The following is a 60,948-nucleotide window of genomic DNA, read 5'->3' on the forward strand; positions in this document are numbered from 1 at the left end:
CATTAAAGAATATTTGTGAACACCTACTTAAAAAAAAATATATATATATATATATATATATATAGTTGTTGTTGTTGCTGTTTATCCATTGACTTCTTGTTTTTCAGCACTAGCAAAGGCTTTTCACATCCGACATCTTAGCCAGAAACAGAACTCCTTTTATTGTGGTTGTAATTTGTATTTCCTGGATTTGGGATGATGCTGCACGTCTTCTCACATATTTGCTTATTTGAATAGCCTCATTTTGTGGATTCTTTTGAAGCATCTTGCATGTGTTTCTATTTGATTGTCTGCCTTTTTATTGGTTTGTAGGTGTCACTTATCTATTCTGGATATCAGTTATTTGTTATATGTGTGGCAAATATTTTCTCCCACTGTGTGACTTGACTTCTTATTCTTCCAGTGGTGCCTTTTGTTGAATAAAGATTTTAATTTTAATGTATTCAAATTAATAACCTATCCTATATGGTTAAGTGCTTTTAGTGTTTGGTTTAAACTATAGTCTTTTTTTTTCAATTTTATTTAATTTATTTTTTTATACAGCAGGTCCTTATTAGTCATCCATTTTATACACATCAGTGTATACATGTCAATCCCAATCCCCCAATTCATCCCACTTCCACCCCCACCCCCCTGTGTTTTTCCTGCCTTGGTGTCCATACGTTTGTCCTCTATATCTGTGTCTCCATTTCTGCCCTGAAAACTGGTTCATCTGTACCATTTTTCTAGGTTCCACATATATGCATTAATATACGATATTTGTTTTTCTCTTTCTGACTTCCTTCACTCTGTATGACAGTCTCTAGATCCATCCACGTCCCTACAAATGACTCGATTTCGTTCCTTTTTATGTCTGAGTAATATTCCATTGTATATATGTACCACATCTTCTTTATCCATTCATCTGTCGATGGGCATTTAGGTTGCTTCCATGTCCTGGCTATTGTAAATAGTGCTGCAATGAACAATGGGGTCCATGTGTCTTTTTGAATTATGGTTTTCTCAGGGTATATGCCCAGTAGTGGGATTGCTGGATCATATGGTAATTCTATTTTTAGTTTTTTAAGGAACCTCCATACTGTTCTCCATAGTGGCTGTATCAATTTACATTCCCACCAACAGTGCAAGAGGGTTCCCTTTTCTCCACACCCTCTCCAGCATTTGGTTAAACTATAGTCTTTTTAAACTATAGTCTTTATTTGCAAATTCCAGGAACTCAGAGAAGACCCAGTTGGCACTACTCAAAGGAGACTAAGAGGGTGACTGGTATACATTTGAGTTTTAGGTTATCCTTGAAAGCAGCTTTTGTAAACAGTAAGATTATTTGTGGCTTGGGTTTTTTAATTAATATTGAATTTATTAAAATAACAAAATTAAAAGCGAATATTCCTGTTTTTAAGGTTAATTAAAACCTTAATATTCTGTTTATGAATCTAAGAGGACCTTTACAACTTATTGATCAAATTCCCCTAAATATTTTATGTTGCCTATATACTAACATAACCAAGTTTCTTTCTAAGTTTGTGTATATTATGTAATCAATTTTCTTTTTAAACACTGCATTTGTCTCTAACAAGCATAGCTATCCCATGAACTTTGGTGAATCTTATAAATTTAATAAAATAAATTTTTACAATTTTGAACTTTAAGTTTTCCTTATAAAATTGGTTTAAAATAGAATAATTTTCATCGTTATAATCACAAGATTAAATCTCTTGCTGAAGCACACCATTAAAATTGGGATCATGGGCTTCCCTGGTGGCGCAGTGGTTGAGAGTCCGCCTGCCGATGCAGGGGACACGGGTTCGTGCCCCGGTCCGGGAAGATCCCACATGCCACCGAGCGGCTGGGCCCGTGAGCCATGGCCGCTGAGCCTGTGCTCCGCAGCGGGAGACGCCACAACAGTGAGAAGCCCACGTACTGCAAAAAAAAAAAAAAAAAAAAACAAACTTGGGATCATAACTCTAAAATGGCACATATACCAAATTCTTATGCACAAGTTAAATGTTCAATATGCACTAATTATTCTTAAAATGAATGCCCAAAATATGAATAACATTGGTTGTATTTATTTTATTTTCTTTTTAAATAGTTATAAACATTCCAGGTTTTTTAAGCTACTGCCTAAGATGTTAGTTTTTAACTGGGATGGTACTGCCGCCTAGGGGACATTTTGGAAAATTGCTGGCATGTTTTTAATAGTCACAGTGATGGAGGGATGTTCTAGTATTTAGCCTACCCGGACCAAGGATGCCTGACATCTGAAATACACAGGACGGAAATGCACAACTAAAAGTTATCCTTTAAAAATTTCAAAGGTCCCTTCACATAAGCAAAAAACTCGTAAGTATCTAAGCCTAGAACTTCACCATGTTTTACCTGCAAGTATTTTTTGCATAATTTTAATACAGATTGAATTTTCTAGGAATTGCAATTATCTTGCAAATCGGGGAGACATTGTACTTTGATTTGTTCTGGACTTTACCGAGAGTTATTAACCACTTCAAAAAGTTGTATCATAGTAGCAATGTCACTACTTGACATGGTACTTGAATCAGTCTGTATGTGCAGCTGTCACATGCATGGTGATTAGATATGGATCTATGAATGTATAGGTATATGTCTTAAGCCCTTGCTTCAAAGTATCAGCTATAAAAAAAGTGTTAATAATTTTTAGTTGATTAATTATATTAACCTAAATCTAAACTTAAATGGATGCAAACAACTGATTCATTTTATCTTCTGGTATAATTGTGCTTGGTCACATACATATTGAAATATACACTTTTTAATTATAAATAGATTCCTTTTACTTCTCTTTCCTATTACTTTTTTGGCAATGTATTGTGTGTAGCTAGATGATGTTACCTATGAATTCCATTTCAGGACAGTAGAGATCATTACAAAGTATTTTTAAATGTTTACAAAAAATACATAGCACTGGTTTAACGATTCTGATACTGCTATGCTATACACTGGAACTGAACAATTAAGTAAGTGGATGACAGGTGGAGAGAGCAATGTTTTTCCCCATTGGAGTGGGAATTAAGATAAAGGAAGAGAGGTTAGAATGACCCATGAAGTGATGGATTAGACTTGGAGATATCAGTGTGAACTCATGTCTGACTCAACATCAGTACACATAGAAATATTTACGGATGTGTGTACATATATGGGTTAGTATACATACCTATATTTCTTTGACCTGCAGCTGAGAGGACGTAGAGGCAATGATACCCCAGCAGCAATGAGCACACCTAGCTTGCAGAAGTTGCTGTCTAATACCATGCTCCAATGAAAGAAACCAGGGCTCCAATTCTAGGACTGGGCCAAGGACTATGCAAAATATTTCCTGGAGCATCTTATAGAGGCAGAAAGCAATGAAGTGCTACACACACACACACACACACACACACACACACACACACACACACACACAATGCTGAGGGTATGTCAAAGAGACACAGAAATCAACTGAGAGACACCCAGTGGCCAAAGCTGGAAAAACTTGAGCAACCAAATAATTAAGGTAGTATTGGATTATGCACCAAAGTATAAAATAAATATTAATGAGTCCATACTGATATAAACAAATGATGAAATTAATAAGTAGGGGAGAAGAGCCAAATCTCCTGGGCATAATTCCAAATAATTTATGAAGATATGCCATCCTCAAAGAGGTGAGGCGTCAACTCCCATTCCTGAGATGTCGGCTGCAGTGATTTCCTTCCTTAGAGGATGGTTTGGAAAGGAATGGGGGAAAGTAGCTTTATGGCGGAGACACCTGACAAACACTACCTCAGCCTGGTGATCAAACTCAACATTGTCAGTGGAAATAATCAAGAAGCAGTCTATAATAGGAACAGAAAAGAATTCTATTCAAGCCAAACGAAGGACTATAGTGCAGGAAATACAGATTCAAGAAGCACTTGAGTTGTGTTCTGCCGGACTACAAAATGGGGGAGGCCTATCTAGGCAAAAAGCACGACGTGACGTAAGCTGTTTGTCGAGAATTAGGATTGGGATGGACCTAGAGTCTGTCAGACAGAGTGAAGCAAGTCAGAAAGAGAAAGACAAATACCGTATGCTAACACCTATATATGGAATCTAAAAAAAAAAAGGTCATGAAGAACCTAGGGGCCAGACGGGAATAAAGACACAGACCTACTAGAGAATGGACTTGAGGATACGGGGAGGAGGAAGGGTAAGTTGGGACAAAGTGAGAGAGTGGCATGGACATATATACACTACCAAACATAAAATAGATAGCTAGTGGGAAGCAGCCGCATAGCACAGGGAGATCAGCTCGGTGCTTTGTGACCACCTAGAGGGGTGGGATAAGGAGGGTGGGAGGGAGGGAGACGCAAGAGGGAAGAGATATGGGAACATATGTATATGTATAACTGATTCACTTTGTTATAAAGCAAAAACTAACACACCATTGTAAAGCAATTATACTCCAATAAAGATGTTAAAAAAGAAAGAATTATGATTGGAACTGGCAAGAAGTAAGGGTGTTTCTTAAGCAAGAATTGGTTGGGGTCCAACCAATTGCATAGTTACCAGGAGAGACCTTGAGACCACAAGGTGGCAGCTGGTAGCTGTTAGCAGATACTGTTTTGAGAATGACTAGTGGTGTCCTTGAGTTGGATACACTTCAGAAAATTCAAGTTCTCAGTGATGCAGGAATGTGTCTGGAACCACATCCACAATGGCCAGCCAGATCCATGTTGGGTGCCTGAACCACAGTTCAACATCTTGTCAGAACAAAGACCGAACATGAAACATGACGGGTGCATTCCTTCAAGGTTTCAAAAGAGACAGTCTAGCACGTGCACATGACCTTGGTGTCTAGTTGGGGGAATCTCATCTTCAAAGGAGTACTAGCATTGATGTCACAGGAAGGGGGTAGGCATCCATCCATATCTTCAAGGTGGACATTCTAAACAATCGGGTATAACTGCATTCTTTTTGTTGTTGTGGTTAAGGCAGATATACAATGGATATTTGACAGGCCGTCCTAGTTATCATCATAAAGTTCAAGCCAAATCACATATAAGCCAAAATGACTTCCCCATACCTCAATATGTGAAAATGTCTCCCATCGACATCAACAGTTATAAGTCAAGTTGATAGCATGTACCTTCGATCTACTGTGATGAGAATCGCAATTTACCTCTGTGACCTTCCTCCCCAAAACTCATAACTCAACTAATCATGAGAGGGAAAATTCAGACAAATCCCAGTGAGGTAACATTCTCCAAGATACCTGACCAGTACTCCTCAAAATTATTAAGGTCATCAAAACAAAGGAAAGCATGAGAAATTGTTACAGCCAAGAAGAACCTAAGTAGACATGAAGACTAAATGTCATGTGTTATCCCGGATAGGATCCTGGAACAGAAGGACATTAGGTTAAAAATAAGGAAATCTGAATAAGGTATGACTTTGATAATAACATGCCAACATTGGTTCATTAATTGTAGCAAATGTACCCTATAATATAAGATGTTAATAATAGGGGAACTTGGGTGCAGGGTATATTTGAACTCTCTGTACTATCTTTGCAATTTTTCCTTAAATCTAAAATCTTCTTTAAAAATAAAGTTTATTTAAAAATATGTAGTCCTTGTACAAAGACAACTACAAAACCTTACACAAGGATATGGAAAAAGAATAAGTAGAAAGACTTATCATATACCTCGATAAAAAATCGCTTTTGCAAAAATGTTTCTCCTGGAATATTTATTCAAAAATTTAGCTCAATTTCAATCAAAATAGCAAAAAAAAACTTTTTTGAAATTAAAAAAATTTCATCTGAAGAACTAATAGGAAGGAAGAGCCAGAAGATTTTTTTAAACCTAAATGAAAATGAACACAAATATTAAATCAAATATTAAATTTATAAACATTAAAACAGTGTGATCTTGTTGCCAGAAAAGATAGCTCATTGGAACAGAATAGAATGTTCCAAAACAGGTATACTGGCATATATACAAGTATATGAATATTGAATATAAGGTTGGAATTTCAAATCAAAGAGGAAATAGAAGATGATTTAATGAATAGTGTTGGAATTTAATAAATGGTGTTTATATCTGAGCTGGTTGTCTAAGACATACATAGATATGTAAAGTACCCTATATGTACCAAACTAGATTCCATATGGATTAAATAATTAATTTTAAAAAGTGAAAAAAAAAACCCAAAATACAGGTGATGATGTATCTGATAGCTAGCAGAAATAGCCTTTTTAGGCACACGAAGGAAAAAATAATAAAGTAAAATGTTGGCACATTTGCATAAATATTAAAAACTTTTCTGTATTAAAAAAAGTCCCCCTACCCCCTCAAAAAAAAAAAAAGTGAGGAACTGGAAACAAAACTTTGCAACGTCTATGAGAAAGGATTAAAATAGTTAAACATAAATAAATTCCTATATATCTGTAAGGAAAAAAAGTAACACTTCAACGGAAGAAAGGTCCAAGAATACTAGAAGATAATTCACAAAATAAGACCGCATAAGCCTAAGTAACTTAAAAATGGTTTAGCCTGATTAGAAGTAAAAAAGAAATGTAAATTAAAGTGTCATCATCTTTCACCTTTCATCAGCAAAGGTCTTTTTTATTTTAATGACAAAGCTAACTGTTGGTTAGGAGTAGAGAAAAATAGATCCTCTCTCATACTTTTGGGGGGAGTGTAAACTGATGCAATATTTTTGGAGGACAACCTAACAATGAAGTGTCAAGTGGCATAAGACATGTACAGTTTCTGACCCAGCAATTCTTCCTCTAGGACTATATTATCAGAAAATACTTGTGAACCGTGATGTAAGCACTTCAAGCCAGGATAACTTATAGAGGAAAAATAAGAATTTAAACCCTTAAAAAGGGGGTCCTCCCTGGTGGTCCAGTGGTTAAGACCGGGCACTTCCAATGCAGGGGGCACCAGCTGGATCCCTGGTAGGGGAACTAAGATCCCACATGCTGCGCTGCGAAGCCAAAACAAAAAGGCTGGGGGTGGGGGGAGGCGTGGACTGATACATTGAACTATAGTTTATCCCCAGGACAGAATGTTTGATGACAAGCAAAAATCGTGTTGAAATTATACAAAAAGGCAAATGTTTAGGGATGGAAAACTGATCATAGGCCGCTACGGCCGGAGCTCAGGGAGGGGTTGATGAGGAAGGAGCATGAGAGAATTGGGGGATGGGGGAGATGGGTGATGAAAACGTTGTGTATCTGAGCCGGTGTTTCACGACTGTGAAAGTTTGTCCAAACTCATAGAAAAGTACACTCAAAAGTTGAGCTTTGGGACTTCCGTGGCGGTCCAATGGTTAAGACTCCACCCTTCCATTGCAGGGGGTATGGGCTTCATCCCTGGTCCAGGGAAAGCAGGGCGGCCAAAAAACAGTTGAGTTTTTCTCTGTGTAAATTATACCTCAATAAATATAACTTAAAAAAATTCTGTTGAAGGATGTTAAACAGCCTGGGGAAACAAAAACGGCCGATTAAATAAAATGAGTAATTTACAAAGTAGTGTGCAAGTGTGATTGGAACTTGGAGGTGAGGTTACACATTCAGAGAGTGACGGAGATGGGGCGGTCCTAGCGAAATAGCCTGGAAATGCACCAAAATCTACGACTGTCTCCCTCCGGAAGTGAAATTAAATTTTCTTCTTACGTTCTGTTTTTCGTTTTGTTTTGTTTTGTGGCGAACAACTCTTCTGTCATCAGGGGGCAAAATGTTACAACTTGGAACCCCGGTCCGCTTGCAACGGCTTCCAGGTGCTTTAGGGCTCTTTTCCTTTCGGTGGAGCCACCAAACAAGAGAGAACCACCCGGGGGGAGCCAGCAGAGGCGGCGCCGGGAGGAGAAGGACTAGGGAGATGAAGGCGGGAGGCGGGTAAGACCGGCGAGTAGCGGTGGGAAGCGGGATGGGGGGCGGGCGAGCAGGCGCGCAGAATGTGCGTTGTTGCGTTTTGCTGGGGTCGAGATGCTACGAGACGCCGGCCGCGTCCCTAGTGGTTCTCCAAGAAATAACAGCATCTCGTGCAGCTTAGTCATTTCCTGAGCTCAGCGGCTGCGAGGAGGGCGTCACCATGATAAGTAAGTTTCTCTTCCCCATCAGGCTGGTGGCCTGGGCAGGGGGCGGGCCTCCCAGACCCCAACCCACGGAGGGCCAGAGGACTCGCTTCTTTCCCTCACTCCCTCAATTAACTCTCTCTCTCTCTCTCTCTCTCTCTCAAGAACGGGCAGCTGCTGCTGCGATAGGAGGAGGTGACTTTCCTGGATCCCCACATCGCCAGGCCTTCAGCTGGCCTGGGTCCCAGGGTGGGAGGGAGGCCTTAAAGAGGTGGCGCTGCCGGGCGTGTGAGAGCTGGTCCGTCAGCCCCCCTCCGCTCCGGGAGCCACGCGGGTGAATCTTAGGGGCCGAGAGCCGTACGCGCTCGGAAAAGGTCACCGCGATCCCCGACGTAGCTGCAACTCTAGTCCTTATATGTAATGAGCATGTAGAGAAGATTTCATTTGAAACGGGGTTTGCTGCTAAAAACAGCAGTGGTTTATTGGTTTATTTCACCTCTACATTTACACAGACACAAACCTGAAGCCCAGGGTGGGGTAGTGACTTCCCCGTAGTCACCCAGCAAGTTAGAGACCCAACCAGGGGCCTACTCTAACCTACTGTCCCAAGCTGGCTCCACAGCCCCATCTTCTTTACCTTGGGACCCCTCTCCAAGCGGCTGCCTCCCGTCTGCTCCCAGCAGACAGTCCCCAGAAACTGTCAAGGAATTCCTAAGGGAGTCCACTCCCCTGAGTCCACGCCCCGACCCAGCTCCTCTCCCCCTACAGCCCTGGCCGTGGGGGCTGTGCCCGTGGTGCTGGGCGCCATGGGCTTCACTGGGGCAGGAATCGCAGCCTCCTCCTTAGCGGCCAAGATGATGTCAGCGGCCGCCATGGCCAATGGGGGTGGAGTTGCCGCCGGCAGCCTGGTGGCCACTCTCCAGTCCGTGGGTAAGTGTCCGGGCGGGAGGAAGCGGGGAGGGTGTGACACAGCAGCACAGGATTCAGCCCAGCGGCTAAGCCGGAGGGAGGGCCTGTCTGCTTCCTCCAGTTTCGTGGGCATCAATGTCCCTGGTCCTTTGCCTCTGCCGCAGTGTCCTCCCTGAGTCCTGGGTGAGGTTTGGGGTCAGGAGGGAAGCGGAGCGGTGAGGGTGTTCTGGAAAGGAGAAGGAGGGAAGGAGCCCAGGATATGTGATAGCTGGGCTCTGGGTCTAGCCCTACCCAAATCTGACACCTGGGTGGCCTAAGCAGGTCCCCTCCCCTCTCTAGGCCTCAGTGGGACCTGTAGCTCTTGGGGTCTGTGGCTGACTCTCCCTCTGTCTCTCACTTCCCATGAATTCACCCCCTCCCTCTGTCCAAAGCAGAGCCCTGGGGCATTCAGGACCCAGGGGAGGCATCCAGGTGGGATCTCTGGGCCTCAGGCCTCCTGAGGGGCCCCAGCACCCTTCCTGTGCTCACCCTCTGTCTCCCACAGGGGCAGCTGGACTCTCCACATCATCCAACATCCTCCTGGGCTCCGTCGGATCAGCTTTTGGGGCTTTGCTTGGAGGTGCAAAAGCGGCACCTTCTTCCTCTCCTCCAGGTGGACCCAGAGCTGAAGGGGACCAGCCAGGAGAAAACGTACCCCAAGTCGAACCTCCAAAACTCCCACTCGGTTCCGAGAAGCATGAGAAATAAAGATCATCTGCAGATGCACCTGCCTGTCTTTGTTCCTTGCAGCCCTGGGGGGTTGTGAGTTGTGAATTGGAAGTTTGGAGTTCTCCCCATCCTCCCAACCTGTCTTGTGGTAGAGGGGCAGAGGGGGGTGGCAGGCTGATCGAACACAGACTCACTTGGCAAGAGGCTCCGGTTGGTCCCCATCCTACAGGGGATGGGCTGTATAACCCAGGGCCATTTGTGCACCATCCGTGGGTCTCAGTTTACCCCTCACTCAGTGATGGGGTCGACAAAGCTTCCTAGGGAGGCAGGGGTGAGGGGTAGCCAGGATGCATATCGAGCCACTGACCCCAGAGCCCTTGGCCCTTGCTCATTAATGGGCACCAGACATCCAGAGGTGAGCAGGACCCTATACAAAGTGCTGTGGGGAGGCTGACATGCAGACCACCAGGGCAAGGACAGGACAGTGTGCCAGTGTTACAGTGGGGCTCTGGGCACCTCGAGAGGAGGAGATGGAATCAGGAATGGTCACTACGCTGTGTCCGGAAAATCGAAAGGCAACTGGCATTCACCAGTTCCTTTGCGGCCGACAGGCGTTCCTGGTGTCCCCTAAGACTCCATTCACCTTCAGAGTGAGGTCTCACTTCCTTCCAGAGTGGCCTCATTTTCTGGAGTCTTTCTAAAGGATGAGATATCAGTTCTAGCACTTCTGCTTACACCCCCAATAGATAGTCTTGAGGAGGCGTCCAGCGTGCAGGCGCTGCATTCTGTGGGCCACTCGCCGACCTATCAAGAAGGAAGAGCTGCTTAGGATACAGGAAGCTGGAGAGAGCATTACTCCCACCCGACAATAAGAAAAAGCCGGAAAACCTACAAAAGCGTAACTTTCCTTGAACCCCTAAGAGAGCTGAAGAGGCAGGGCCACCAGATGGCCTGAATTCTCAGGGAAGTCAGGTGCCTCCAAGGAGAGCACTGAGCCACCTGGGGCAGAGCACAGGAGGGAGGTGCAGCCAGAGCAGGCAGTGCAAGTTCAGCTAAAAACCTTAACTGATCGCTCAAGGGCAAGGATGGGCTACCATGAGCGCAGGGAACTCTGGGAGCTACAGTCACAAGGATGGATGCTTCAGGCCAACCTTAAGGTTTTTCTCCAAGGACCCTCTGGGTGCTCCCGAGGAAGACTGGAGTCCGGAGAAACTTCCTTCACTGAGGCAAGACTGGCGGAGGGGAGCTGCAGCCCTACCCCCTAGGGAACAGAAGCCTCATGCTGCTGGGGGAAGGGCAGTAAACTCTGCAGCCTGCAGAGCACAGGTGAAGGTCAGTGTAGATGGGAAAGAAAAAGGGAAAAAAACCTCTACCTCTGAATTTGGGGTGTTAAACTTTCCGGGGCTCACACAGTAAGGATCAGTCCACTACTAGGGAAGCAGGGGGAGGGGAACGCTTCTGAGAAAATCCCGCCCCCAGACCCAGGCCTACAGCGCCTGCGTAGACTGAGGCTGGGTGGGACCACAGAGAACCCTTTTGCCCTTGCCGCCAGGCTAGCTAGTGACAAGCAACAGATGTTTACACTGCGGGTGGAGCAGGCGTGCAGAGACCCTCTCCAAGATGCACAGACCAAACGGAAGCCTTTAGCCAAGGGTTGAGCAGACACTGAGAAAAATCAGCCTCCACCGCAAGCCCAGGGAACCCTAATTGGAAGCTGGTGGATCACAGACAGCAGCCATAGCAACAGCAAAGTCCAAACCCAGATGAACTCCTGATAAGATCGACCTCCCATGTGCAGGTCCTGGATAAATACTGTTCACCTCTGTCTCTACTGAACTTGGGCAACAGACACTGTCGGAGCCTAGCCCGTGTCCCCCGGGCATGTGTCTCCCAGTGTCTGCCTGCTGTTCCCACTGCCAGGCCCCACCCCTGAGGCCTACAAGGCTGGCTGGAGGTGTCAGGTGTTGGTCCCCCCCAGAATAGCCCTCAGCCAGTGATGGATTTTAGTTGGGGGATAAACCACCCCAGAGGTCTGCAGCAGGAGTCAGCCTCAGTTGCCCCCAGTGCAAACTCACTAATGGGCCATTTCTCAGCTGCCTGTCTTTCCCTGTCACCCCCCATTTCCCTGTTGGTGCTCTCTGGGGTCACCTCCCAAATTAACTACTTGCACTCAAATCCTTGTCTTGGGGTCTCAGCCTAAGACAGCTTCCTGCCTTCTGCTCAGGCCCCACTCAGGAGCCCAGGGGTCTGACCCCAGACAGCCACAGTGCTCTCAGATTACTCCTGAAACCCGCCTATTTTCAGCCTTCACCCATCTCCTTCCATCAGGATGAGGCACACACAGGAGGCTCCACAGTCTGTCTCATGGTCACCCACCAGGTCAGGACCCCAGATGGGCCCAGATCTGTTGGAATCCCAGCAGAGAACACAGCTCAGCTTTGGGGCTGGTCCCCAACTGGCCTACCCTGCACAAAGCCACAAGCCAAGGGCCTTGAGGGAGATCACTCAAACCAGTGGACAATCCCTAAGTCTCTGCAATTTGTCAGGGAAAGCCTGGCACAATTTCAGTTTGAAAAATGTTCCTTCTTAGTTTCCTTTTCTGCTGGAAAATCCCTGTTACCAAAGACACTGATGCCAAAAAATATTGACTCTCTGTGCAGGACGCTGAAAAGAAATACGGAGACAGAGTTTTGGAGGAATGAGGAAAATGGCTTTAATCGTTGCCTGGCAAAGGGGGTAACATAACAGGCTAGCACCTCAAGAACTGTGCCCCATTCCCTGGGGAATAGGGAAAGGTTATATAGCCCGGGGTTCGTGGTCTGGGGTAGGTGATAAGGCTCAAAGTAATGAAGGTCTTGCATTCCTTTTCTTCTGCAAATTCATGGCCAAAGCTGGTGTCAGCTCAGCAACCGGGTCTGGTGTCCCTGAAGTTATCGGCCCCGACCTTCTTTCTTTTTTCTTTAAATTTATTTATTTATTTATTTTTGGCTGTGCTGGGTCTTTGTTGCTGCATGTGGGCTTTCTTTAGTTGTGGCGAGCGGGGGCTACTCTTTGTTGCGGTGTGCTGGCTTCTCATTGCTGTGGCTTCTCCTGTTGCAGAGCACGGGCTCTAGGCACGCGGGCTTCAGTAGTTGTGGCTCACGGGCTCTAGCGCACAGGCTCAGTAGCCGTGGTGCACGGCCTTAGTTGCTCTGCAGCATGTGGGATCTTCCCGGACCAGGGCTCTAACCCATGTCCCCTGCATTGGCAGGAGAATTCTTAACCACTGCGCCACCAGGGAAGCCCCATGACCTTCTTTCTGAAATGAAGAGTGCTTTGAGGGAGTGTAGGGGGAGAAGAAATGCCACGTGCAAAGCGTAATTCGTGTGGAGTCAGAGAGTAATCAGCTACAAGTGTGTGTTAGTAGTAACAGCTAAAGAATAACCAAGATTGCTTAACTCTTTCAGGCCTGTTTATGCTGTTTCCCAAGCCTGTTCACTGTTTCCTTATTTTCCTTGGCAGAAAAGCCTCTTTTCTATTTCTGCTGCAACAACATTCGAGAGAGTCTGGCCAGGGCTGGATGGACAAGAGTTGTAATTGTTGAACTACTCTATCCCCCACCCCAAATCTCATCAATTTGAAACTGATTCATTATGAAAATTATTTTATCTTCCTGAACACAGGCCGACTGCTTGAGAAGGCAGCTGGGACAGAACGGGTGGGCAGCAAGCCAGGTAAAGACTCCAAACCTCCTGGAAATAACCCGCAAAGTAAATGCGGGTTATGGAAAGATGCCCGTCTTCAGTAGCAGCAGGAGTTAGGGACTTTGGATCATCTCTTATAGGTTCTTTCAACAATGTCTGTGAAAACAGGGGCAGCAGTGTTGCCTGTCTTGAAATAGTGTGTGGATTTTATGTGGTCAGTCACGGGCAGTGTCTTAACCAGAGTAAATATATTTTTAATGTTATTTACTTTGATCCTCTTGTCCCAGGGCGTTCAGAATTGCTCTGTGGGTATTTAGGTTGCCCCAAAGTTGTCCCGGAAGTTGCTGTGGGGACTCAGGAGGACAGACGGTGGGGCTCCTGGGAAACAGAAGCCCTTTCCTCCCTCCCCCAGCCCAGGCGCTATGGATGTCCTGACACCTTGGTCTGCATCCCTTCTGGGCCCGCTGCACTCCCCCCACCTCTGTTTTCCACAGCCTCAGACCAGCTATGCGGTCCCCTTGGTCCCTTGAGTCTTTCAGGGGGTGGGTAAGCCAGTGGTGAAGGGTGAGTGCTCCAGGGCCGAGGGTGAAAGGTGGGAGAGGGCCAGAGACGCGGGGGGTGAGTCTGCTTCCCATTTATGTCTGAGGTCTTCACAGATGTCCCATGACAGGCTCTGCCGCAGGAGCGGCTCTTGTCAACTTCGGGACCGTGTGTGGTCTGGATGAACCTTTCATTGGGCCTCCCCTTGCCAGGTGTCAGAACATGAGCATTTCTTTTCTTGGGCTGGTAAGATTCCCAAGAAGAATCTTCCTCCTTCTGTTTTGGATGTTATAACCTGGCTGCAGCGTTCTGGTGCCTATCAGTGAAGAAGACTGAGGGTCTCAGCGCTTGTGTGGAGACTGTCATTCTTACTGTGCAGCTCCTGGTGCCTCCTGGCCCAGAGACCCAACCTCACCAAAAGTAAACCTCCAGGCGTCTGCTGGAGGGGGCTACCTGGGGGTCTGCCTGCTTCCTAAATAGACATCCAGCCAGACCTCTTGCTGCCAGTCCACCTTAATGCCAACCTCCAGTAGCTGCTCCAATGGCCGAGGTTCTGGTGGTCCTAAGGGCAAAGTTGCTTCTTTCTCCCCTTCCCCACTGACACCTTAAGATTCAGCTTTCTCGGGACTGCTAAGTGGAACCCCGTGTCCAGGTGATTTCTGGCTTCTAAATTGTGTTACTCAACTTCTCTTCCTGTCTCTTTGTTGATGTGGATTTAAGCCTTTCTTTAGTCCTTTACTGTTATTTTAGTGGGATTTTGAGAAGGAACAGGTAAAAGCAACTCTCTTTGTTGGATTGATTCTTCTGTTGCTTGCAATCAAAAGATCCCCCCATGTTCATGAAAATCTACATTTGCTTGTTGTAAAAGACGCCCTCTTGGCTTAAACAAGAGAAGTTTCTTCCTCTGTTACTTGGTTGTGTAAGTGTCTCAGCTGGAGGGGTGGCTCTGCTCAGGGAGGCCCAGGCTCCTGCAGTCTTGTTGCTCTGCTTCCTTAAGGTGCTGCTGTCATCGGCAGGGTGGAAGATGGTCACTCCCCCACCTGCAGCAGAGCCCATGGGAAAGGGCCAAGGGGCAAGGTGGCCTCACCCACTCCCCTTAAGTGCATACCCAGAGAGTTGCATACTTCTGTTCCACTCACATCCCACTGGCCAGAACCCAGTCTGGTGAGCACACCTTCCCACAAGAGGACTCGGAATGCAATCCTTGGCTGGGAATCATGCACCTGGCCAAAAATCAGGGCTCTCTTTATATGCACCAGAAGGAAAGGGTAGGCATCGGGTGACTGCTAGCAGCCTCTGCCACCCTGATGAAGACAGGAATCTATCCTAGGTTTCCCACAATGAGAATTTGCCTCTGCCTCCCCGTGTCCTACTGAAACTGCACAACTCAGATGGGACTCAAATCCAGCTGAAACTGAGATTGGGACTTGAACCCACGGGCTGGGACTCTAACCCACACGATCTTAATTAAGATCACACACCTGGTCTCAGGACTTAATGAAGCTGGGGTCCTTTATGTTTCAGCACAGAAGGAATTCAGCAAGAGGCAAAGTGATAGGCAAGAAGTGGATTTATTTAGAGAGAGACACATTCCATAGACAGAATGCGGTCTGTCTCAAAAGGCAAGAGCAGCCCTGGGAGAAGCACACTCCACAGACAGAGTGTGGGCCGTCTCAGAAGGCGAGAGGCCCGGAAATACGGGGTGGTTAGTCTTTATGGGCTGGGTAATGTCATAGGCTGATGAGTGGGGGGATCGCTCCAACTGTATTCCAACTGTTTTGAGGATTATTCCACGTATTTTGGTCACTGCCCAGTATTTGCCCTTTAATGGCCTCAGAACTGTCATGGTGCCTGTATGTGTGTCACTTAGCGTGCTGATGTATCACAGCGAGCATATAACGAGGCTCCAGGTCTACTGGAAGTCGGATCTTCCACCCTTTTGGACCTAGTAGGTGTGGGGGAAGTTAACAGGCTTGTTCAGGCTTCAGAGGCCATAACAGGCCTTTGACTAAAAGAAGACCCTGAAAGGAACTACATGCCGAACTGCTGGACTACGTGCAGGTCAACAGAAACAGCGCTAACAAGTCTTCAGAACCAACAGATAAGGAAGGGAGTAAGTCACGAAGCTCCCTCGGCCTAGGGAATCTGGCCAGTTCCCAAGGATCAGTGAACATTCTGAGACTTACACTAGAGAGCAAAACATTTCTGATAACAGCCAGAGCTGCATATTTGCACATAAGCTGGTGATTATCAGCTTGCGGCTTGGCATTAAAAGCAGGACTCCTGGGCGTCCCTGGTGGTGCAGTGGTTAAGAATCCACCTGCCAATGCAGGGAACACGGGTTTGAGCCCCGGTCCGGGAAGATTCCACATGCCGCGGAGCAACTAAGCCCATGTGCCACAACTACTGAGCCTGAGCTCTAGAGCCCGCGAGCCACAACTACTGAGCCTGCGTGCCACAATTACTGAAGCCTGCGCGCCTAGAGCCCATGCTCTGCAATAAGAGAAGCCACCACAATGGGAATCCCATGCACCGCAACGAAGTATAGCCCCTGCTCATTGCAACGAGAGAAAGCCTGTGCACAGCAACAAAGACCCAATGCAGCCAAAAATAAATAAATAAATTTATTAAAAAAAGAAAAAAAAAAGTACAGGATTCCTTTGAGCAGTACTCTGAAGCCTCACCCACGGGGTGGATGCGCTGCTCGGGACCTTCCAGCTGGGACTCCAGATCGCTGTTCCAGGGACTTCCCAGTGTTGCTTGGAGCTGGATGTAGGTGTTTCCCCACTTTGGTGATGTCTATACATTTATTTCTTGCTATGTTGCTTGTCCTTATGCTGTAACTTACTACTTCCAATCAGGACTCCGGATCGTTATTCAAGGGACTTCCCAGCCTTGCTTGGATCTAGATGTAGCTGTTTTCCCAATTTGGTGATTGTAAATTCATTTATTTCTTACTATTTTGCTTATCTTCGTGCTACGATTTATAACTAGCCTAATAGACTTTCTTATCTCTTACTTAATTAAGTGTAGAGTGGTTATTTTGCCAACAATCCTCCGAACCTGAAACCTGAGAGTAAGTCTCTCAGCAAAACAGTAGGTTCTAACCAGTTTGTGTTGTATCCTCCATGGCTGTGTCATTCTTTGAAACGTTGTGCCCTGCCCCCTTCCCTCCTGTTTCACTGCCCTGCAGCACACTGGGCCCCTGTGTGCAGGAACATGGTGATCAGTGGATGTGCCTGGCTTCTGACACTGGGGACTCCTGAGAGCAGGCAGGGACCGCTGGATCCACAGGGGCAGGGTGGGAGCCAGCTGAAGCCAGAAGTTTCAGGAATCCTGGGGTGGCCAGAGTGTGTTCAGCCAGCTCCTGAGTGAACAACCTCAGCCGGGTAGAGAGAGAGGGGGAATCAAAGCTGTATTAGTTTCCAGTCCTGTGTAATAAATTACCACACAATTAGCAGCTTAACATAACACGCTTTTATCATTTGATAGTTGTCAGTCAGAAGTTCAGATGGTCTTGACCTTCCAGGAAGGTGGTCTCCATCCTTCCAGATCCAAATCAGAGCAAGCGCCCTTCTTGTGGGAGACTCGGACTTGTAGCTAAGGCGGGGGCTTTTGCCCTTAGCGCCAGGAGGACCTTTGGAGGCTCTAATGAAGGACTTGAAGTTAGAGCATTATTTTGGGAATGTGTGCATTTTGGGGGGAAACGTTCACAGCTTTTCTTAGATTCTCCAAGACATCAAAAAAATGGGGGAAAGAAAAAGAATCAAGTGTTGAATTAATTACTCCCCTAAGGAGTTTACTCCTATGGTTGGGTACAACGATGCTTCACTGACCTCACTGGGAGCCACTTGAGCACACGGATGAGTTAACGTTTAAAAGGTCCATAAAACCAGACTCACAAGTTTGGTTCTTGTTGGAAACTGAGATCCTGCCAGGCTGCTCATGGCATCTAGGACAGGGTGTGCAGGGGTGTAGTGTTAGGGGAACCACGGACCAAAACTGCCCACCCTGGCCAGGCAAGATAGTAGCCACTTGCATGAGTTATCCTACAACAGGAGGTCCTGGCAAAGACACAGAACTAACAAGATATCACTAACCAGAAGAATTCAAGAAAGGTCAAAAGGAGAGAGGATTCGCCCGTCCATGTGTCCTGCCAACCTCCCAGAATCCTTCTCACTGGAATCCATCTTGGCTGAGCAATGCCCACGCCACCAGGAAGGACCCTGAGTCACAATGATTGGCCAGAGACAATCCAGAAGCTAACCCCATTACCGTAAAACCTGAGACTGCGAGCCACGTGGCAGAGTAGTTCTCCTGGGTGCCCTTACCCTGTTGCTCTCCACCAGGGTGCCCCTTCCCAATCAAGTCTCTTGCTTTGCCAGCACGTGTGTCTCCTTGGACAATTCATTTCCAGGTGTTAGACAAGAGCCCACTCTCGGGACCTGGAAGGGGTCCCCCTTCATGCAAAATAGGATCTGTGGTAGGGTCACGGTCATGTTGAAAACCCTTTGGTGTTTCTCCAAAACCCTCAGATAGAATCCAAGCTCTCCTTCTCCAATATGCTTGCTATGGTCTGAATGTCTGTGTCCCCCCAGAATTCAGAAGTTGAAATATTAACCCCCAAGGTGATGGTATAAGGAGGAGGAAACACTGGGAGGTGCTTAGATCATGAGGGTGGAGCCCTCATGAATGTGATTAGTGTCCTTCTAACAGAGGCCACAAAGAGCTTTCTTTCCCCTTCCATCATGTGAGGACACAGTGAAAAGACAGCCACCTAGGAACCTAAATGTGCTGCAGCCTTGATCTCGTGACTTCTCAGCCTCCAACACTGTGAGGAATAAACTTCTGTTGTTTATAAGTCACCCATTTTATGGTATTTTTGTTACAGCAGCCTGAACGGACTAAGACACTGCTGTGACGTGCCTTCCCTCTGGGCACCCCCAAAGCCCTGGTCTGGCCTCTGGTGTCATCAGAGGGCAACATCAATGGCTGTCTGCCTGTTGGTCCACCCACGCAGCAGACCAAGAGTGCTACCTAGGAAAGGCCAAGTTCCCTAGCGCACAGCCCAGTGCCTGACCCACAGCTCACGCTCAAAGAGTTCGTGGAAAGGAGGAGTGAATCAACATGTAAGCGAATTTTCTGATGTTCTGGGATAGATCCCATCCTGGCGATGAGAAGTTTCTACAAGAGCTTGTACTGGGGGGAGAAGGATATTTAGGGACCATGGTCCTGAAGCAGAAAGATCAGAGCCCTTGACAAACTAGATTTTCTTTCTAGCTGTTGGGGGAAAAAGGCCAGGGCGCTGGACTTTGACTTTGGGAGGAAACAGTGATGTCCTGGGGCCGCTGCTTTCTGAGCCTCAGCCAGGCCACTTAGGAAATAGCCATTGCATATGCAGAGGGTAGGAGTGGGGTGCGTGCAAATGAGGCTCCAAACAGGATGCTCCCTCCCCTTCCATTCCTGACTCTGCACAGGAACTGAGCCAAAACACCCGCCCTGGCTGGGACCTTTGAGGTCTTTCAGACCAACTCCCCATATAGAGAGGGCCGAATGCAGGCCCAGAGTGGAGGTGACCCACCCGGGGTCACACACAGAGTCTGAAGCTGGGCAAGGACAGGTTCCAGGCTTCACCGTTTGACTCAGTCCATCTCTGGGCACCCCGACACCATGTCGCTCTAAGAGAAGTGAGCCTTCCCCCACCCCGACTTCAGGCAAACAAGAAGGAAGGGATGCGGAGGGGTTGCAACAACTCATTTTTATTTCTTATTTTCCTCTGGGGGTGCAGCGTTTGGTCCCTTCCTGCATCAGGCTGGCGAGCAGGGCACTACCTGGTCCTCTTCTCTGCAAAGGGAGTGACAGGGAGCTGTCACAAGCCCACCACGAGGGACACAAGGGCAAACCCAGTGGATCCCAGGAGGACTTTGGGTGACAGAGAGAGTCCACCTGATCCTGGGGGAGAAGCAGAGGGTGAGTAGAATGGGATGGGCAGGCTGGGGCAGCTTGTGGGGCAGAACCATAGGGTCCGAGACTCCAGGGCCTGTCAGGAGGACCTCAGGCCCAGAGATCCCACCCAGAACCCTTCTCTGTTTCCCCAACCCCCAAGGATCTCTGTTTGGGCAAGGCTGCTGCAAGCAGGTACCCAAAGGCATGAACTCCGGTGGTGAAACCGAGCGCTGGGAGCTGCCTCTCTCTCTGGGGAAGAAGGCCGAGCCCCAGGTGGGACAGAGACGCCCCAGCTAACTCAGAAATTCTGCTTTGGGCAGAGTCAGCCTGAGCCGAGCACACCCTAGGCCAGAGCACCTTCCCCCAGCAACGCACCTGCTTCAGAGACCCAGAGAGAGTGACCACGGAGGGTGAGACAAAGGCACAGGCAGACTGGGGCTCACCAGGGCTAAGGTCAGGGCTGGATGCTCTGAGGCGCTTGTCCTCCCTCACCTTCCACAGCAAGCCCCATCGGGGACACTCACCCACGGACTGGAGAGTGGCCGCCGGGCTGCCGGCGGCAACTCCGCCCCCATCGGCCATGGCGGCCGCTGACATCATCTTGGCCGCTAAGGAGGAGGCTGCGATTCCTGCCCCAGTGAAGCCCACGGCGCCCAGCACCACGGGCACAGCCCCCACGGCCACGGCTGTAGGGGGCGAGGAGCTGGGTTGAGGGGGAGATGGACACGCTCCCACAGCACACACGCAGAGCACATCAAGCTTGGGGGACTTCAGGGAGCCCGGAGAAGGGGTAAAGCCTGAGCTTGGGAGAGATTCCAGGCCCGGCCGCAGTCAGGAGGCGAGGGCAGCACAGCTGGTGGGGAAAGCGGAGGGGAGGGCCGCGGGGTCACCGGGGTCAGGCCTCTGATCCGCAGCAGGACCTTCCTCGGGAAAGGCTTCAGTTTCTGCCTTAGTAAAATCCTGGAACTAAGTTGGGGGCGGGGCGGAGGTTTGCAAGCTTCTTGTCTTCACTGAGGACATCTTTAATACAAGCAAATCTTACCCAGGGCCCAGCATAAAGCAAGGAGCACGTTCTGAGCCCGGCTTGGATCCCAACTCTGGGTCTCCACGGCATCACCGCAGAGCAACTGGAAGCCAGAGTCGCTGAGCCAGTGGCTTCTCCTTAACACACCTCCTGGGTCCAGACTGTGCGCGTGTCTCATCCTACGTAACCCTCACAATAACCCTGAATGGGCAGCCTTGGCCTGATTTTCACGAGGAAAGGTGAACCCAGAGGAGTTCAAAGCCACGGGGCAGAGGCTCGGCAAGGAGGTTGGGCCCCTGCTGGGGCTGCCTCTGCGCCACACGGAAGCTCGCCATTTCCTCACTGTAGCGCCTCCTCCGCTACAACGCACAGGAAGCCTGGGGCAGGTGCAAGGCCAGAGGCTCCCCAAGTCCCAGGGCCTGGGGACGGACGAGGCGCAGGTTTCCGCGGCAGAGACTTACCTCCTCCCGCCACAGCTGCAGCAGCCTTGGCTGGAAACCGAAAGAACATTCTGTGAGTGGATCCACACTGGCTGCCCCTCCACTCCCTGAGCCCACAGCCCACCTATGGGGGGCCTTCCCCAGGCTGGGAGACACAGGAAGGAAGGACCCCTGCCTGCTTCTTCCTGAGAAGGTGAGCCACAGCCCTGAGCGTGGCAAGGGCTGCTGGGTAGGCGGGTGACCTGTCCTGAGTGGACCTGCATGTGTTGGCCTAGAGTAATCTGGAGACGGGGTTTGAGGGCCTTGTTCCAGAAAAATCCAACCATCAGACAGGGGTTTTGTTGCGTGTTTTTTAATGTCTGCGGACTGGTTGCTTGGGGGTTGTTTGTGGGAAGCACAGAAGTTCTTTTTTCTCTCTGCCTTCCTAGCCAGGTTTGGTCAAAAAAAAAAAAAGCAAAAAACCTTACAGATTTGGGAAGGAAGGTGTGCCGCTGCAGCCCCCTTCACAGTGAATGCGGGACTCTTGGTAAAGTAATTTAGGGCGTGGTGGTTTGACTGGGGCAGGAAGAGGCGAAGTGAGTGTCACGCCCTCTGAGCCGGGAGGTTAGTTCATCTGAAATAGGGTTGGTGTTTTCGGAGTGTGTGTCTGGGGGGCGCGTTATCTAACCTTCTCCTTCCGTCCAGGGAAACCTCTTCGACAGCAGTAAATCCTCGTGGAGAAGTGTGTTCATTTTGCAGGACCCGGCTGAGATCAGGGCAAGCACTGCTGAAGGCCTGAAGGCTGCCTGAGAACACTGCTGGGACGCATTGAATGTTCCTGATTCTCCAGGGCCCCACCTGTTGCCCCTTCCTCTGGAAAGCTGACCCTGACCCTCCCAATCAGAACCATCCTTGATCCCCTGTGGCTGGAGCCGCTCACAACACTGGACCATAGTTGCCTGGCTCCCCAACGCTGAGTCCCTGGAACTCCCTGGCAGAGGTCTTGGTCTGCAGCAGCCAGTGGGGACCAGTAGTTCTAAAACTAGCAGGGTGTGCAGGTGTGAGCTCAGCCAGCTCCCCAAGAAGAGAGCTTTGGGGTGGCAGGGAAGGAATTAAAGAGATTAAGGAGTATGAAAGCTAAACCCTAAGTGACCAGTGGGCCACCTGGTTGGGGTATAGGACCAGAGACTCAAGAATCAGGAGCCCAGTTAAAGGGTATTTGAGGCTCAGCATTATTGTTTGGGAGGAGAGACGATGCCAGGCTGGCCAGCAGCTTGGCGCACCTGGGCCCCAACACACAGATGGCCCAGGGGAAAGGGTGCTGTCTGATGGCCTGCCTGCAGGGTCCCCCAGTGGACATCTCCGGGTGGAGGAGCATGGCCCTTCTGGGCTGTTCAGAACCTGCCCTGCCCTGAGCCTTCCTCCCAGGCCCCGACGCCTGCATTTCTGTTCTACTTCCTGTCCCAGGCTCCGGAACAGCTACCCACCCCACCTCACCTCCCAGCCCAGGGCCCGTGGACAACGCTCCCTTCATTTGTAAATAAGGGGCAATATCATCTTTCTCTGGGGTTCTTATGAGAATTAAATGAATTGATAAATGTCAACTGCTAAGCTTAGTGACTAGGATATCACAGGGTTTGATCAAATTCAGCTGTTCTGATTCTTTTCATCTTATGAATCATTTCTCGTAAGCTGAGGAGTCCCCATATTTCTGACCATGAGGAAGACTGCCAGTTGTGGCCCAGGTCTTAACTTTCTTGTCATACTCCCATGTGCTGGGTAGGCGTCCAAGGAGGGGTATCTATCACCCAGGGCCAGTTATCTCCTAGTGGGAAAGCGGTCAGGGCCGCAGCAGGGCATCCTAGCAGGTAGGAGCCATTCAGCGTCCCCAGCAAGGATCCCAGGGTAGATGTGGCCCCAGCCAGGGCAGCGTTGGATGACAGGGTGAGTCCTAAGAACAGAGGGTGATGCACAGGAGTCAGAGGTCAGAGGTTGGGCAGTGGTTGGAGGCTGTGTCACCGCCCACAGCCCCCAGCCAATTCCATCCTGTACAGTTTCTGTTGGCAGAGGTGGGAGGACCCCGGGGGTCCACCCTAGGGGCAGAAAGTTGAACGGTGGCGGATGCACACTGGAGCACTTTGCAGCGATTGAAAGCAAGGATTAGAAGCTCACCTATCGACCCTGAGGGATCTCAAAAACATAGCTGTCAAGTGTGGAATAAAAGAAATAAAATGAGATATACAGTACACTCTTCTGTATGTAAATTAAAACACATCCAAACAAAAAGCGACACCCATTTTACAGAAATATATACGAAAAACAGATACACGTTCAACATGTTAGAAAGGCTGACGTTCTAATATGAGAGGGGGGAATTGCAGGTAAAAGGGAAGATAACCAGAGAGAATAAATAAATAAAGCCAGAAAGGGGGCTTTCAAGAACTAATTGAAGAAAATGGGCCTGAATTGAAGAATTTTCTTCAAATCAACGCTCTGGATCTGAGATCCATCAGGACAAACTTACGAAAGGCTGGTTGGACGCTTAGGTAAAAACCTAAAGGAGGAGAATTCTGGTGGTGAATCCTGGGGAAGTGAGAGCCAGAGAGTGGGCCTCAGCCGCAGGGTCCCCCCTCTCTAAGAAGGAGAGGGCAGGGGGCCCAGATCCCCTGTGCCCAGGGACCTGCCTCCCTCTGACCCCTCTCAGAGAGAAAGCCAGGGTGGACACCCAAGGGGAAGGACAGGGGAGGGAGAGAGACTGAAGGTGATGCTGTTGTCCCCTCCCATGGGTCCTTGGGCAGGACCCTGTGCCCTCCCTAGCCCCCAAGCCAGCTCCCACCAGTCCCTGCCAGGGACACTTAGCCAAGGAAGTCCTGCCAAGACACCTCCAGAGGCTGCCCCGCCCACTTTGACCAGGCTCCCTGCAGACAGTATCTCGGAAGCCAGGTTAGAGGCTAAGAGGACAGCACTGGTAAATTCTATGGCATAGAAATTGACCGGCACCCAAACTGCTGAAGCAGTGGAGCTTTGATGGGGAGATGAGGACACCAGAACTGGGGTCACACCCACTGCCCTTAAAAATCTCAAGGGGCTCCAAGGGGTAGAGAGGCTGCTCTGAGCTTGTGGAAGATGCAGGCCTGGGAAGGGTCCAAGATACGGTACTGGGGTTACATAAGGACCTGTGTGAGGGGAAGGTGGGGAGGCGGCTGGAGGGAGATTTTACTTCCCGAGGTGGGCTGCTTCCCTCCTCCTGAAACATAGATTTCTAGAACTCCCTTAGATCTCCATGGAGTAATTTAAAATGTGCCAGAATTAGGAAATCAGAACGAATTACGTTTTTAAGGCCTATACCACGGTCAGGTTGTTCTGGGTTCCTGTTCTCATGCACTCTCCTCACTAACTCAGCGAGAAGGATGAGATTACTATCCCCACTTTACGATGAGGAAATACTGGCACAGAGAGGGTAAGAGATTCATCCAAGATCACAAAGCTTGGCTTGGCTAAGTGGGACTCGACCCAGGTCCAGCTGCTTCCAAAGCATGGGCTTGAATGGCTCTGATTCGGTTCCTCCTAATGCTTGTCTCTTCCCCCTACCCAGGCGCACGGCTTGAGGGTCACCCGGGCACGGACTAGGCTCTTGGCTTCCAGAGTCCCAGAGCCCAGCTGGGGGCTTAAGTCACTTCCCTTCCAAGACCCAGCTTCTCTGCCTGCAGCCACCCAGATGAGAAACATGAGACAGTTCTTCCAGTGGATGCAGACGGGTCTCCCCTCCACTCGCCGAGCCCCCCGCCCCCCGAGGGTAGGGGCGGCAGGAAGGAGCCGCCCCTGCCCACCCCTGCCTGTCTTACCCACAGGAGCAGACTTTCTGAAGATGTGGAACTGACCTGTGGGTCTTGAGCTTGTCTGTGTTCTGGGAGCCCTTGAGGCTAGCTGGGAGCTGTATGAGTGAACTGGGGCAGCATCTGAGGGAGAGAGCCTGGTGGAGGAGGGGCCGTGAAGGAAGACGGGGGTGAAGGCCAGAGTGGGGACCTGGGCCGGGGTCCTGGAGCCAACAGGACGAGATCTGAGACTCCAGTCTAAAGTGGAAGCAGGGCTGCCAGAAACTGGGTATGAGTTATCTGCATGGACAGACAGGCAGGTGGCAGAGGCCAGGTCAACACACATAGAATGCCTGCCACCTGACCCAGGGCCAGGCAGCCAGCGGGCCTTAGGAGACAGCTGAGCGTTCTGCACTGACGAGCCTCTTGGGAGCCCCACCAGGGGAGGGAGGCCTGTCTGTCCTTGCAGGTTCTGGCCAGTCTCCCTTGGAGCCCAAGGACCCTGAGCTCTACACCAACCGGGACAGAGCTCTCTGGAGAAATGCAAATTCTCTACCTACCTGAAGAGCTCCAAAGGCCACCAGGCCAGGCAGACAAGTGTGGCTGAGTTCCTAGACTCATGATACAGTCAGACCCAGAGTCTTGGGTGGGGAGGGGAGGGGTCAAGAATCCCTGAGGATAAAGTGTTTCATAACTGAGGGTCAATGGCTCAAACTGACCCCAGGGCCAAGCCATCCTGTATTGCTGCCTCTGGCTGACATCTTTGAAGACATGTGATCCACCATCCCATCCAAAGAGCAGCGGAACTGAGGCTCAAAGGGGAGACATGACCTTCCCAGGATCACAGCTGGGTGGCAGGACTGCAACAGACCTGGCTTCCTGTCGCAGACAGCAGTGCCCATTCTTACAGACTTCCTGCTGCCCCCAACCCTGAAGCCATGGCTCTGCAGATGCACTGCGCCCTGCCTGGTAGACAAGAATGCAGTGCAGACACTCGTGAAGATCACAGCATCTCTTCTTTATTTCCTATGCTTCTTTGAAGGATTTTAGGAGGCAGAGGACTTGTCATGTGGGGGACTGACCTCCTGAGGCCCTGGAGGGTCATCTCCAGCCCGGGAGCCCCTCTCTGCTTCAGTACTGGATCCTGGTGGAGGAGAGGAAGGAGCTTTCTTCTTTCTACCCCACAGCCAGGCCCCAAGAGCTGACCCAGCCGAGCCCAGGATGATGTTGGATGACATGGAAAGTCCGGCTGCCCCTGGGAGAGAGGAGGGGGTTAGAGCACAAGGGGACAGGCAGCCCCGGCAGCTCCCGGCAAGACTGGGGAGGTCAGAGAACCCAGGACCCACAGGAGGCCCAAGACCCAGACATCCCAGTCCTGTTCCCTCCTCTACTTCCTGAAACCCCAGGAGGTCTGCTTTGGGGAGGGGCTGCTGCCCATGGCTGCCCGAAGAGGAGACACGCACTCTGGTGGTGACTCCACCAGCGACAGGACAGACCCTCTGAGAAATGGCACAGGGTCTCTGCCTCTTCCTCCCCAGCACGAGGCTGGGCCCAGCGAGGGGAGGGCCCTACGCAGGTTTGCAGGGCTGATGGGGAACGCGCACCTGCTGCGCTGCACGCCCCCAGTGCCCCCAAGCCCACCCCCAACCAGAAGAGGGGACAGTGCGGGAGACTCAAAGGACCAGGGACATTGATGCCCACGAAGCTGGAGGAAGCAGACAGGCCCTCCCTCCGGCTTAGCCTCTGGCCTGAATCCTGTGCTGGTGTGTCACACCCTCCCCGCTTCCTCCCGCCCGGACACTTACCCACGGACTGGAGAGTGGCCACGAGGCTGCCGGCGGCAACTCCACCCCCATTGGCAATGGCGGCCGCTGACATCATCTTGGCCGCTAAGGAGGAGGCTGCGATTCCTGCCCCAGTGAAGCCCACGGCGCCCAGCACCACGGGCACAGCCCCCACGGCCAGGGCTGTAGCGGGAGAGGAGCTTTAGGGTTGGCCACAGGGGACAGACTCCCCAGTTCTCCCTGATACCTTCCTGAGGGGGATGAGGTGAGGGGTCCACGTCCCTCTCGTGAGAGCCACGGGGCCTGAGGCAAAGGAAGGCTGTAGAAGTGGACACGAGTGCACGGGGCCCTGCCGAGAAGCTGGATCCCAGGCCTGTGCATTTCTCTGTTTTGCTGTGGTCCTGGAAGGCTCACCTGTCCTCCCTGTGCCTCAACCGCCCTTGTGTGAAGTAAGATGAAAGGAGCAGTGGTCTTCAAGCGCCCCCTTTTGGCAGGGAAAATAGCGTCTTTCCCCCTATCACAGGGCCCACAGAATAAGGACAGAGCTGCTCTTCTGAAGAGGTGCTGGGGTGGCGGCTTCTGCCCTCTGCCCTGCAGCTGCCTGTGGGCGTCCCCCCCAGGGGTCCCCTACATCTCCAGAGAGTGCAGTCATAGAACTTTCTGCAACCAGGAAACGTTCCGTATCTGCACTGTCCAACACGCTGGCCGCCTGTAGCCAATGAGCACCTGAGACTGTGGCTGGTGTGACAGAAATGTTTTCATTTTCTTGAATTCTGGCCACCGTGTTAGAGGATGCTGGCCAGGGGCACAGCTGGAAACCTCTGGGCTCACGGGATAAGCTAGAGGGTTTGTAAAGCAGTCCGAGGAATCCCTACAGCTCAGCTTACACATCCCCTACAACCCTCTGGAGGTACCCCTGGCCCGGCTTTCTGGGCAGGAATCATGGGTTGAGACAGATTTAACAACCTGCCTGCATCACACGGTTTGCACTTGGGAGAAGCTGAGATCGGACCTGGGTGCTTTGAATGGCTTTGCTTCGGTTCCTTCTTGGCAAGGTTCTTGTCACCTCGAGTGTTCCAACTCTGTCCCCTGCCCACTGCACCCTTACCCACCTATGTCCTGGGGCTCAAGGCAGTCTTGGGCTTGGTCAAGGCCAGGTGGTCCCAGGGTCAGATGAGGGCTTGAGTTTCTTCCCAAAGAGACTCACCTCCTCCAATCACGGCTACAGAGGCCATACCTGGAGACAAAAAGCACCCCCATGAGTGCATGGCACTGGCCTCCCCCTGCACCCCCGCTGCTGCCACAGTGGGAGGGGGTTCCCTGGAGTTGGGATCAGAGAAGAGAGCAGCCCCTGCCTGGCCTCTTCCTGCTTTTCCTGAGAAGTCTGATTTTCTGAGAATGCAGAGGGGGAAGGACGAGCGTCTGGAGCTCTGTTATGCTCCAGATGGCGAGGGGCACCTGCCTTGAAAAAGTTTCATGCTGCTCTGTGACGTCAATACATTTGGTATCATTTTCTCAAAACAAAACAAAATCAAGAAAAGCATGCTATTTTCATTTGCGATGGAATAAATTTGACTTTTCTGGTCTTTCCCTCTTCCAGACACCCTATACCCTTCTCAGGCTACAGTTGGAGTGAAAGCCCCCCGTCCTCCAGGGCTCAGCCTACTTGTCACTTTCTGCAGGAAGCATCTCTAATTCCCCCACCAGAAGGGACCCTGCTTCAGTTCCTTCTTGGCAAGGTTCTTGTCACCTCGAGTGACAAGAACCTTAAATAAGGTAAATAATTACCTTAAATGTAAATGGATTAAATGCTCCAACCAAAAGACACAGGCTCGCTGAATGGATACAAAAATAAGACTCACATATATCCTGTCTACAAGAGACCCACTTCAGACCTAGGGACACATACAGACTGAAAGTGAGGGGATGGAAAAAAATATTCCATGCAAATGAAAATGACTGCTTCCTGACAGTCATTGCCAGGAAGACACTGGAACTCACCAAAAAAGGTGCCCCACATCCAAAGACAAAGGAGAAGGTGCCCCACATCCAAAGACAAAGGAGAAGGTGCAACGAGACGGTAGGAGAGGCGCAATCACAATAAACTCAAATCCCATAACTGCTGGGTGGGTGACTCACAAACTGGAGAACAGTTGTACCACAGAAGTCCGCCCTCTGGAGTGAAGGTTCTGAACCCCACGTCAGGCTTCCCAACCTGGGGGTCTGGCAACGGGAGGAGGAATTCCTAGAGAATCACTCTGAAGGCTGGCGGGATTTCATTGCAGGACTTTGACAGGCCTGGGGGAAACAGAGACTTCGCTCTTTTTTCCTTTTTTATAAATTTATCTAGTTAGTTATTTTTGGCTGCGTTGGGTCTTCGTTGCTGCAGGCAGGCTTTCTCTAGTTGTGGCGAGCGGGGGCTACTCTTCGTTGCAGTGCGCAGGCTTCTCATTGCGGTGGCTTCTCTTGTTGTAGAGCGTGGGCTCTAGGCGTGGGCTTCAGTAGTTGTGGCACGCAGGCTCAGTAGTTGTGGCTCACAGGCTCCAGAGTGCAGGCTCAGTAGTTGTGGCACACGGGCTTGGGTGCTCCGCGGCATGTGGGATCTTCCCGGACCAGGGATGGAACCTGTGTCCCCTGCATTGGCAGGCGGATTCTTAACTGCTGCGCCACCAGGGAAGTCCCAGAGACTTCACTTTTGCAGGGCACACACAAAGTAGTGTGCATATCGGGACCCAGGGGAAGGAGCAGTGACCCCAGGGGAGACTGAACCAGACCTACCTGCAACTGTTGGAGAGTCTCCTGCAGAGGCAAGTGGTGGCTTTGGCTCACTAAGGGACAAGGACACTGGCAGCAGAAGTTCTGGGAAGTACTCCTTGGCGTGAGCCCTCCCAGAGTCTACCATTAGCCCCACCAAAGAGCCTGGGCAGGCTCCAGTTTTGGGTCACCTCAGGCCAAACAACTAACAGGGAGGGAACCCAGCCCCACCCATCAGCAGACAAGCAGAATAAAGTTTTACTGAGCCCTGCCCACCAGAGCAACACCCAGCTCTACCCACCACCAGTCCCTCCCATCAGGAACCACAATCACAGAAGCTAGACAAAATGAAAAGGCAGAGGACTTTGTACCAGATGAAGGAACAAGATAAAACCCCACAAAAACAACTAAATGAAGTGCTTTCCAGAAAAAGAATTCAGAATAATGATAGTGAAGATATCCAGGACCCTGGAAAAAGAATGGAGGCAAAGATCGAGCAGATGCAAGAAATGTTTATCAAAGACTTAGAAGAATTAAAGAACAAACAAACAGAGATGAGCAATACAGTAACTGAAATGAAAACTACACTAGAAGGAATCAATAGCAGAATAACTGAGGCAGAAGAACGGATAAGTGACCTGGAAGACAGAATGGTGGGATTCACTGCCGCGGAACAGAATAAAGAAAAAAGAATGAAAAGAAATGAAGACAGCCTAAGAGACCTCTGGGACAACATTAAACGTGACAACATTTGCATTATAGGGGTCCCAGAAGGAGAAGACAGAGAGAAAGGACCCAAGAAAATATTCAAAGAGATTATAGTTGAAAACCTCCCTAAAATGGGAAAGGAAATAGCCACGCAAGTTCAGGAAGCACAGAGAGTCCAATACAGGATAAACCCAAGGAGAAACACGCCAAGACACATAGTAATCAAATTGGCAAAAATAAAGACAAAGAAAAATTATTGAAAGCAGCAAGGGAAGAACAACAAATAACATACAAGGGAACTCCCATAAGATTAGCAGCTGATTTCTCAGCAGAAACTCTACAAGCCAGAAGGGAGTGGCATGATATACTTAAAATGATGAAAGGGAAGAACCTACAACCAAGATTACTCTACCTGGCAAAGATCTCATTCAGATTCGACGGAGAAATCAAAAGCTTTACAGACAAGCAAAAGCTAAGAGAATTCAGCACCACCAAACCAGCTATACAACAAATGCTAAAGGAACTTCTCTAAGTGGGAAACACAAGAGAAGGAAAAGACCTACAAAAACAAACCCAAAACAACTAAGAAAATGGTAATAGGAACATACATAGCGATAATTACCTTAAATGTAAATGGATTAAATGCTCCAACCAAAAGACACAGGCTTGCTGAATGGATACAAAAATAAGACCCACATATATCCTGTCTACAAGAGACCCACTTCAGACCTAGGGACACATACAGACTGAAAGTGAGGGGATGGAAAAAAATATTCCATGCAAATGAAAAGCAAAAGAAAGCTGGAGTAGCAATACTCATATCAGATAAAATAGACTTTAAAATAAAGAATGTTACAAGAGACAAGGAAGGACACTACATAATGATCAAGGGATCAATCCAAGAAGAAGATATAACAATTATAAATATACGTGCACCCAACATAGGAACACCTCAATTCATAAGGCAACTGCTAACAGCTATAAAACAGGAAATCGACAGTAACACAGTAATAGTGGGCGACTTTAACACCTCACTTACACCAATGGACAGATCATCCAGACAGAAAATTAATAAGGAAACACAAGCTTTAAATGATACAATAGACCAGATAGATTTAATTGATATTTATAGGACATTCCATCCAAAAACAGATTACACTTTCTTCTCAAGTGCACATGGAACATTCTCCAGGATAGATCCCATCTTGGGTCACAAATCAAGCCTTGGTAAATTTAAGAAAACTGATATCATATCAAGCATCTTTTCTGACTACAATGCTATGAGATTAGAAATGAGTTACAGGAAAAGAAAACGTAAGAAACACAAACACATGGAGGCTAAACAATACATTACTAAATCTCTTCACCAAGAGATCAGTGAAGAAATCAAAGAGGAAATTAAAAAATACCTAGAGACAAATTACAATGAAAACACGATGATCCAAAACCTACGGGATGTAGCAAAAGCAGTTCTAAGAGGGAAGTTAATAGAAATACAAGCCTACCTCAAGAAACAAGAAAAATATCAAATAAACAATCTAACCTTACACCTAAAGAAACTAGACAAAGAAGAACAGACAAAACCCAAAGTTAGTAGAAGTAAAGAAATCATAAAGATCAGAGCAGAAATAGATGAAATAGAAACAGAGAAAATAATAGCAAAGATCAATAAAACTAAAAGCTGGTTCTTTGAGAAGATAAACAAAATTGATTAACCTTTAGCCAGACTCATCAAGAAAAAGAGGGAGAGGACTCAAATCAATGAAATTAGAGATGAAAAAGGAGAAGTTACAACGGACACCACAGAAATACAAAGCATCATGAGAGACTACTATGAGCAACTCTATGCCAATAAAATGGACAACCTGGAAGAAATGGACAAATTCTTAGGTATAACCTTCCAAGAGTGAACCAGGAAGAAACAGAAAATATGGACAGACCAATCACAAGTAATGAAATTGAAACGGTGATTAAAAATCTTCCAACAAACAAAAGTCCAGGACCAGACGGCTTCACAGATGAATTCTATTAAACATTTAGAGAAGAGCTAATACCCATCCTTCTCAAACTCTTCCAAAATATTGCAGAGGAAGGAACACTCCCAAATTCATTCTATGAGGCCACCATCACCCTGATACCAAAACCAGATAAAGATACTACAAAAAAAGAAAATTACAGACCAATATCACTGATGAATAGAGATGCAAAAATCCTCAACAAAATACTAGCAAACAGAATCCAAGAACACATTAAAAGGATCATACACCATGATCAAGTGGGATCTATCCCAGGGATGCAAGGATTCTTCAATATATCCAAATCAATCAATGTGATACACCATATTAACAAATTGAAGAAGAAAAACCATATGATCATCTCAATAGATGCAGAAAAAGCTTTTGACAAAATTCAACACCCATTTATGATAAAAACTCTCCAGAAAGTAGGCATAGAGGGAACCTACCTCAACATAATAAAGGCCATATATGACAAACCCACAGCAAACATCATTCTCAATGGTGAAAAACTGAAAGCATTTCCTCTAGGATCAGGAACAAGAAAAGGATGTCCACTCTCACCACTATTATTCAACACAGTTTTGGAAGTCCTAGCCATGGCAATCAGAGAAGAAAAAGAAATAAAAGCAATCCAAATTGGAAAAGAAGAAGTAAAACTGTTACTGTTTTCAGATGACATGACACTATACATAGAGAATCCTAAAGATGCCACCAGAAAACTACTACAGGTAATCAATGAATTTGGCAAAGTTGCAGGATACAAAATTAATGCACAGAAATCTCTTGCATTCCTATACACTAACAACGAAAGATCAGAAAGAGAAATTAAGGAAACAATCCCATTCACCATTTCAACAAAAAGAATAAAATACCTAGGAATAAACCTACCTAAAGAGGTAAAAGACCTGTACTCAGAAAACTATAAGACACTGATGAAAGAAATCAAAGATGACACAAACAGATGGAGAGATATACCATGCTCTTGGATTGGAAGAATCAATATTGTGAAAATGACTATACTACCCAAAGCAATCTACAGATTCAATGCAATCCCTGTCAAATTACCAGTGGCATTATTTACAGAACTAGAACAAAAAACCTTAAAATTTGTAGGAGACACAAAAGACCCTGAATAGCCAAAGCAGTCTTGAGGGAAAAAAAAACAGAGCTGGAGGAATCAGACTCCCTGACTTCAGACTATACTACAAAGCTACAGTAATCAAGACAATATGGTACTGGCACAAAAACAGAAATATAGATCAGTGGAACAGGATAGAAAGCCCAGAGATAAACCCACACACCTATGGTCAACTAATCTATGACAAAGGAGACAAGGATATAAAATGGAGAAAAGACAGTCTCTTCAATAAGTGGTGCTGGGAAAACTAGACAGCTACATGTAAAAGAATGAAATTAGAACACTCCCTAATACCATACACAAAAATAAACTCAAAATGGATTAGAGACCTAAATGTAAGACCGGACACTATAAAACTCTTAGAGGAGACATAGGAAGAACACTCTTTGACATAAATCACAGCAAGATCTTTTTTGATCCACCTTCTAGAGTAATGGAAATAAAAACAAAAATAAACTAATAGGACCTAATGAAAATTAAAAGCTTTTGCACAGCAAAGGAAACTACAAACAAGACGAAAAGACAACCCTCAGAATGGGAGAAAATATTTGCAAACGAATCAATGGACAAAGGATTAATCTCCAAAATATATAAACAGCTCATGCAGCTCAATATTAAAAAAACAAACAACCCAATCCAAAAATGGGCAGAAGACCTAAATAGACATTTCTCCAAAGAAGACATACAGATGGCCAAGAAGCAGATGAAAAGCTGCTCAGCATCACTAATTATTAGAGACATGCAATCAAAACTACAGTGAGGTATCACCTTACGCCAGTCAGAATGGGCATCATCAGAAAATCTACAAACAACAAATGCTGGAGAGGGTGTGGAGAAAAGAGAACTCTCTTGCACTGTTAGTGGGAATGTAAACTGATACAGCCATTATGGAGAACAGTATGGAGGTTCCTTAAAAAACTAAAAATGGAATTACCACATGACCCAGCAATCCCACTACTCGGCATATACCCACAGAAAACCATAATTCAAAAAGACACATGCACCCCAATGTTCACTGCAGCACTATTTACAATAGGCAGGATATGGAAGCAACCTAAATACCCATCAGCAGATGAATGGATAAAGAAGATGTGGTACATATATACAATGGAATATTACTCAGCCATAAAAAGGAACAAAATTGGGTCATTTGTAGTGATGTGGATGGATCTAGAGTCTATCATACAGAGTGAAGTCAGTCAGAAAGAGAAAAACAAATATCGTATATTCATGCATATATGTGGAACCTCGAAAAACCAGTTTACAGGGCAGAAATAGAGACACAGTTGTAGAGAACAAGGGCGGAAAGTGGTGGGGGGTGTGCTGGTGGGGTGAATTGGGCGACTGGGATTGACATGTATACACTAATATGTATAAAATGGAGAACTAAAAAGAACCTGCTGTATAAAAAAATAATAAAATAGAATTCAAAAATTCAAAAAAAAAAAAAGAGAGAAGTCACCCTGCTTCCTCTGTGTCCTGCCTTGTGGCTGGAGCCCCTGGCACCACGGGGCAGAGCATGCCTGGACCATGTCGAACTGCTGAGAGCTCTTGGGGCTGGCAGGGACATCTGACAGGGGCAGGGACTGGGGTGCTGGGGCAGCTGGGACAAGGAGTTCCAGAGATTTCAGGAGTTGCAGGAGTGAGCTCAGCCAGCTCCGCACGAAGAGGAGCCTTGGTCCCAGGCAAGGGAGAGAAGGTACGAAATCAGCCTCAGACCTCGTCATTTCTTGAAGGCTGCAGCTCATGGCTCACCATCACCTCTCCCTCCATCAGTACCCCTGACCTGTCTTGAGGGTTTCCGTTTCTGCACAGATGATATTTCCAACAAACTGGCCTTGAAGTTCTCATGCCTCACTTCCAGGGATCTTGAACTCTATGCCACACACACCCAAGGTCATACACTAGGCCCATGCTGCCCACTATAGGAACCACTAGCCATGTGTGCCATGTAAATCTTAATTAAAATGAAATAAAATTTAAAACTCAGTTCCTCAGTCCCACGGCCCACATTTCAGGGACATGTGGCTAGTCCACATGCGGTTCCTCTGATTCTAGAGCATCATTGATTTCATCTCTCATGTATACTGTGCCCTTTTTCTGACAATGTGAGTGTCAGAGAGATTCTATCAGGAAGGTGGGCCTGACACTGACAACTCAGAAGGCTGAACTGAGCAGTGGGGAGTTGGGTGAGGGCCCGTGGATTGATGCTCAGGGATCAGTTACCTGCGTAATGGGCAAAATTGCTTCCTCCAGCCTTGGGTGGGTCTCTGGGGTCAGAGCCAGATCCATCTGGCCCTTGGGGTGGCCCCTGTGGTGGCTTCCCAGGAGAACCATCAGAGGCCTGGTCGGTTGACTGGGAAGGTTCATCCTCCTCTGGAAAAAAAAAAAAAAAAAGAGGAGGGGGAGCTCCCAGCGGGGTGGGCAGCTGAGGGACCAGAGGCCCCACACGGCGCCCTCGACCATCTCCCGAAACTCCCAAGAACTCTGACGTTGGGAGGGGACCTCAACGGCAGCTGTGCTAAGAGGTGACAAAGATGCTTGGAGGTGAACCCAAGGAGAAGACAGAGAGAGGGAGACCCAGCACCAACGCGGAGCTGGCAGATTCCAGACTTCACAGAGCAGGAGTCTGAGGCCCACGAGGTTAGAGACCTGATGGGGCACAGTGCACCTGGTGGCAGGTCCAGGCCAGAACCTAGAAGACCCCCTCTGCCCTCGTTCAGGCACCCCAAGCCCTGGGCCACCCCACCCTCTGGAGCTTCCCTAGAGCACTCACCATCAGAGGGATATTCCCGCGGGCTGAGCTCAGTGGCATCTCCTTCCCCGCTCTCTATGGCTTTAGCTGACATCTTGGAGGCAGTGTGGGAACACCAGGTGCAGAGCCAGGGACACCACTATCCTTCTGAGAAACAGAGTATGAAAATCGGAAGTGCTCTGCCTGATTTATGATGGACTGGTGGGGGGAGGGCAGGGGCACCTCTCTGTTGCCCCAGCCTTGCCCTCTGTCCTATAGGAGCCTGTGGGCACTTCCATCTCTGCCCATACTGCCTCCTTGGTTATCCATCTCTGCCCCACCCACTGCCCGGCCAGCCTAAGTCCTAGGGCTTCAGAGTGACCTGGGTTGATACAAGACTGGAGGTACCCACAGTCTCCTGGTAAAGGTGGGCTCAAGCCCCGTCCCAGCACACTCACCTCTGGTCACAGTGACAGCTGCCCTGGATGGAAGCAGAGAAGTAAATGTGATAATAGCACCTATTTTGTGAGTGCCTATGCGCGTCCAAACTAAGGCCCGTCAAGGGTAATTCACTTGCCGACGGTCACAACTAAGGATTCCAACCCACGCACTGGTCAGAAATCATGCTGTTAACCATCAACCCGTACTGCCTCCTTGGTTATTACAGATATGAGATCAGGGCTCTGTGGCATTTGTCAGCCAAGGTAAAATGTTTTGGGCTATAAATTTGTAAATCACGGCAGGCAGGGGAAGGATGATCTCATACAAAATAAAGTTCAGAAGAATTGCAGTCGAGTTTTATAAAAAGGAGGACTATGGATTTCTCACATATCCAGGAAGGGATTTTGAGAGGGAAAATAATGCTCCCGCAGAATGACTCACCCACGCAGACCTCATCCTTGCATTAGCATGCCAAGGTGAGTTCTATCTGGCACCAAACCTGGGAAGAGATAGACTCACTTCCTCCTTGGGCTTTTGGGCTTAGACGTCATGCAGCATGGAGGGGATGGAAAAAGATATTCCATGAAAATGGAAATCAAAAGAAAGCTGGAGTAGCAATTTTCGTATCAGACAAAATAGACTTTAAAATAAAGACTCTTCCAAGAGACAAAGAAGAACACTACATAATGACCGAGGGATCAATCCAAGACGAAGATATAACAATTGTAAATATTTATGCACCCAACATAGGGACAACTCAATACATAAGGCAAATGCTAACAGCCATAAAAGGGGAAATTGACAGTTACACAATCATAGTAGGGGACTTTAACACCCAGCTGGTGTCCTCGGCAGCCTCACTACCTGCAGAACTTCTGACACTGCTCTTCCTTCCCAGTGACCTCCCAGGGTAGGCAGGGGCATAGGAGGTGGGGGAGGGGAGAGAGCGACAGGACTCTGCTTCCAGATTAGTTCCCTAATCTCATATCTGTAATAACCAAGGAGGCAGTATGGGTTTTATTTTTTATTTTTATTATTTTATTTTTTATTTATTTTATTTTTATTTTATTTATTTATTTATTTTATTTTTTATTTTTATTATTACATTTACTTCTTTCTGTTCCTTACCCCTAGTGGATTAAGTCTCATGAAAAGTGTAGATTTGTCTGTCTTATTCCCCTGGGTCAGGAGCTCAGTAAATATTTTTTTAAAGATTTTTTTTTATGTGGACCATTTTTAAAGTCTTTAATGAATTTATTACAATATTTCTTGTTCTATGATTTGGTTTTCTGACCGCAAGGCATGTGGGATCTTATCTCCCCGACCAGGGATCAAACCTGCACTCCCTGCATTGGAAGGCGAAGTCCTAACCAGTGGACCGCCAGGGAAGTCCCAGTAAATGTGTTTTGAATGAAAGAATGAATAAGGAGAAAAAAGGGGGAAGTGAGAATCTCAGTGTGAAGCTGGGGGGAAAAGGAGGAGCAGGAGATGAAAGAAGGGGCAGAATCAGGGCTGGAAGAGGGCTCTGCTTGGAATATGCTTGAATGTCCTGGGAAATGAGGCTTTGTCCCTCGTGCAAGACAAGGACATGAGGGACCAGACCTAGGACCTGTCTGTTCCCCACCCCCACCCCTGCTTAGCTTTAGGACAACAGCCCCAAACAGCTCAGCAAAAACTGCTCCAGTTTTCCCTGGGATACTGGGGGACACTGTCTGTGGGACACAGAGGGGAGAGGTTTTCAGAGCAAGGTTGCAGGAGCCCCTCTTCTGTAGTGGAACAACTGAGGACATGGAAAGGAGACGTGACCCATGAGCCGCACCCCCCCCCCCCAGCAAACTGGGGGCTGGCGAATAAGCCAGAACTGCAAACAGTCCTGATTGCTTTGAGCCCCCCCGGCAAACCGGGGGCCTGCGAAGAAGCATTGAGTGCTTTGGGCACTGATCCATGAGATGTCCTCAGTCTAATCAGAGTGGTGGGAGCGCAAGGAAGTGTCCTTGTGCTACTTCAGTATAATCAGAATAATGGTGGGAACTCTGTGCTGCTTTGCGCTCAAGGACGAAGCACGGCAGGTTCTCACGAAAGCCAATTATTGCTTCTATAATTAATAAAAACGTAGGTTGCTGCTTTGGCACTTCTGAAATGTTAAGAAAACAAGTCTTAAAGTGTAAACCTAGATAATGCTTTAATAAAAGCTACCACAGCAGGACAGACGGCGCTGTTTTGCCTGAGCGAGCGGCAGCCCTCTACTGCTGTGCTTCCGCACAATTCATCTCGTGTGATGAGCTTACTTTCGGCCCTGTCCTAAGATAAACTACAACATTCTTCCTCGTCACTTGGTATCCAATCTACTTTCCTGGTGGAATTTAAGGCATGAGAGGCAGCCCCCTCCTGGAGAAACAGGCCTGTTGGTTTCTGTGAATTTCCTGTCACTAGAAGACAGATAGAAAGACAACCTATGGAACAGAAGAGACTGGTACCATCAGACCACATGTGACATTAAAAACACCACTAACAAGGGTAAGGGACATGTAATCTACTGAGGGGGGAAAATAACCCACAATACCCTTTGCATCATTAGAATCCCCAATGTAAAGAAAGTTCTTATGAAACAATTTTTCAAAAGAACTGTCTTTAAAAAGGAACTCAGACTAGAAGAGGTGGTTCCTAAAAAAAGAATTATACATGGCCAATAAATATTTGAAAATGTGTTCAATCTGCTAATACTAAAAATAATTTTTAAAAGAGAAAACTCTGTGTGTATGTGTGTGTGTGTGTTCCATGCACCTGTTAGTCAGGGTTTGGCTGCAGATAACAGAAGTCACTCCAGGTAACTTAAGCAGAACAGGTTTTTTGGGTTGTTTTGGTCGAACTCTTGGGGTTCTGGGCGCCTGGGTCCCTCAGTGATGACGGCTGGGCAGGGTTTGGGGACCTGGCCCAGAGGGCGCCACCAGCTGAGATCTGCCTCCTTAGCAGGGCCTGGGCACTTGCGGGAGAACCCAGACTGGGTGCTGGACTAAGGGTCCCGGGCAGGGTAACCTGTCTGCACAGAGACCCCCTCCTCTTAAGCACTGCCTGGACCTCGGAAGGTGAAAGTTGTGACTTGGGACCTTGCCCTTCCTTGTCAGAACAGAGAATAACATTTGTTTGGTGGAGGTTTACAGGAACATGGTGACCGTGGCCTGACCTCAAGCACAAAGGATGTGACACGCAGAAGTTTGCAAACACTAACCACGCCCCTCCCTCACCCTTCCTATAAAAGGGCTTTGCTGAAAGCTTGGGGAGTTCTGGGTTTTTCAGGCATGAGTCACCCGTCTCCTTGCAGGGCCCTGCAATATATCTTTCTCTGCTCCAAAATGACGTTTTGGTATTGTTTGGCCTCACTGTTCGTCAGGCACACAGACTTGGGTTCAGTTACATGACCTCTTCCTTGGGTTTGATAATTTGCCAAAAGGCTCACAGATCTCACGAAAGCACTTTACTCACCATTACTGATTTATTACAAAGGATATTAAAGGATACAAATGAACAGCCAGATGGAAAAGTACCTATGAGGAAGTCCGGAGCACAGGAAGTGCAGTCCCCGTGGACTTCAGGCGCCAGGTGGGCGCAGACTATGCCACCCAGGCTCTTGGGGACACACTGGCAAGTTCCTCCCAGAAATGAGTTGAGCTGTGTCCCATGGTGGCTCCGGGGTGGTGGGGAGGCTCACTCGACCTAAGCTTGGTGAATTCCCCCGTTGTCCTTTAGGACTTCCCAAAGTCACCGGACATAGAGACAGTGTATGGGAAAGGTTTCCCAGATGGTCTGGTGATCCCCACCTCGAAAAACAGAGTAACTACCGTGAAGCTGATTTCTCTGCATATAACAAAGGACCCAGTTTAGCTTGATTATTGGAGGCAGCCCGACCTTCCCCAACCATCAGTGAGCAACAGGCGAGGCATGAAAACCTAGCGAAAACAACACCTCCAATACAGGCTGGTTGAGTTGTAAATTAAATGCTAAAACTTTTGCGAGGCTCCAAGGCATACAGCCAGTACGTAAACAGCCACTGCACTAAAACCAAAGCAAGAATACAAGAATTTACGTTCCCATACATGAGCTAGAACAGAGCCCCTTCAGAGGAAGTACGGCGGGCTCCACCTGTTGCTCCCGCTCCCTAAGCCCGAGAGGGGGACCTATCAGCGCGGCCCCTTGCACTCACCGTCTGCGCTCTTGGTACCCGCACTGCAGAAGCCCGCCGCGCGCAGCGAATTAAGTGCGGGGTCTAGAATGGGGGCGGGACTTCCTTCCCAATGCGCACGCGTGCGTGGGCGCAAGCCCCTCCCCGGAACTGCGGTGGACGCTGCCGAGGAGGGCTGGTGCAGCAGTGTGTGAGGCGGTTAGTCGGCGTCCCTACACGGTGAGTACCAAGGCCGGAGCCGGAGCGGGGCCGGGGCCGGACCCGGCACCCGAGAGGAGCTGGAGGCGGCCACCCAGCGCGGGTCTCTCCAGGCCGTTGGGTTCTCGGGACCAGAGAGGGCGGCCGCCGGCCTCGTCAAGCGGCCTGGCCGACCCTGCGCCGGGGTCCCCTCGGTTTCTCAGCTTCTTGAGCCGGTTCGTGCCTGACACGAGGCGCCAGCACCGGGCGCCTGGCCGGGCGCCAGGAGGAGGGACCCCTCCTGCTTGCTCTGCGGGTCGCAGTCCGCGTCCTCGCCCCCATGTGCCTCCCTCCTCCCCCCCCGTCGTTGATCCGGGTTGCTTGTGATCGCGGCGTAGCCGATGCTGGGGGTGAACCTTCGTTGCGCTCTGGCTTGCTTTGCCGTCGGGGCGCCATGCTGAGCGGTTCTGGACCTGCGTCATCTTTTTGTCTTCGTGTGACGTTCCAAGGAGACACAGACCCTCATCATCCCCATTTTCCAGACGAGGAACTGAGGCTCACAGTGATTAATACGTGCACCCCAGACCCAGAGCTGGCCAGTGACGGGTTCAGATTTGAACCAAGATTTCCCTTTGTCTTTCCACAGGATCTCGTTTTCTCGGCCTTTCTGAAAAGGGAGAACGTGGCTCGAGTTCCAGTCTGACGACGTGTGCATAGATCACTTGTTTTAAAATCACTTAAAAGGTAATGAAAAAGCTAGTTGGGTTTTAAGCCATTTGGCAAAGGCCAGAGTCGTGGCAAAGGCATCTGCCCTCTTGGGGCAAGGCTTGAGAAGGAAGAAAGCTCTGTGCACTCTTAATAAAGCTGCCCTCCTCACCCACCCTCCAGCGACCCCCCCAAGATACTTACTCAACCTTCAAGATGGCTTGGGTGTGGCAGGCTTCACCCTCCGTGCTTTACATAATGTTATTTATTGCAGAGAACATTTTGGGACTTAGCTAGTAAACCCCTCCCCCCTTTTTAAAATACGAGAACACTGAGGTTCAGAGAGGATTAAGCAGGACCTGCCAAGGGCACACGAGCAGTCAGTGTTGAATCTAGAATCCAAACCAGATCTAGCTCATATGTCTTTGCTACACCTCCTGTGTCCCCTCTGTTGCAGACCAAGCTGCCCACTGTGTGAGTGCATTTCTTTCCTTCTTTGATCTTCTCTAGCTGGCGGCATCACCATTAGAGCCATCTTTGTGTGCAGGGCCTGATACTCTATAGGCTGCTTAGAAAATATTTGTTACCTCAGAGCCCTGTGCTTCTCAGTTGCCAATCTAGTGGAACATTTCTCTCCTTTTCAGCAACCATGAAGTTGAAAGAGAAAAAATCGAGACCAAAGCCATCAAACTATGGCAGAATTCAGAGGAAGGGCATCAAAGTTGTGGGAAAATGGAAGCAGGTGAAGATTGACCCAAATATGTTTGCAGACGGACAGATGGATGACTTGGTGTGCTTTGAGGAACTGACGGATTATCAGTTGGTCTCCTCTGCGGAGAGTTCCTCCAGTCTCTTCTCAAAGGAGGAGCCCAAGAAGAGAAAGGCACAAGCTGTTTCGGAAGGAGAGTCTACCTCCTCAAAGAAAAAGATGAAGTTGAAGAAGAGTAAAGATGTGGAAACTGAAGGAACCAGTGCCCAGAAAGTGTTTGAGGGCAAAGATACTGAGCCAGGGCCCCAGGGAGATGGCACAGTTTGTCCTGATCTAGAGGTAGGGGAGATGGCATCAGAAAGCCCGGCCCAGACGGTTCCAAAAAAGAAGAACAAGAAAGGGAAAAAAACCTCAGAGCCTTCCCAGGGTACTACTCCAAAGGCGCCCAAAAAAGCAAAGACCTGGATGCCTGAAATGCATGATCACAAGGCAGATGTATCAGCTTGGAAGGATCTCTTTGTACCCAAGCCAGTTCTCCGAGCGCTCAGCTTCCTAGGCTTCTCTGCCCCCACACCAGTCCAAGCTCTGACCTTGGCACCTGCCATTCGTGACAAACTGGACATCCTTGGGGCTGCTGAGACAGGTAAGGGCATCCTTACCTGGCGGCCAGGGCAAGATTGCTTCTGGATTGAGCTTGTGGCTGCTAACAGGCTGGTTGGTTGGGAGCATGACCACAAAAGCACTGTTGAGTGAAGGTTTTTAGAAGTCAGCTAGCTCTGGGTTGAAATAGGCCATGTGCTGATTGGTGCCCTAGGCAGGTCACTTTATTTCTCTGAGCCCTGCAGACCCTATTATAAAATGGAGATAGACAACTGCAGTACCTCCTTCTTTTGCTATGTGGGTTAAATATAAATGCCTACTAAATTTCTACATTTACACAATAGTAAACTAGTAACAAAAAAAATAGTAAACTAAAATTTACACAGTACATTGTAAGTGATCTGCGAATGGTAGTTTTTTTCCAGGTCTTGAGCCTTTTCTGAATGGCTCAGAGGTAAAGTAGGGCTAATAAGATCAGCCCTCCGGAGAGGTCGATCTTCATTAGTATAAGGAAGAAGTGTCTCGTTCGCAAGAGTTGTCCAAAGATAAAAAGGGCTGCGTTGGGAGTTGGTGGGTTTATTGGCATTGGAAGGATTTGAGTTTGTGTAACCATTGGGTGGATTTTGTAGGCAGATTGGGGCAGGAAGTGACTATTGCGACTAGGCATTGCTTAAAGCTCCCTCATTCCTTGGGCCACCTGAGACTTTGTGAAGCAATGACAGGTACACTCACCCTGGGGAGATTAAACTACTGATGGGGGAAGGAGCAATACAAGCCTGGAGCTATTAGTCTAACTTGACCAGCAGTAGCCAATAGAAATATATACGTAATGTGAGCCACATATGTAACTTAAAATTTCCTAGGAGCCATATTAAAAAAGGTTTTCAAAAAGTGAAAATTAATTTTAACAATATATTTAACCAATTACATAACATATTTCAGTACGCAATGAACGTAAAATTATTGAGATATTTTACATTCTTATTTTTATACTGTTTTCAGACTCCTATGTGTATTTTCAAGTTGCCGCCCATCTCAGTTTAGAGTAACCACGTTTTAAGTGCTTGACAGCGGTATGTGGCTAGTAGCTACTATATTGTATGGCATAGAATTGTAACCAAAAGTGGGGTCCAGCTGCTCGCCGCTCAAAAGCCAGTAAAGAGGCCAGGTTGGTGAAAGGAAAGCTTGCTTTATTTTGGATGCCGGCAACGGAGGCGGTGGGTGGCGGGGGGGGGGTGCTTCTGTCTGAAGGCCGACCCCCCCACCCCCCCAACCAGTGGGCAAGAGCTTTTATAGATGGAGGGGAGGGGGCCGCAACAGAAACAGCACAGTCGGCTGTTGACAGTCACCTTGAAATTGGTCATTGATGGTCTGACCAGCATCGTCTTCATTGTTTTAAGTACAGTTGATCTTCAGTTCCAGGGTCGGTTTGTTTCCATTTTCTTGAGGCCAGTTCTCGGAATGGCAGCTTATGTCATGGCTACAGTCTGGTCATCATGTAGTTAACTTTTTCCACCTGGTGGGCGTTTTATCTGTAGATACACAGAGAGTATCTACAAGACAGCTCACAGGATATGGCTCAGAATATTATCTATAGCCCTTGAGAAGGAACTGAAGGTCCTTAGCTATGCTTATTGACTAAACTATTATTATTTAGTCTTGTCGGACTGCTTTCCTTTGCTTCTGCATTTTCTCACTTCTCTGATTAAACTTATTCTTTGGCTGAAGTTTTTCCACAGACAAAATGCAGGCAGAGGACATGGGCGGGAAGGACCATAGAGTCCTGCTCCATTTCAGAGCTGGACCATGTAGACCAGCGGTCCCCAACCATTTTGGCACAAGGGACTGGTTTTGTGGAAGACAGGTTTTCCACGGAAGGGGGTAGGTGGTGGTTTCAGGATGATTCAAGTGCATTACACTTATTGTGCACTTTATTTCTACTATTGTTAGTTACATTGTAATATATAATGAAATAATCATACAGTTCACCATAATGTTGACAGGAGGCCGAGCTCAGGGAGTAATTTGAGCGATGGGGAGCGGCTGTAAATACAGATGAAGCTTCGCTAACTGGCCGGGCCGCTCACCTCCTGCTGTGCGGCCTGGTTCCTAAGAGGCCACAGACCGCTACTGGTCCATGGCCTGGGGGTTGGGGACCCCTGATCTAGACACTTTGTGCCTTGGATTTCTGGAAGAGTGGTCAGGAAACTTGAGGTGAGGTCCTGTATAAGAGTCATGAAGATGGAAGAGGGAGGAATCCCCAGGAAAGGGGATGGAGGTAACAGTAATAGCTTAGAACATTTATTTAACATTTAAAATATGTCATGCCCTGTGTTACATGCATGAACTCAGTTTCTGAAAACCACCCTGAGGTAGATTCCTTTATTCCATCTTACTGAAGAGGAAACTCGGCCTCACAGAGGGTAGACAGTGTCCCTAAAACTGCCCCACTGAAAAGTGGTAGTGCTTGAATAGTTCTAGGCTAGGTCTGTGTGCTGTTAAGCATTCTGCTACACTACTTTGGTCGGTGCAGAGAGGCCTGGAAGTCTGTTTCTGGAAGGCAGAGGAGAGACGGGAGCCACTTTGGCTAGAGATTGACATTTGGATTTATACCACAGCTCCTATCAGGCTATTTCTATGGAATGCTGTGAATCCACAGGTCCAAGTCTCAAAGAGTTTTGGGGCTGTGGGCAAACTGCTGCCAATGCAGATAATGAATATCCATCACCCCCAAAAGATGTTTGGGCCCCTTAATAAATCCCTCCTTCCCTAGGCGCCCCTCCTTGTTCATCCCCAGGTAACCTCTGATAGTCTTCCTATCGCTATGAATTAGTTTGCATTTTCCAGAATTTTAAAATGGAGTCATACAATATGTACTTTGGGGAGGGAGAGTGTCTGCTCTAGCTCAGCATACTTTGAGATTCAGCCATGTTATTGCAAATACCAATGGTCCATTTCTTTTTATTGATGAGTAGTATTCCACTGTATGGATATAGTGCAGTTTGTTTATCTTATCTATTGATGGATAGTTCTGTTCTTTTTAGTTTTTGGCATTTACAAGTAAAACTATCATAAATATTGGCGTAAAAGTCTTTGTATGGATATATGCTTTGATTTCTGTTGGGTAAATACCTAGGTGTGGAATGGCTAGGTCTTATGGTAAATGTAACTTTTTAGGAGTTTTCCAAAGTGATTGTACCATTTTACATAATCACCAGGTTATAAGAGTTCAGATTGGTCCATGTCCTTGCCAGTACTTGGTGTGGTCAGTCTTTAATTTGATTTAGACTTTAAAAATTTTAGTGATCTTTCCTTGTGGCTTTCATTGGTATTCCCCTAGTGACTCCTTGAGCAGCGTCTTTTTCCGTGCCTAATTGTATCCATATTATCTTCTTTGGTGGTGTCTGTTTAGTTCTTTTGCCCATGTTTTAATTGGGTTGTGGTTTTCCTATTATTGAATTCATAATATATTCTAGATATACCTCCTTTATCAGATATGTGATGTGCATTTTTTTCTCCCAGTCTGTGGCTTATGTCTTCATTCTCTTTACAGTGTCTTTCGAAGAGCAGGAGTTATTTATTTTGATGAAGTTTAAATGATCATGTTTTCTTTTACAGATGTGCTTACCTAAGAATCCTTTGCCTAACACAAGATCACAAAGATTTTCTCCTGTATTTTCTTCTAAAAGTGTTACTAGTTTTAGGTTCTGTGTTTCAGTCTGATCCTTCCTGTGTTAACTTTTATGGGGAGAAATACAGATCAAAGGTTTTGTTTTGTTTTGCACGTGGCTATGTAATTATTCCAGCACCGTTTGTTGAAAAACTACTTTCTCCACTGAATTGCCTTTGCATCTTTTTTGAAAATCAGTGACCATATAGGTGTGGGTCTATTTCTGGAGTCTTTTCTTTTCCATTGATTTATTTGTCTATCTTTACTGTTTTCCCAGTACCTCATTATGCTGGATACAGTAGCTTTAAAATCAGGTAGTATAAGTCCTCCAATTTTGTTATTTTCAAAAGTTATTTTGGCTGTTCTAGGCCCTTGGCATTTCAAGGTGAATTTTAGAGTCAGTTTTTCAATTTCAACCAAAAAGTCAGCTGGTATTTGGATTGGGATTGCCTTGGTCATAGAGCCAACTGAGGACATGACATCTGGACAATATAGAATCTTCCAGTCCATGAATGTGGTATAGCTCTTCTTTTTTTTTTTTTTTTTTGCGGTACACGGGCCTCTCACTGTTGTAGCCTCTCCGGTTGCGGAGCACAGGCTCCGGACGCGGCTCACGGACCCAGCTGCTCCGCGGCATGTGGGATCTTCGCGGACTGGGGCACGAACCCGTGTCCCCTGCATCGGCAGGCGGACTCTGAACCACTGCGCCACCAGGGAAGCCCTCCATTTTTTTAAGGTCTTCAGTTTTCCTTAGCAGCGCTTTGTAGTTTTCAGTGTCTGCACATGTATTAGATTTATCCTTAAGTATTTCATATTTTTGATGCTTTTGTAAATGGTAATTTAAGATTTCCTATTTCTGATGCTAATAAATAGAAATCTGCATATTTGTATGTTGATCTTGTATCCTGCAACTTGGTACCATCAACTGGTTTCTTGAAGATTACATAGGATTTTCTTCAAAGATGATTATTCATCCAGTCTGGATGCCTTTTGTTTACTTTTGTCTTATTTATTGCACTGGCTAAAACTCCAGTACAATTGGAATTGAAGTGGTATAGTGGACATCATTGCCTCGTTCCTGATCTTTGGGGAAAGATATTCAGTGTTTCATCATTAAGTGTGATGTTAGCAGTAGGTTTTTTCCTATTTGTCCTCTATCAGGTTGAGAAAATTCTCTTCTGTTTCTAGTTTGCAGAAAGATTTGTATCAGGAATGGTTACTGTATTTTTTTAAACGCCTTTTCTGCATATATCGAGATACATGTTTTTTCCATTTTCAGTTTGTTGATAATGGTGATAAACTGAACTTAGTCGCAGTGTATTATTTGTACATTGTTGGATTTGATTTGCTAAAATTTTGTTGATGGTTTTTGAATTTCTGTTAATGGGATATTGGTTTGTAGTTTTGTCTTGTAATGTCTTTGACTGGTTTTGGAATCAGAGTAATGCAGGCCTCAGAGTGAGTTGAAGTATTCCCTTCAATTTTCTGAAAGAGTGTGTATAGAATTGGCATTTTTCTTCCTTAAGTATTTGGTAGAATTCATCTGTGCTTGCCCTTTTCTGTATAGGATGGTTTTAAATTATGAACTTAATTACTTTACCATATTAGAAATATTTTTATTTTTTCTTGAGTGATAGTTTTCTACTTGCAGTTCAGTTAGTTTTTGTTTTGTGAATGTTGAAACCCTGTTATTAGATGCATAAATGTTTAGGACTATTGTATCCTCTAAATGAGTTCACTTTTTTCATTAAGAAATGGCCCTCTTTTTCCCTGAAGTATTCTGTGTTCTAAAATCTCCTTTGTCAGGTTATTAATGTAGCTTTTCCAGCTTTATTTTGACTAATGTTAGCATGGTGTGTCTTTTTCCATACTTTTTGTACTTTTGTCCTATTTATATCTTTATATTCAAAGTGAGTTTTTTATAGGCAGCATATAATTGGGTCTTGCTGTTTAATCCAACTATCTTGTCTTTTAATTGTGTTAAGGTCGTTTACATTTCATGTGATTATTGATAATGGTTGGGTTTTAATCTGTTTTGCTATTTGTTTTCTGTTTCTCCCAGCTATTCTTTATTCCTTTGTTCCTCTTCTACCTTCTTTTGGATTGAATATTTGTGATACCATTTTATCTTTTTTATAGTCTTGTTAGCTCTAACTCTTTGTCATGTCCTTTTGGAGGTTGCTTTGGGCTCGCAGATGATGTCTTCAGTATATTACACTCTACCTTCAAATGATAATATACTGCTTTATATATACTGCAAGAACGTTACAAGAGGATATTTGCATTTTTTCTTTGCTTTGTGCTTTTTGTTTTATACTTTATATGTGTTAGAAATCCCCAAACACATTTTCATTATTTTTCCTTTAAATAGTTATTTTTTAAAGAAGTTTTAATAAGAAAACGACTTTTTATATTTATCCATGTGACCGTTTCTGGTACTCTTCATTCCTTCGTGTTGATCCAGATTTTCAGCCAATATCATCTTTTCTTCTACACGAAAGACTTCCTTTAATATTTCTTGTATACCAGGTCTGCTGATGATAAATTCTTTCAGCTTTTGTATACCTACAAAAGTCTTTATTTTGCATTTTGTTTTGAAAGAGATTTTTGCTAAGTGTAGAGTTGTAGTTTGTCAGATTTTTTTCCCCAGGTCTTCAGATAAAGATGTCATTGCACTATTTTATAGCATTTGTTGTTTCTGATGAAAAGTGCTGTTTTTCTTCTCTGAAGTTTTATGAGTTTGTTTTTGCTTTCTTTCTTTTTTTTTTTTTTGTTATAGTTCTTGCTTATAGTACCTCGTTCCTGAGAGATGCTCATTTTCCTCTGAAAATTATCTGTGAGAGTTCTTTGAGGTCTGTGATAAAAGTTTCTTTATACAGAGATCACTTATTTGCTTCTGCTTGGGGCATTTTAATTTTGGAACCACTTTAAATTCTCAGCTTGAAGTGGTTTGTTTTGTTTGTTTGTTTTTGTCCACACAGATGGTGTGAATACTTGGGCTCCATATACATTCAAAGGCTAGTTTGAAAATGTTCAAGCATAGACAAAAGTTTTAAAATTTTCTCGAAAACTACGAAAATTTTCTTTTACTCCCTCCTTCCCCACCAGAGAAAGGTTTTGGGAAAGTATTATACAGATTTCCATTCCTTACCCTTCAATTTTGTGTTCCTGTACAACAGCAACACACACACACGCACGCACGCACGCACAAAACTTGCCCATCTCTTTAGGGTTTCATTGTTTGGACATTTGTCTGTAGTTTACTGGTGACCTCAGCCCGCAATGCCAGTCTGTCAGACTTTTCCTCAGACTCCTAATTACAGGTGCCCTCTGGTTGCAGTGCTGTAGGGGTACCATACCTGTGTAGGGTAGAAGGAGCTTTGGATTGGTCAGGGTGGCACTTGGCTATTTCAGGGTCCCTTATTCGGTGTAAAGGATAGAATCAGGCAAAAGTATGTACATCTGTTGATTCACACTGTTTTTGTTTGTTTTTTGTTTTGCTTCTAAGGAAGTGGGAAAACTCTTGCCTTTGCCATTCCAGTGATTCATGCAGTGCTGCAGTGGCAGGTGAGGAAGAAGCCTATCCCAGCTCTAAGTAACACAGGAGCACCGCCTGGGGAGACCAGTAATGAGGCTGGAGTTGAGATGGGATCACCAGGCAGGGCTGGAACTGAGTCTGGAGCTCTGCCTGTTGAGATTGGAATTGAGGGTGAAGCACTGCCCAGTGAGGCTGGAGCGAAGGCTAGAGCACCACCCGGCCAGGCAAGAGCCAAGATTGGAGCCACAGTCTCAAACCAGGTGCTGCCCTCCTGTGATGATGATGATGCCGGTGAAGGACCTTCTTCCCTGATCAGGGAGACGCCCATTCCCAAACAGGATGAAAACAAGGAGGAGAAGCTTGATGAAGAGCAGACTAGAAAGTTAAAACAAGAATTGGGTGGCAGAATTGCACATCCAAGGCGTCCTCTGCTTGGACTGGTTCTGACTCCCACTCGAGAGCTAGCCGTTCAAGTCAAACAACACATTGATGCTGTGGCCAAGTTTACAAGTGAGGTTTAATTCCGTTTAATAAATGTTGCCTGAAAGGATTCCAGTAGCTGGGGTGGCAGAGGTGAATCAGCTGTGCCCGCCCTCTAGAGGGAACCTTTCTCTTCTGCCAGAGAATTAAGCCCGACAGAAAACTGTTTGAGTGACACATTCTTTATTCTCCCAAGGATAACACATAGCGAATGCTATTCTAGCTGCGTAGCAAATTAGTTAACTTATTGGATACAGTAGATACTTGGGGCAGCGTTTGGCAAACCACTGTTTGGGTTTTTGTGGGTTTTTTTTTTTTAAAATAAAGTGCTGCCACACCCACTTACTTACATACGTCTATGGTCACTTTTGCATCACCAGTGCAGAGTGGAATAGAGGTAGTAATTGTACAGAGACCATTTAGCCCACAGAGCCAGAAATGTTTACTGTTGGAAAAGTTTGCTGACTCTTGCCTTCGGGCATTAGAACTTAACTTTTTCAGGGAATTCTTTGGGAAAGGCTGCAGAGTCGGGGTTTCAATTTTATAGTAAAAGGAGCAGTTACTTGTCAAGCTCTGACTGTATCTTACAAGGCACTTTACTAAGCACTTTGCTTGCCTGACCCTTTGTGTTCCTTCCATACTGGCTACCTTGCAAAGTCCTCCACTAGAGAGGAGAAGAGAACACTAACCATCAGAGGAGATTCAGTTTAATTTTAATTGAGGGGCATGGGCAGGAACTCCTAGGGGAGGTGTGTCACAGCTACAAGTTACATCTTTCCCAGCACTGTGGTGCACCACTGCTCATTTTTTCCAGAGCTTTGGATGTCACCATGCCTGGGTTCAAATCCAGCCCTACTGGTGTGGTTGGAGGGGAAAGAGTAGAAAAAAATGAGGTTGGGGAAATAGTCAGGGCCTAGATCATAGAAGACCTGGTAAGCCCTCTAGCAATGGCATCAACAGGGCAGGCGAGCTCTTAGCACTCCCCTGGAGAGGGGAGCTGTGCTGGTGACTCGCAGCCTTTACTAATCTGGGGGCACCGGTGTCAGCGTTGGAAGAAATAAGCAATCAGTCTGAATAACAGTGTCTCTTATGTTTTGTGTACCACAGGCATTAAAACTGCTATTTTGGTTGGTGGAATGTCCACACAGAAACAGCAGAGGATGCTGAACCGTCAGCCTGAGATTGTGATTGCCACTCCAGGCCGGCTGTGGGAGCTAGTTAAAGAAAAGCACCCTCATTTGAGCAACCTTCGGCAGCTCAGGTGAGAAACAGTGCCTCCCCTTTCCCGCAGCCCCCGTTCTGAAGTGGACCTGAGGTGACATGGCACAGTGTGCAATGCCTTCTCCCTGTTACAAAGTGCCCTGGTGTGGCACTAGCCAGACTTGGGCCTTTAGAAAGCTGAGCATGTGTGAGGGGGGTTAGCTGAGGGCCCTGGGGGTGGTGGGGCGGTAGAGTATATGCCGTGGGGGACTCCTCTTACCTGCTGCTGACCAGGTGATGTGGGTCTGTCTGGATCTGTAGGTGCCTGGTGGTCGATGAGGCTGACCGCATGGTTGAGAAAGGCCACTTTGCTGAGCTCTCCCAGCTGCTAGAGATGCTCAGTGATGCCCAGTACAACCCGAAGAGACAGACGCTTGTTTTCTCGGCCACGCTGACCCTGGTACATCAAGCTCCTGCTCGAGTCCTTCACAAGAAGCATGCCAAGAAAATCGACAGGTCTGCCAAACTTGACCTCCTCATGCAGAAGATTGGCATGCGGGGCAAGCCCAAGGTCATCGACCTTACAAGAAAGGAGGCCACGGCAGAGACACTGACAGAGACCAAGATCCACTGTGAGACTGATGAGAAAGACTTATATCTGTACTACTTCCTGATGCAGTATCCAGGCCGCACCTTAGTGTTTGCCAACAGTATCTCCTGCATCAAACGCCTCTCTGGGCTCCTCAAAGTCCTGGATGTCATGCCGCTGACCCTACATGCCTGCATGCACCAGAAGCAGAGGCTCAGAAACCTGGAGCAGTTTGCCCGTCTGGAGGAGTAAGTCAGGCCTGTCCACAGATTAGCCATTGGGTCTATGTCGCCAGGATGGTGGGAAGCTACCTTCTCTCATGGGAGCCTTATTGTAGAAGGTAGCCTTTTTTTTTTTTTTTGCACAGCGTGAGGCAGGCTCACTCTCATCTAGTACATTTGGTTGCTGGTAATACCCAACAGAAACTTCTTTAATAATGAGTAATGGTGACAATAATACCTATTATTATTGAACACTTAACAATAGATTAAGTATTGTGCTTGCATTTTAGATACATTATTACATTCATTCACTTCTAACATCCTCGAGAAGAATAGAATCATGGTTAAGAGCACAGACTGGAAGCGGACTGCTTGAGATCACATCCTGGCTGTGTCACTTCTAGCTGGTCAGATTACTTCTTCGTGTTTCAGTTTTCTCATAATCAGTATAATAATAAAAGTTATGGCAGAGGGTTGCTCTGAGGAGTAAGTGAATTTATGCATTTGAAGTGTTCAGAACAGTGCTTGGCACATGGTATGAGCTTGCTAAATGTTAGCTTTAATACTTAACCACTTGTCATTATTCTTATTTTATAGATAAAAAAAGTAAGGTCTAGAAAAGCACATAAGCTTGCCCAAGGTTTCTCAGCTTGGAAGTGGTAGAGCTGGGCCTCAGACCAGCCTGTCAGACTGTGGAGCTCATGCTGTCATGTCCATCTGCTTTTGGGCCAGACTGATGGTCAGGCAGGCAGCGCGGTGCAGACTGTCAAAATGAGGGCCTGGGAAGCTGGACATTAAACTGGTTTCTGCCCACATTGTTTTGTCAGGTTACCGGTTACAGATTAGTTTCAAGAACAAGTGGTTCACTTCCCTCTAAATGTTAGTAAGTAGAGTTAGTGGTTCATTGGATCAGGAGTTGGCAAACTATAGCCCATGGGCCAGATCTGGCTTGTTACCTGTTTTTATTGGTAAAGTTTTATCAGAACACAGCGAGGCCTATTTATGTATCGTCTATAGCTGTTCTTGTGCTATAATGGCAGAGTTGAGTAGTTTCAACAGACATCACCCGTGAAGCCAAAAATAGTTTACTCTCTGGCCCTTTACAGAAGAAATTTGCTCACCTTGACTTAGAATGGTGGTTTAATATTTTACAAACTTTAGTTTGCATCATATTCCGCAGCCCTATCTCAGAGATGCAGGAAGTGGGGACCCTGAAGGGCCTAAAATCTTTAGTTTTTAAGACATACCTCAGGTGCTTTTGACTCCCCTCAAACTACACATACATTAAGAAACATCACCCAGTACATATTATTAAATGCTTGCGGTGAACCTGGCACTGTTCTAGGGGCTGGTAATAGAATAGTGAGTAGTGCAAAGTCCCTGCTCTCGTGGAGTTTACATCCCAGGGGACAGAGGTAATAAACTGAAAAGTAAGTATACAGTTTGTCAAGTGGTGCTAAGTGCTAAGAAGTAAAGTTGTATAGGGAGTTGTGCAGACTGTGGGTGTGTGGTCTGGGAGGCTTTTCTCATAAGGTGAGATTTGAGCAGAGAGTGGAAGAAAGTAAGGAAATGTGAATATCTGAGGAAGACCTTTATGGCCTAAGGTGCACTAAGTGCACAGGCTGGGAGGTAAGAGCAGGTTTGGCATGTTTGAGGAAGAGCGAGGAGAGCAAGGACGCCTGTGTGACTGGAGGGAATTAAGTGGGAGGGTGATAGGAGATGAGGTCACCGACCTAGAGTATGGCCCCATTTAATGCACTTGAGGTAGTCTTTATTATTGCGGAGTGTGGCTTGTCGATTGCGGCCAGTGAAACCCAGGTTTGGATCCTGGCTCCGCTACTGAATAGCCATATATATACCTTGGGAAGTTAATCTCTGAGCCTCAGCTTCTTTGTCTGTCTAAGGGAGATGTGTAATAGTATCGTCTCGTAGAGTGTCCGTAAGCAGTCGTGTTTAGAGTACTCAGTTGGTGGTAAGAATTTGACTAATGACAGCCGTTAGTCGTTATTAATGAGCTTTCTCTCTCCGCCACAGTTGTGTTCTCCTGGCGACAGATGTGGCAGCTCGGGGCCTGGATATTCCTAAAGTCCAGCATGTCATCCATTACCAGGTAGGGACATTAGGGAATTTGTAGGCATCTCCCAACATTGAGTGGGGAATTTTTAAAGCAAGGGTTGAGGGAGGGAGGAGGAATTGTTGGTCCCAAGGCCTCATGCAACAGAGAATACCACGAGCGTCTGGTGACCAACTGGCTGCTGCCACTTTTAGAACACTGTGGTGAGAGTTATCCTCCAAAACCTCTCGACACTGTCTGATGTCAAATATCAGATAGCCCCTTTCTTTTTGACTTGGGCAGGCTACTTAATATGGGCAGGTTAGAGTCTTAGTTTCTTCCATGAAATGGACATAATAAGTTCAGCATGTAAAATGATTACCCTGCTTGTAGAGAATAGAAGAGTGTGGTAACTAAGTCCTGCCTGGGCTTAAATCCCAGCTGTGCAACCTTGAGCAAGTTACTTAGTCTCTTTGTGCCTCAGTTTCTTCATTTGTTAAACGGCGGTTATTACAGTATCGACTCCTCAAGTTCTTATTAAGGTGAAGTTATGCGTGAGGAGTTTCGAAAGCCAGGTGGCACTTCCTGAACGTTAGACGCTGTTGATACTGACATGAGGATCAGCGCGTGTGCCTGGTAAAGGTTAGCCTAGAGCAGCCGTCAGGCGTGCGGGCTGCAGAGCCGCGCTTCCAGCGCTCGAGTGCTTCTCGGCTGCTGCCTAGCGGGTTAGCTCTCGGCATGTTACTCCGTATCTCTGCTTTCAATGTCATCGTTTGTAAATTGGGAGTAATAATGCTACCTGCGCCATAGGGTTATCACAATTAAATGAGCTAACAAAATACCGTTCTAGCCCCTAAGAAGTATCACATCCACCAGAGGACGTGAGGTGACCTTGCCCAGAATTTAAGGCAGAAGATATTAGAAAGCTGCAGAATAAAATCGGAGAGAGAGATAACTGCTAGTTTGGGAGGTTAGGAGGTTGGAAAGTGCTTTCTAAAAGATGCTTGGCATTTACGGATGGAGAGGATTTGGGCATGTAGAGGTAGAGAAGGAAGGAGAAGGAGAAAACGTGGAAGGGGGCAGCTGACAGGGAGTGAGAAGAAGAGGATGTTATGTGTGTATGTATGTTAGAAGAGGAAAGTGAAGAAGGCATCACTTCCCACACCATTACGAACCACTGATAATCGTGCTTGGAGCACTGCATTGGAAAAGATACTGAGCCTTGTCGGGGCTCAGTGGAGGAGACTGCTCTTGGTTAGTGGTGTGTGCCGTGGGTGTGGGAAGGGAGGGGTTGTCGGCTGCCGTGCCACATTATCTGTGGATAATGTATCCAGATTTTATTGGAGTAGAGGCAGTAGAGCCCAGGCGTTAGCATGGTCTTTGGAGCTGGACTGCTTCATTTCGAATCCTGGCTCCACCATTTAGTTGGGTAACTTAGGGGAAATTGCTTAACATCTGTGTGTTTCAGTTTCCCGGTCTATAACATGGATAATCCTGAAAGCATCTATTTCACGTTATTGTTGTTGAGGGATAAATGGGGTAGTAATACATGCAGAGTGCTTAGAATTGCCTGGCACATTGTAATTATTTAATAAATGTTGCTTATGATTACCATCATCAACCATCCATGCAGAGTTAATGAAGAACCATTAGAGTTTCTTTAGGTAGAGGGGTTATGATGGTCAGAGCTTTGACTCAGGAAGATGACACTGGCAGCTTTGGGTTGGGTCAGGGGGGCAGTGGCAGGACTGGAGACCAAATAAGAAGTGACTGCCATTGTCCAGTTGAATGGTCATGACGACCTGAACCAGGGCAGGGGGCACGGGAGGGCAGAGCCTGCACAGTGAATGGGCTAAACCTGGGACAGTTTGGATGTGAGACTTAGGGACAAGGGCTGGATCTGCCCACAGTGCTGGAGAGGTTTCTAGCTGCCTGGCTGAGAGGGGGGAGGGTCCAGCCTTGGGTTGTTGGCCTTGAGGGGAAGAGCAGTGCTTGGTGACAGCCACGATGACCTCCCAGTTCCTCCTTTGGCAGGTCCCTCGTACCTCGGAGATTTATGTCCACCGAAGCGGTCGAACTGCTCGTGCCACCAGTGAAGGCCTCAGCCTGATGCTGGTTGGGCCTGAGGACGTGATCAACTTTAAGAAGATCTACAGAACCCTTAAGAAAGATGAGGACATCCCGCTGTTCCCTGTGCAGACAAAGTACATGGATGCAGTCAAGGTAAAAAGAAAAGTTCGAAGCCTAGTGCTAATGAGGGGAGGGATTCGGCTGCTCCCTCACTTTGCTGTGAGATTCTTGCAGTACCACCCTTGGAAACTAGTTAGTAGTTCTGCCAATAGCTAAGCAGGGAGATTTGTAAAAAAAAAAGAAATGGGTGGGGGGCACTGTGTCTGGCAGAAGGGGGGATAGGGCGAGTGGCCAGAGTGGGAGGAGTTTTCTTCATGAACCCTTCCTTCCCTCCGCCCCTGAAACCTCCACCACCACCACCACCCCCCCCCCCCCGCCCCCATGGACAAGGGCAGTGAGCATGGCTGTCTGGACATGCCTTTGGATGGAGGGTTATAGGGAAGTGAGGTCAGTGTGTCGTGCTGAGGCAGAAACTAAAGTTTTGTCAATCCCTGAAGCAGATGCCTGTAATTCCTACCTTCGGGGGTTTATTTTTAACTCAATAAACATTCCCTGAGTGGGTGCTGCTTATTATGGGCTGCAGCGTGTCAGGCACCAAAACAGGGTGGGTTCTCTTCCATAGAAATCCACTGGCTCGTGAGGCAGGTTGAGTCTGGCTGAAGTTCAGGTACAAATGGAGCACTGTGGACTGGTGGGTATATGGTAACATTGGTAGGAGATTTAGTTTCCTCCAAGCCTCCTGCAGGCAGAGATGTGAAGGGGTGAAGAAGGGATGGACTTCCAGGAATTGGGGGAGCAAAAAGCAAGGAATGGTTCAAGCTCTGCTGGCTCCTCTGGCTCGAAAGGACTGTTAGCTGTGCAGGGAAATAGGGCGGGAGGTGAGATGGAGCGGTGGGGAAAGCAGAGGGGATTAGGAGCCACCCTGGCTTCCCGTGGCTCTTTTCCCTATATCACAAGATCCTTCCCATTTTCCTGCTGTATCCTGTCGCTGCGGTCTGAACCCAGAACCCAGGAGAAGGAGAACGGAAATGTTTTTGGCAGAGGACAGTGTGGAAGAGGGGATGGAAGTTCTGTGACAGTTCTGTGTTGTCCCTGTGAGTGAGAGCGGGGCCCTAACTGAGGGCTCTCGGGGTGTCTCCAGGTCTCAGCTCAGCTATGGAAGCCAGCTGCGGTGTCTGCGGAAACAGTTCCCTTTGGCATGTGTAGCTCGGGAGTCTGACGGAGGTGGGCTGCCAAGAAGAGGGGCTGTTCGAGCAGGTTTGGAAAGACAGCTCTTGTGGTTCGTGTGAACACGCTCACAAGGAGCAGTTGCCCTCTGTGCTTTCATCAGGAACCAAAGCAGATGCATTGTGATGGGAGCTGAGGTGCATCTCACTGAACACTGATCTCAAGAGCTTGTTTAAAAACACAACTTAAATGAGACTTTTCTTCCCAGAACCCTGAATCCTCTGTCAGATGAATACTTTCTGTTCCTTTCCTCTAGGAACGAATCCGTTTAGCTCGACAGATTGAAAAAGCTGAGTATCGCAACTTCCAGGCTTGTCTGCACAATTCTTGGATTGAGCAGGCGGCGGCTGCCCTTGAGATTGAGCTGGAAGAAGAAATGTATAAGGGTAAGGGGCGAGACGGACTTGAGGAAGGGTTCATTCAGCTTGTATCTTTCGTTTTTCCCTTCAGCTTCTGTCTGTTGGAACCTCCCCACCACCATGGGTCCTATCAAAATCGGCAGGGCGCCTTTTCCTTCTTCGTGACAGGCCCTAATCTCAGATGAGCCTAAAGCCCTCAGCCTTGGTCTGCTTCTGTCATCGTTTGTCCGGAGCCTATAGTTCCACCCCTCGTGTGGAGAGGCAGTGGAGTACAGTGATGTCAGGGCAGGCTCTGTGGCCAGGCTGCATGTGATTGACTGCTGCCTCATCCCTAACTAGCTGTGTGACCGGGTCAAGTTATTTAACCTCTCTGTCGTACCTAGGCTGTCCTCATTTATAAAACGCAGGTCATAAAGTACCTACCTACCTCATGGGGTTGCAAAGATGGCTTGAGTTAATGAGTATAAAGTGCTTATAACCGTGCCTGGCAAATAGAAAGTGTTGGGTACATTTTAAGTTATTTATTGTCACCTGTCTTCCAAGCTGACAAAGCACTTCTGTCATCATCTCATTTGATCTTCTCCAGCCTCATGATGTAAACAGAGCAGGAATTGTTATTACATTTGGGAACTAGAGGCTCACAGAAGCGATTTGTGCAGGGAAGCAGCTCCAGCACCGGGTGTTGACTGAGCCCCTGCTCCGAACCTAGGCCAGAGACTAAGGATTCAGGGATGAATCTGTGTGGTCCTTGCTCTGGGAAAGCTCCTGACTCTAAGAAGTGGTAGAACCACATCTAGAACTAACACCAGAATTAGGTCCAGTGCCCTTTCCACCCCACAAGTGGGCAGCTCAGCTGAGGTGTTGGCATCTCGGTGCCAAAGCCAACAAATTCAGAGGCAGGCTTAACTGCTCTCTGCTCAGCATGGAAGCCAGGAACCAAATCACTAGGCTCGATGACAGTCAGTGGTCCTCCTGGTAGCTCAGGCTTGGGGCTAGGGCTGTGATGTGAGGCCCTGGCTTCCCTTCCTGAGGCCAGGCTGGCGTGGAGCCCTCTGGCCATGTCCGCCTCTGCAGGTGCAGTTACAGCGCTGGCGGGGAGATGCAGGGGAGCTGGGCTGCATAGGTGGCTTTCACTGTCTCCTGAGGGGTTTGTAGCCGTCCAGTCACCAAATTCCAGGCAACCAGTGGGTGGGTCATAGGAAGAAAAGTGATCTTCAGGTCAGGAGACTGGGGGAGTAATCTCAATTTGGCGGCTAGCTCTGTGACCTTCGGCAAGTGACCTGGATTTCCTCAACTGTAAAATAAAGGTAATTCCTGTCTTAGAGGGGTTTTTGGAGGAGTAAAGGACAGAGTGGCCCTGAGTGGTTCTCCTAAACTGTGTTGGAAGTTAGCCAACACTAGTTTCTGCAGAGAGCTTTCCTCCCCAAGAGTCCCAGAACATTTCTTATCACAAGTGTTATCCATCAGGGGACACAGAATGCTCCTACAGGTCATAGTAAACATGATCTATTTTGAATTGTGTTTCAAGGAGGAAAAGTTGACCAGCAAGAAGAGCGTCGGCGACAAAAGCAGACGAAAGTCCTGAAGAAGGAGCTGCGCCATTTACTCTCCCAACCGTTGTTTAAGGATGACCTGAAAACCAGGTATCCCACTCAGTCTGGCAAGCTGCCCGAGCTCGTGTCCGCCCCAAGAAACGGCGAGTCCGCGCTGAGCTGCCTCTCCAAACAGAAGAAGAAGAAGAAGAAGCAGCCGAAAGAGCAGCAGCAGGAACAGCCACGGCCAAGCACAAGTGCAGGCTAACTGCCCCCCAGGTCAGGGTCTGCTGGTGACCGCACGTTGTGTCTGTGTCCTCTGGTTGTACGGAAAACCTTCGCACCTTTGACTTCACGCCACTGTCAGCCCCAGTTACAAAAATCTCTCTCTTGCACACACCACCTCCGGTAGCAGGAGAGACCTCATGCAGATCTGTGTTGTTTCACAGTACGAATTCTGTGTATAGCATCTTATATATTTCTGCGTTCCAGTGTTTACAGGCTCCTTGTATGGTTAACTAGATTTCCTCAATTAAAAACAGTGGTCAGAACCAGCGCATTTTCTTGAGTTTTTAGCCAGGATATGGGGACACAGTCATAGTCCTCTGGCTGCAGGATGCATGCGGGGTGTGTCTCACTCCGCTGCACGGTGTGGATAGAGCGAGAGGCTGGTGAGCTTCGCAGATCACTGTAAAGTCATTTCTGCCTGGGTCCGCAACGTGTGTTCCCGTTTTTCTCCACAGAAGAATCCTAACAGCTCCTTAGCTCTACCTCACAGCTGCTGTCTTGTCTTAGCCTCGCTGGGAGGTGGGCAGGGAAGAGATTGCCGGCTTCCAAGAGAACACAGCTTCCGTGACATCACAGAGCCACGTGTG

General features: G+C 47.5%; 4 protein-coding genes across 5 annotated transcripts; 2 read left to right on the top strand and 2 right to left on the bottom strand.

The window, feature by feature from the left end:
- The first annotated feature begins 7,976 nt into the window (after positions 1-7,976).
- Positions 7,977-9,756, top strand: LOC309819090 (interferon alpha-inducible protein 27-like protein 2). Its single transcript, XM_082649176.1, has 4 exons — positions 7,977-8,106; positions 8,248-8,277; positions 8,851-9,012; positions 9,536-9,756. Exons 1-4 carry the CDS (start codon positions 8,100-8,102, stop codon positions 9,736-9,738), a joined length of 402 nt encoding a protein of 133 aa, XP_082505302.1. The 5' UTR covers positions 7,977-8,099; the 3' UTR covers positions 9,739-9,756.
- Positions 9,757-19,688: 9,932 nt separating this feature from the next.
- LOC309818527 (uncharacterized protein) lies at positions 19,689-26,028 on the bottom strand (the record flags this gene model as incomplete). Its single annotated transcript, XM_082648262.1, has 5 exons — positions 19,689-19,766; positions 20,244-20,554; positions 21,354-21,383; positions 25,193-25,350; positions 25,886-26,028. 5 exons carry the CDS (start codon positions 26,026-26,028, stop codon positions 19,689-19,691), a joined length of 720 nt encoding a protein of 239 aa, XP_082504388.1.
- Positions 26,029-26,118: 90 nt separating this feature from the next.
- On the bottom strand, positions 26,119-40,966 carry LOC309818083 (interferon alpha-inducible protein 27-like protein 2). The gene is made up of 6 exons (XM_082647518.1): positions 40,905-40,966; positions 36,305-36,430; positions 35,755-35,904; positions 28,118-28,147; positions 26,932-27,093; positions 26,119-26,381 (listed from the first exon to the last, which is right to left on the bottom strand). The coding sequence occupies exons 2-6, from the start codon at positions 36,375-36,377 to the stop codon at positions 26,173-26,175; spliced, it is 624 nt and encodes a 207-aa protein (XP_082503644.1). The 5' UTR covers positions 36,378-36,430; positions 40,905-40,966; the 3' UTR covers positions 26,119-26,172.
- Positions 40,967-41,034: 68 nt separating this feature from the next.
- On the top strand, positions 41,035-60,615 carry DDX24 (DEAD-box helicase 24). Of its 2 annotated transcripts, none has more exons than XM_082682022.1 (10): positions 41,035-41,102; positions 41,707-41,804; positions 42,410-43,117; positions 50,253-50,792; positions 51,870-52,023; positions 52,284-52,799; positions 54,807-54,882; positions 56,860-57,048; positions 58,439-58,568; positions 60,070-60,615. In XM_082682022.1, the coding sequence occupies exons 3-10, from the start codon at positions 42,415-42,417 to the stop codon at positions 60,339-60,341; spliced, it is 2,580 nt and encodes an 859-aa protein (XP_082538148.1). In that variant the 5' UTR covers positions 41,035-41,102; positions 41,707-41,804; positions 42,410-42,414; the 3' UTR covers positions 60,342-60,615. The 2 variants fall into 2 exon arrangements, with proteins under 2 accessions (XP_082538148.1, XP_082538149.1); XM_082682023.1 differs by having other exon boundaries at positions 50,286-50,792.
- The last annotated feature ends 333 nt before the right edge of the window (positions 60,616-60,948 follow it).

Source organism: Grampus griseus, assembly GCF_964374135.1.
Source record: "Grampus griseus genome assembly, chromosome: 2".
Taxonomy (NCBI): Eukaryota; Metazoa; Chordata; class Mammalia; order Artiodactyla; family Delphinidae; genus Grampus; species Grampus griseus.

Bases quoted from the DNA above. Each gene is read 5' to 3' on its own strand.
- LOC309819090 (XM_082649176.1), top strand. The intron at 8,278-8,850 runs GTGACTTTCCTG...CTCCCCCTACAG, and splicing joins TGCTGCTGCGATAGGAGGAG to CCCTGGCCGTGGGGGCTGTG. The intron at 9,013-9,535 runs GTAAGTGTCCGG...TGTCTCCCACAG, and splicing joins GGCCACTCTCCAGTCCGTGG to GGGCAGCTGGACTCTCCACA.
- LOC309818083 (XM_082647518.1), bottom strand. From the start codon at position 36,377: ATGTCAGCTAAAGCCATAGAGAGCGGGGAAGGAGATGCCACTGAGCTC. The intron at 27,094-28,117 runs GTGAGTCTCTTT...CTCCCGCTACAG, and splicing joins TGTAGCCGTGATTGGAGGAG to CCCTGGCCGTGGGGGCTGTG. The intron at 26,382-26,931 runs GTAAGTGTCCGG...CCTCTCTCCCAG, and splicing joins GGCCACTCTCCAGTCCGTGG to GGGCAGCCGGACTTTCCATG.
- DDX24 (XM_082682022.1), top strand. From the start codon at position 42,415: ATGAAGTTGAAAGAGAAAAAATCGAGACCAAAGCCATCAAACTATGGC. The intron at 52,024-52,283 runs GTGAGAAACAGT...CTGGATCTGTAG, and splicing joins AGCAACCTTCGGCAGCTCAG to GTGCCTGGTGGTCGATGAGG. The intron at 54,883-56,859 runs GTAGGGACATTA...CTCCTTTGGCAG, and splicing joins AGCATGTCATCCATTACCAG to GTCCCTCGTACCTCGGAGAT.